Here is a 72,089-nt window from a genome sequence, read left to right as displayed (position 1 = left end):
GAATCCAAATAGTTTTGAAAAATATCAGATGTTTCAAGTTTGTGGCCACCTAATTGTGGAGCGAAGCTACTTATACTCTTTACTCCTTTTAGTGACAATATTCATACAATGAAATGCATAAATGTGTGTGATTATAGTTTGCTGACCCAGACCCTGCTGGGTTATTATATGTTATAAAAAATAAATTAAAAAAACCAAACCCGCTGCCCTCAAGTCAATTCCGACTCATGGCGACCTATAGGACAGGGTAGAACTGCTCCATACAGTTTCCCAGGAGCAGCTGGTGGATTCCAACTGCCTCTCTTTAGGTTAGCAGCCAAGCTCTTAACCACTGTACCACCAACCACCAGGACTCCAATATATGGAATATCCACTATTTTATTTTTCTGAAATTCAAGCTATACTGGATTCTAAAACACATCTGACCCCAAAGATTTCATACCCTGCAAAAAACAAAACAAATAATAATAAAAAAGCAAAACAACAATTAAATGACTTGCCCAAACTGCCACAGCTAATAAGAGTCAGAAATAGAATTCTAGGCAGAGAAAAAAGGAAATAGGATTTTGACAATAGAAGTATCTCGGACTAAGGTAGAAAAGAGTTATCATGGTACATTAAACAAACGAGCAACATGCTACAGATCTAATCATAGAAATAGCCATGGAATAAGAAGAGTCAGAAACAAGGATGGAGGTGAGTTTATCGCAAACCATTAAAGTCAAGCTGTGGAGTTGGGATTTGGTTATTCAGGCAACAAAGTCAGAGGTAAAACACTCTCAGGAAAGTAAAGATGTGATCTGATCTTCATTTTTGAAGGAAGAAAGAGGCAAAAGATAAAGAATCCATAGCAGAGTTGAGAGAATAGACTTGGAGATCAGTGAGAAAATTGCTGCAATATTCTAGCTGCAATATTTTAGCACACACAGGCAGGATGAACTAGCACAGTGGAAGCTTGTCTTGGAAATAACCTTAAACTTGTATGGCTGCAAATTTAATTTTCTGATGAGACATGGTTGGAGTGGCGTTAGAAAAAAAAGTGGCAGTAGGCAGTGACAGATGATTGGAATTCATTATCATGCTGGGCAGATAGTGTACAGATGTTCTCAGAAACTCCTAGACCAACCGAGTGATATATTTCCTTTTTTTTTTTTTTAATTCAAGCAATACCCAGATAGCATGCCAGGCCCCGTGCTACATGCTTGTTTTACTGCACTCAAGATTCCTGGGCATTCTTTGTTGTCCTTCAACTCTCTAGTTTTTGAAACCTAGTTGCATTAACCTAATCTACCACTCTACCAGCAAGTCATTTCCTTTTCCAAAGCATTCATTCTTTTTTCAATTTTTTTTTTAACTTTTCCTTTCAGTTAATTTGTTCCTTGATTTACGCCTCTGGTTAGATCCTGAAGAAAATATATGTATTCGCTAGTAACCCGTTGCCATCAAGTCGATTCCGACTCATAGTGACCCAGTAGGACAGAGTAGAACTGCCCTGTAGAGTTTCCAAGGAGTGCCTGGTGGATTCAAACTGCGGATTTTTTGGTTACCAGCCATAGCACTTAACCACTATCCCACCAGGGTTTCCATATTCACTAGTAGGGCTACCATTTTTGTAAAAAATTCACAGATGGGAAACATTGATTCTTTTGGTATTTGTAGTGCAAGAGGTCCCACACTGGCAAAACTTCTTAGATTCAGATCGGCATAGATCAAATACTGTGCTCATCACTAATGGATATTCATCCTGAGATCATCTACCTAGCTCTTAAAATGGACTCATTGGATTTTTTATAAAGAGATTAGGTTAAAACTAAAAAAACAAACCCATTGCCATCAAGTTGATTCCAACTCATAGCAACCCTACAGGACATAGCAGAACTGCCTCATAAGCATTTCCAAGGAGCAGCTAGTAGATTTGAACTGCTGGCCTTTTGGTTAGTAGCTGAGCTCTTAAATGCTGTGCAACCATAAAGTTTCTTTCACTGGAAATTCAAATGAAATAAAAAAGATCAAAATTTAAAACTCATAGTAGATAAAAAAGACTTTTAAGCAAGGCAAGATACATGAACACTGATAAAATTTTTTTTTAAATGCTTTAGGTGGAAGTTTACAGCTCAAGTTAGTTTCTCATATAGAAATTTATATACACATTGTTACGTGACCCTAGTTGCTATCTCTATAATGTGGCCATCTATTCCCCATTTCCACTCCAGATTTCCTGACATGAACACTGATAAATTTTAATGAAAAAACTGGCTAACTTGACTATGAAATGCCATTTCATGTCTTTACATCTGAATTAAGCTTGAGTTATTCTAAATGTAAATATTCAGACCAGTACAAAAAAGACATTAATTAAGCTAAATATTGATTTTCTTTCCAAACTTTACAAAATCATACCAGGTTTCAGCTGGTATTCTTTTCCCTCAATTTACAAAACAATAGACTTAGTGTCAGAAAGAGAGAGAAGATAATTGTGAACACCATTCAGCCTTTTGACTGTAATCAAAATAACCAGTTACTTAAAAAAAGAAAACTAAGGGAGACAATTGATTCCAGAAAGAAACAGGAGAGTTGAGAATGCATATTTCATCATCTCCCAACTTGAAAGCTGTGAATATACATATAATTACATTTTTTTTTAATTAATCCCTTTTTTATGTGAACTTGCACTGTGAGAAGAGAAGTGGATCTTGGAAATTTTGTCCCAGTTTAATTAACGCACTTATTATAGTTCTGTGGTGTTGAGTCGATTCCGACTCATTGTGACCCCATGTTGCAGAGCAGAACTGCCCCACAGGGTTTTCTTGGCTGTAATCCTTATGGAAGCAGACCCTCCAGTTAATAATGCACACACACACACACACACACACCTGGAGAAAGAGGAAACAAGCCACTTTCACTATTTTTCCATGTTCTAAGAACTTGCTACTCTGTTTTCTGTTTTAACCTTCATGATGGCAAGCCACTGGATACTTAAATGTTCCTTTCAACGACACCATAAAGACAAAGAGTAACATTTCAGTAGAAACTTGCTTCCTTTCCCATTTCATTTCTAATCACTCCCACATCCAGATTAAGTTCTATACATCTTCATTTAATTTGGGGAGACATTATCACTTTTTATTTACTTAACAATTCAATTAAATAAAGTCTGTTATTATTGCCAATTTAAGAATAAGGAAAGTAAGGTAAGGAAGGTTTCTTTTTTTTTTTTTTTCCAAAGAGTTGATAACTAGCAAGTGGTAGAGGTGGGATTTGAACTCAGGCAATCTAACTCCAGTGTCCATTCTTTTAATATTACTCTACTGCTCCCCTCAAAGCCCAGCCCACTCTCCAAGAGGTAGTAGCATTTCCATGTATTATATAACCTGTTGCCATTGAGTCGATTCTGATTCATAGCGAACCTATAGGTCAGAGTAGAACTGCTCCATAGGGTTTGCAAAGATCGGTTTGTGGATTTGAACTGCTGACCTTTTGGTTAGCAGCCGAGCTCTTAAATATATATATATATATATATATATATAAAATACAATGCCACCAGGGATCCATTATATTATATATTTCCCAGTTTTTTTAATATATATATTTATGTTAAAACTTATTTGCTCCCAAGCATCCTCAACTTCTTCCTTTTTTTTTTTTTTTTTTGGATGGTGGGCATCATGGGTTTTATTTCTGAGCTAGTAGTACATAATCAAGTAATTCAATCATTATACACCTAGATGCTCCTATATTCCTAAGGTCTTTATTTGTTAGTAATCAGATGCCTTGGTTTTGATTAAATCTTCGTGGTGATTAGTTAAGAAATTTCCCAGTGATAAGCTGTCACACAGAAAATAAAGACAGCAGACATGAATGTGAGAACCATGATACTATGAAGTGAAGGATTCAAAAGTTATCATTAAATCCACAAGAAAAAAATACTTTTAAGACTAGAAATCTTCTGCTCCATTTTACTACACTAATTAAAAGGAGCTCAAAGGTGAGAATGGTACTGATTCTTTATTGTTTATAACATTTTTGTGTACAATTTCATTGAACATTAAAATTTCCTAAGGCCTGAATATTAAAAGTATGCACTATGTGTTCATTTGACTGCATAAATGACAATAATAAATTCTCATTTTGTGAAGAGATCTGTAAGTGGCCATTTACCACGTTCAAAAACATGCCCAAAGAAATCACACACGTACACATGCACACACACAATTACCTTTTAAAAAACAAAACAATAAACCATGATACAAGAAGGCCGTAAAACAAACTAAAAATAAAATCTGTATTTGTTGACAAGAATTGGCATCAGGACCTACAATGAAATAAAAATAAATAGTTCTGACAGGCAAGAGAATGATATTCCACTTGGTAATTTTCTCCTTAGTGGGGTCTGAGAATTGTTGTGGTTCAAGTTATGGATTAAATTGTGTCCCCTCAAAATATGTATTGAAATCCTAACCCCTATAACTGTATAGGTACATAGGGTTGCTATGAGTTGGAACCAACTTGACAAAAAAAAAAAAAAAAAAACTTGACAGCACCTAACAATAACAACATAACTGTATATATCATCCTGTTCGGAAATAAGGTCTTCTTTTGTTATGCTAATGAGATCATACCACAGTAGTGTGGGTTCTAGACCTAATCACTTCTGAGTTATAAAAAGAGCAGAATAGACATAGAGATACACAATGGGTGGGGAAAGACACCAAGGAACTCCTAAGCTACAGAAAAAGAAAGATCCTTCCTTAAAGTCAATGCCCTGATTTGGACTTCTAGCCTCCGAAACAGAGACAATAAATTTCTCTTCTTTAAAGTCACCTACTTGTGGTATCTTTTGTTATGACAGCACTAGGTAACTAAGACAGTTCATATTGGCCAGAATTGCCATTTTTCTATAAACTAGAATTCCTTACAAACAAGACAAGAAAAATCAAAGAAGTATCTGGCATATTCCCACTTTTCAAAAGACAACTTATTGTAACTATGATTATTTAAGATGGCTATCACATGCAGTAAATTCTTTTAGTTTAAAACGCATTTTAATTGGCTAAAAATTTTGTACTTTACCACTTCACAATTAGTCTAGGCAAAATAAAAACATATTCAGTGCTTACTATTGTTCATAGTACTTAAATACAAATTCATTTTGTCTCCACAAAGAAAAACAACACTGGGGAAAAATGATCACCTACTGATGTACTGTTTCTTGCTGTATATCAAACTAATGAATTAAAAATAGTGTTTTCAAAGTATAAATACCTATAGGTTCAAAATAAATTGCCGTTAATTAAAAATAATTATTATTGTTTTCCCCCAAAGATCAGAAAAACCAGAGATTTAAACTCTGCCAGATTTAGCATAAAATGATTTCCAAGAACTAAGAATATATAAACCTTAGTTGCTATGTATATTCTACTATAGCTTTACTGGTACCCAAAAGCATACTATTTTTGTGAATTTTAATACTTATTCCTGAAGACCTTGATTGTGTTATCATAGCAGTTAAATTAAAGCAAGCAAATAAAGATTTAGAAACGAACAGAAATGAGGACTGATGAATTAAGTATCTTTTAAAAATGAAATGACTTTGGCAAGAAGAAGAGGCATGTGTTAACAGAGCAGTAAGAAAAATATTTCTAGTGAAAAGTTCAAAGCATTCTTCATGAGGAAATGGATACTAAGTTGACATATACAGTCAACGATATCTAAGTGGAGGCACTTGTAAAATATCTTGAAGTCCTTCTGCTGTTGTTTCCTTCCTGATCTCTACCTATTTCTGATGAATTCAGTAAATAAACATTGGCTTTTCAAAAATCAGCTGCTTCCTCAAAGGTGGCTCCTTTTGTTGTTCTAAGTCCAAGCTGTGAACCTGACTTTCTACATGGTAAGATCAGATTAGCTACATCCATTTTCACGGGTCAGTTAAGGCCAATTGGTACAAGGTAGCATCCAGACTTAAAGAGGACAATACTTGGAAGTCTACCATATTTCTACAATATACAGTATAGTAGTATGACAAGCTAGTCTTTTTTTTTTTTTTTTTATGTCCACATTATTTATTCTGAGGCCTTCAGATACTGCACACATAAAAAATATATTTAATACCTAAAATGATAATGGAGTGGGGAGGAGAATTGCAGAAAACTGGTCTTCTCTTTCTATTAGATACAAATGAATCTAATTAACCAGAAGCATGGCAGTGGAATTCTGTAGTGTCCATTACATGTTTGAATTGTGACTGGCCCAACTATGAATTTATCTGAGACAGAAGCTCATTGCCAGCTGGTGTCAGAAATGAAATCATTACTGGGCATTGTATAGTTGTCAAAATAATAACAAGGTTTAAGCATCATTGACCTTGGCCAAATGTGAACTGGTAATTTAAAAGCAAAAATACTAGACAGCGGTATTATTGTTTTTACAAGCTATAATGTCTTTAAAATACAACCCCCCAAGGAAGCTCAGAAACCAGATTTGGTTACCATTTCTTGTTGATCAATTTCCAGACTATAAAGGGATTTTATAGCACAATAAATATAAACAAAAATCAGTTTTTTAAAAAAATATTATCAGGAATTGTATTAACCCACTATTTTACCCTGGATCTCTTATATGGGATCCCATTGTTTACAGAAATATACTCTGCTGCAATACATGGCAGTAGAGTGAAAAAAAAAATCTCTGCACAGGTTACAGCTCTAAGATACTAATTATTTCACTCTTTGGGATGAGGAGAGTGTTACACTTACTCTCTCCCAAAGTTAAGGTGTGTATTATGTGAAAGAGCTTTGCAAACTACATTTTAACACACTACTGTTATTTTGGAGCCCTGCTTGCACAATGGTTAAGGCCTTGGCTGCTAACCAAAAGGTCAGCAGTTCAAATCCACCAGCTGCTCTTCAGAAACCCTGTGGGGCAGTTTTACCCTGTCCTATAGGATCAATATGAGCTGGAATCAACTTGATGACAACAGGTTTACTGTTATTTATTTTTTTCTATTTTACTTAAAGCAGTTGCTTATTAGCAAATGTGAACACTATCCAGATGACAGCCCCAGACTGCCAATACATCAGTGTAATAGATACATTCATTAGCACTTGGAGGATGCACTCTATAGATGCTTTAAATAAACTCAGCAGGTAAGTCGGTAACGAACTTTTAAACAACTTGGTTTAATCTTACTTTTTACATTTTCCATAATATATATATTTTTTAATTTTTAATAGTAATATTTGTGCTTTCCTAGTAGGGTAAATCAACTTAAATATGTCTATTTGAATATAGAGACACACAAAATTGTTAAACTATCAAAAAACAGCATGAACAATAGCAACAAAAGTCTCTTCAAAACTATTCCCATTTCATGCAAATATTCATCCCTGTTGTCAAAATATTGGATCTTATTTTGCTCATATATGAAATTATAGGGTTAAATATGTTAAAATTCATTCCAAATTATTTTTTTTCTAAGAGAATGGCTTAATTTAGTTTTGTACCAGGAAAGTTCAGCTATCCAGAAGGAATCCCCTCAAAAATTGATATTTTAGTTAAAAAGAGTGGATGTTTGAGCTGACTTATAATTCTAGATACATATGTATAATAAACAAAGAGAGCAAAGAAATGACTAAAGGTTTAAATATCTCTAGGGATATTTTCTTCTGCATCTACTTAGAAAAACACATATATTCACACAAAGAATTACTATACAGCAATGAAAAATAACGTATTTATATATGTAACACATGTAAAGCACACAGAAAAAATGTTGAATAAGTCAGACCAAAAAATAAAAAAGCATACTTATTAATATGAAAATCAAAACTTGGGAACCTATGCTGATAAATGTCAGATGAGAATGAGTGTTTGGCAGTGCTGTTTCTTTTTATATGGTGATCTGTGAGGTGATTATATGTATGTACACATACGATGATACATGAAAACATGTAAAATGATCATCCGGCTGTATTCTTAAGATTTGTGCATATTAAATATCTCAATTAAAAAATTAATCTCAAAGCCATTAAAAAGGGAAAAAAATCCAAAGGACATCTGTAATTTCTCAGAAAGGATGCTCAGTGAACATTTCAACAAGACTCATTATGTGATTGGAGTAATTTAGAACATAAATTAAGAATACAATTATAAACTAGAATCTTTTAATAATATGAATTTAAAGAAATAGTTCAAGGACGAGTTTATATCTAATTATATATACTTTGCATTAACCTTTTTATATTTATTGATGAAGTTAAAACTCCTTTCTATCACATTTCCACATGGGGTCTCCACGCGTTGAGGGCCAATTCAATGGTACAACGGCAGTCATTAAAATGCAATTAAACATACAGAACATTTTCCAGCTGGATATAAACAACTTTAAGGGGTCTAGGTAATGGAAGGAATATGAAGTTGGAAGGAAAAAGATATGGGTTCAAATGCTGGTTGTCCCAGACTTTAGCACTATTATCATGGACAGAAAAGCCATTATTCTCCACCTTTAAATTACCACTTTTCCTTACTTAAAACAAGAGAGTTGGAAAAATAATCTTCAATGATCATGGCTCTAAAATCAATGAGTCAAATGTCTGTGTTTAGGAAAAGTGATTTTGAGTCAAAATTTTCAGTGTTAAACAGTATTTCTGAATCATAAGATCTTCCATTAAATAAAACTTAATTTTAAATAAAGTTTCATAAACTGTATTTTATACTCAGATCCTCATTTAATTTTCAGAGGTGAGAAATCTAATTTTTAAAACAGGTGTCAACATCTTGTCTTTCGTGCATTCTGTGTTTCTTTCTACACAAGCATGTAATATAGACAAATTCTGAATTTTAAAGTAAAGAGACACGGTTGTCAGTGGGAAACATCTGTTTTAGAGCAGTTAAGCATCTCAGGAATGATTCTACATGTTTGCTTCTGTGGTACGCTGTAATAAAGTATTGCTCAGTAGCATTAGAGGTATAGGTGCCACAGTGAAAACTCACCGCGCTTCTCCAACTCTTGTGCTTCTTCCTTTATAAAAACACATATGTTGACAAAACAAGTTTGTGCAATTTCCTGACGGAGACGAGTTATTTGTTTCCTATTGTGCTTTTCTACAGCTTTTATTGTATTAAGCCACTGGTCAATGAAAAAAAAAAATTGAAAATGCAAGCCTTGCCCAGAGATATTATCATTTTTGTTTGGAGAAAAATACTGTTTTTGTTGATAACTGGCTGTTGCTTAACGTCACATAATATTCAAGGTACTTTCGGATACCTTTAGTATAAAGCACCTCTGTCTCCTACTACTCTCTAGCTATGGCTGAGGTTAGTATTTCTGGACTGCTCTTCTTTCAACTGTTAAAAAAAAAAAAAACATTCAAATTAGAGGGTAGATTGTTAATCTTCCTCTTACTCTCAAGGTACAAGATCACTAAATATGTAGTATAATGGATAACAGCATAGGATAGAAGCACCATTAACACAGGTTCAAACCCTGCCTTCAACACTTACTAACCCTAAAATTCTGAAAAACTTATTAAGCACTCTGAGCCCCCATCTATACAATGGGATAATTACCCACACCTTTTCATGTTTATTTAAAGGATTAAGATAAATGAGATATATGAGGTACTTTGCACAAAATATGAACCGTTGCATCAATGACTGGACATGTATAATATTTCAAGGGCCAGAGTCAATCATTTGAAAGAATGTTGTAGACAGGATAGATAACAGGTTCCATCAGCACACTCATAACCTATGAGTCAGCTTACTAATTATCTCCAAGGTCAAAGTTTTGGAATTCTTTTAGCAATACTCTAAGAAAAGCAAACTATTGTTGAAATATTAATGGACTGATTATGATAAATCTCTGAGCTGATACAGGGTAAAAGTTCTTTTGCTTCCTAATCCAATGCAACCTCCCATCTCCCACTTTCTCTTCTCCCCTTACCCATCAACATGTCTTGCCAAAAGATTTTACAAAAATCCACTAATTTCTAAATGTAGAAAAATGAAGTCTTTTTCATGCCCAGGGAAACTTGGTCAAAAACAGGCTTTACCTAACGAGATAATATTAATGATTGTAGCTTATCTCTACTGTGCTCATAAATTGCTGTAAGTAAAATATACGGATTTAAAAAATAATGATTTTCCAGAAATATAGGTTCATGGTCATTGCTTATAATCCCCACACAAAAACAGTTTAATAGTCTTCCTATCAATGCACCTACAATTTACTCTGGATACTTTCCTTATCATTAGCCAAAGAAAATATAAACATCTCTTACATCTACACACACACACACCCCTTGTGAACACACACATATTTATGCACACATACTCTTTCCTGCTATTTCTCAGTCATTTTACATGTAGACTAGGGTGGATTTATACACACAATAATCTTCACAAAACTACTATAAATTCTGGTCTGGTTTTAATTTCTAATACCTTAATGCTTCTGCTGTCACTTAAGCTGAAATAATTCCAGGTTTTCATAAGTAATAATTCTTTTCATCTGGTAAACCTAGTAAGGATGCCTCCAATCCAATTTGAAACCATTAAAATGTAGTGATGTTTAAACCCATTAAAATTTAGCCCATTTCTGCAAAATTTAGTTTAGAAGGAAGCACCTGTGCATTTGTACATTTGGAAAGTACCTTTTATTATACTTTTCTCAAGAGAGGAGGGACAAGTTAACCTGTTATATCTGACTACACAAATGCTAGTAAACACCTGTGCTTTGGATGTAACCTCATTTTGGGCTACATTATCTCATCTTGCTATTATTCCAGACTTTTACGCGACTTAGCTGCTGTGAGTGTGATCTTGAGTAGGCTTTAAGTCAAAAAATTTAAGATACTTCATTATTATTAGGTTTCTTATTTGTCTCAGGGGTAAGAAAATAGATTTCATAGGTAGATGTGGCTAATTCTGACAGCTGAACACATGCAAATGCTATGCCATTCATATTCAACGGTTTCAACATCAAAAATTAAAACAAATTCCTGATATGAGGTGTCCATAGCTTACATTTTACATAAGACCTACCTAGTCAATAAGTCAGCCCTTTGTCTTGAATCAGGTGTTTTGAACTACCGATTACCAAAGTAAATTACTACCTTCTAGTAACAAGTACCAGTTTCCAAATGAAACTTGTTGGTGCAAAAATATGTCAATGGAAAAATCTTATCACTCTATAAGTATTCTGAACTGATTATTACTCTGTTTCATCTGCGAAAATCACAAATCACTATTTCTATATCATTGTTGATTCTCTTTGGGACAACAGAGACGTTTCAGAAACAGCTAAAACACAGGTGAGCAGGAATTTTCTGTGCATCAACCTTTTTGAAGAGCATACTACCTGAATGCATCTAAAACTGGCTGTTGACAAAAATCTCTCTAGGCACTATTATGAATGGGCTCAGGAATGGTAAAGAAAGAACATGCGATCAGGTTAGAATCCAACAGAACATTCACTTACTATGTGCGTGTGTGTGTGTGTGTGTGTGTGTGTGTGTGTATCCATATAAAGAATCCCTGCGTTGTGCAAATGGTTATGTGCTGGACTACTAGCTGAAAGGTTGGTGGTTCGAACCTACCCAGCAGCACTTTGGGAGATAGGCCTGGCAATCTGCTTCCAAAAGTCACAGCCTTTAAAACCCTATAGAGAACAGTTCTACTCTGACACACATGGGTCACCATGAGTCAGAATTGAATGACTGGCAACAAAAAACAAATGTATGGAAATATGTATATGTCTGCAGGGGTAGCTTGCCATAGCTCTTAACCATTCCACCACCAGAGCTCCAGTGTACATATATATATATATACATATACACACACACACACACGTATGCTGTTGTGGGTAGGGGCTGTGGAGTTGATCCTGACTCATAGTGACACTTTGTACAACAGAAGGAAACACTGCACAGTCCTACGCCATCCTTACAATCACAGTTATACTTGGGCCCATCGCTGCAGCCACTGTGCCAATCCATCTCATTGAGGGTTTTCCTCTTTTTCGCTGACCCTCTACTTTACCAACCATGATGTCCTTCTCCAGGGACTGTCTCTCCTGATAACATGTCCAAAGTATGCATATATACAAATATATATACACACATACACATACACACACACCCCTCTTCAAAAATTGCTGCATCAGCAGAAAATTCACATCCAGATCATTGTGCTTCATAAGAAATGAAATATAAAATTTTTAAAAATAATGCTTTAAAAAGGAATTTGTAGGGAATCAACTTGATGGCACTGGGTATTTTTTTTTTATCGCAAAATAGTCAATCTCAGAAGTTTTATTTCAGGACGATTTCTTCTATCATTGCTTAAATATTTGGGGCACGTGATATGTATCAATATATGCTATTTTGTACACAAAACATAGTTTATTAGCCCACCACAAGAGAACATGTGTGTTGTGCAGTTTATAGCAAGTGAACCTTTTGTGCACAACTATCCACATTTCTCAAGAAAGTGCCCAGGTTTAGAGAGGAATGAAAAACGAAATAAACTTACTAAAGCTGAGCTGGCTTCGCCACTCTGCTGATTTACCCAACTGACTGAGCTGACCTACCCAAAATGTGATTTTTAAAACTTCACTCTACATTGAAGAATACTTCTGCTAAAGAAACTCTATCACAGAACCTCCAGTAGGTCACACAAATGACAGAGGGGGTTCCAGCGTAACCCCCTCTCTGGTTAAAAATATCTAGAATCAACGACATGTGACTCTGAGGCAAGAATCACAGACTTAAATCTGGAAAATGACCGCACAGGCCCAAACCACCATCGATCCTGCAGACCGTCCAGCCCCATCCCTCGCCATGCTTTACCAGCAGTGCCCGAAGACTAAACGAAGTCTGCTCTCAGAATCTACTGCCTGTCCTGTCATAGTCTGTTGCTTATTTATGAATAGCAAGTTGTAATCCATTGCAATTAAAATACACCAGGTCATTAATCTCAATCTTACCTTCTATTTTAGTTTTTAAACCAAAGTCCACAGAAAGGCCACATTTTCCACACTTTTATATAAACATTTAAATAAGGAAATCACTCCCTTCAAAATCACTGCAAACAGTAAAGGAGTTCATAGTCACAGCAAAGAACTTCTTGGGGGAAATAATGTTCAGACACCTCCCACTCCTTATACATGTCGACCTCTTCTATTACTGGGAGAAATGGAAAGTAAGGCACCGTTTGGTCTCACACTATTTTTAAAGATAGGTATTATATAACGTTCCAATAATAGCAAAGTGGACGCAATTATATAATTATATTGCCTTAATTATTAAGCAAATTACAACACTCCAGAATTTCTGTAAATTAGTCAATCTTTAAAACCAATAATTGCGTATTTAGAATCACTCCAAAAACACATAAATAACCCTAGTATGTGTTGACTATTAAGTGCTTTATTATTATTATCAGAAATTATTGTATTCGACGAGACCTTTTAAACTAATTTGTATATTGACTAAACCGACCAAGAAAATCAAAAATTGTTTTTATTCAAAGTAATGTGTCATAAGAATAAACTTAGAGACTGCTACTAGATTTTCCTGTTGAAAAAACCAACACCCATGGGACAGACGTCTCAGGAAGCAGACAAATAGGCAGGCCAACAAACACACCTGAACACATAAGCAAGAAAGAACTCAAAAAATGCTTAGAGTTGTTTAAGAAAAAATTTGGGGAGTCAAAAATGCGGGAACTTTGTTGAGCTATTCTGTCTTGTATGTGAGAGAAGAATATACAGCTGGACATAAATCACCGTTGTTTAAATATATCATAGGTCAAGTTGCTTGTAAAATGAACCCTATCATGTTTAAAAACCATATCAAATAGAAACATTTACTTTATGATAACTTAAAAACCAATATAAAGTAAAAAAAAAAAAAATGCAACAAGTGCAATCTGGCCAGTCTTTTGCATGAAAAGGATTTAAATTAGAGACCCCTATTCTTTTTATTCAATATTAATTGCACTTGAATTTAAGGACATTTAAAAAATTATTTGATCATCTAACGCATAGTTGGCTGCTTGGAATTCTGACAGTTGTTCATCTCATAAAAGGATAAAACAATGCAGTTGATTCTACGGCAGAAGTCTTACAAGTGCTTTACAAATTAATTACAAGTTGCAATGAATTTTTAATGCTTCCAGGTTTATCTGTATTAACGAAATGACGAAATATGAGTATAAGCAATTTGCATGCAAAGCATCTCCTTTTATTTTGGCACATACTTTTTCCAAACAACAAAGGTTGGTGTCTTCATGTGCTTCACTTATCTAATTTCGTTATTGGAAGTCCAAGATCATCCCACATATACTAATTTTTCATGGCGGAGGTCACTGAAGTTGCGCCAGAATTCAGTAATTATATTCTATCTAATGTAGCGATACATTTATCTCATTGCTGGAATTTAGACCATTTAGAACAAAGCACTTCATTTACATGATGAAGCGCTCACCTAAAAGGCCCTGCTGTAAACATTTCTCACATTCTAAAAATTGTGACTATAATACTGCAGTTTTAAAGCCCTCTTTGCCATACTAAATTCAGTAATGATTATTTAATGTCTGTTTTAATTGGAGGAAAGAAAGCATCTCATGTGCTTGTTATATAATAGAAACAAACAACAACAACAAAAAACATGGTTATACTTAAAATGATAAAGGCCCATAATTTAAACTGACAACCACAAATGAATTTCATTTTTTTATGAAGAGTGAAATGCTTTCCACATTTAAAGAGGAATAGATTTCAATTTTTCCAAGAAGCATGGGGAAGATGAGGAACGAAGGGAATTACTCAAGCTGTTCTTCACAAACAGAAGAAATTCAACAAACATATTGAAAGAGTCTTCTTTTTAAGAGTAACTGCATTTCTGAATGTTGTTCTTAAAATGTCAACTGAATGAAGAAAATATAATCCGTGTTTTGCATTTACGGTCCCAAGGAATGTCAGCTAATAATTTTGTCAAAAAGCCTACACTACTGAAATCCTCAGTTATAATTCATTGCCATAGCAAAAATAATAAATTTCTTAGCTATTTCAGAAAAACGTACATTTTATATTTGTCATGACACTTACCTGTTTCTAGATCAACTCAAAAATATTTGCCAGTAATTGTGTGTACAATTAAGTTTCTCCTCTACTCACAAATTAACATATCTGTGTACCCTACAAGTTCTCCATTTGATGGCATTTACTTTGTTAAGGCCTCTAATTAACCAAAAGGCCTGTAATTTTAAGTTGAAACATTTCTTAGCGAACGTTAGATAAATATTCTGCCGATTTCAAGTATCAAGTAAAATAACAGATTCGAAATTAAAAAAAAAGATAATATTTGTGTGTGGCAGGGATAAAATTCAATCAAAAATAGAATTTAAATAGAATTTTTTTTTTAAGCAAGAATCTTGTGCTGAACAAGATAGACTATCTTCTTTTTCCTGCACCTGTTTAATGATTGTAAACGATAAAATGTTTCCATTTTTATCCAAATTTTGAAAATCTATTGTCTATATTAATTTCTTCTTTTTTTAAATAACAAAGATTGCATTAACTAAGAGACTTTCTCTGGACTCAAATAGAAATAAAGCACGTACCCAGGTAGATTTCTAGAAATAACGGGTATGTATTGCTCTTTCCCAATTTATAATGCCTATATATTTTCATGTTGACTGCTATGATAATTTCAAACACTCTATACCTCAGTTCAACTGATAGCAAAGTGTATTCAGTTCATAAGGCAGTACACAGCAAAGCAATAAAACATGTGAAAATGAATTAAAGGGAATCAAGATGTATTTTCCTAATCCTAAAATTTACTTAAAGTTAATTTTCACTTTTTTCTATGACTGAAATTAGAATCATTCTACACTGTATAATAATAAAGAGAAGATAAATGTACTGATAAATGTATTATAAATTTACCTACTAAGAAAAAAAGCTCTAAATCAGGTTTCTCTTAAAAGAGAATAATCAGGCTTTCAGCAGTGTTTTAAAGAGAAAGAAATATGATTATTTCTAAGAAAAAATAAAGTTGCACTCTAGATTATAACAGACTAACATGAAAGGCAAAATAGTCTTTAGGACAGTAACAAGATTTCTTTAAAAATTTAATGCAATCAAAACTCTACTTTTCTGTTTTTATATACTCTGAAATCTACCTATTGTAAATGTTTAAAGATTTGCTATAATGGGCTATTAAAAATCTTAGGTTGTTAATATTTGATTAGTATTTCACTGCAACTTGTACACTTAACTCTTAAAACACTGGAGTATAAAATAACGTATATTAGCTTACATGACAAAATTCACTTACAATAATATCAAAATTAATAATGTTCCCAAAAATTGAGTGTACACCTTCAAGCTTCAAAATTTTTTTTATGAAATATGCCTTTTTTATTGCCAAATAGCAATCATATACCATTATTTAAAGTTATTCAGCTACATTGATACACCAAACATTTCTATTAATACATTTGTTAGAAATATCAAGGTGCTACTGAATTTTTTTAATTCTGTGATAACCATTAATATTTTTTAAATCTCAAATGCCACAATATTTTAGTATACATAAAAATCGTATTAAAATGTTAGGCTTAACGGTACACACAATGAAACTTCTAGAAAATTTCATTACTTACTGCTCACTGAGTATTACTTACAGAGATGAACAGTTTTAGGAATTCATCTGTTATTTATCCTGAAGTGTTTTGAAAAAAACTCTTTTGCACTGTATACCGCTCAATGAGATGATCACCCCTACTCTGGACTGCTGAGAAAAACCAAAAATCGCACAGATCTTCTTTACGATTGTTCTTGTTCTAACCTATTTTAGGTGGCAACAAGCAAAGAAATTCATAATGATAAAAACAACAATATGGGAAAAATTCGAAGAAAATACTTGTTTCATATTTACTGTATAAAGTCGTTTTGACATGCCCACACAACCGGTTGTGGCAGCTTTCAGGCATGATTTCTAATCAAAAAAAAAAAAAAATTGCTCCAGGTTCTTTAGAGAAAGCTTGCCGCTGGGAAGTTGATTTTGGCCAAGTGCCAAAATCATGTGCAAAGGGGCCTCATTACGGATTCATGGCAGCCTTCAGCACTAACAAAAAATGTGACCCAACAGGCTAAATCAGCGACTAAAATTAAAAAGTAAGAGACAAAGACAACTTACTTAATATTCCTTCCAAAGCAACATTAAACTTTTTTTGGTAATTAAACCCTTGTTAGTCTAATGCAGTGTTCCTCTGTCCTCAAATGATTGTACAATTACCCTTTAAAACTTGTCAATTTCCCTGCTAAATACACTTTCTTTCGGTGGCAGTTTGCAAAGATTTTGCCATATAAGAAAACTACTATATCCAGTATAGTCAGTTCAATCGCAGAAAACAAGATCCTAAAAAATGCAGATCACGGTATTCCTTTACGATTTAAAAAAAACAAACAAAAAAAGGAAGCAAACAATAGTCAGTACCTTTTAAACTTCTACAGAAGTGAACATGCTCCCTCCAAACTCTCAGCGGTTGTGATTAGCCATTCTCACCGCCCAACTTTCCTCCCCAAAGTAGATTTGATACACAGCCTTACCTAGATGTCTTCTGGCTTTTCTGCAGATCAAAAAGTTTCCTGCCTAAGCACACAGATATTCTTTCACAAACCATAAAGGCCCTTTTATGAATCCAGCACTGTAACAGGCTGCTTTCCACACTACGTTGAGAGCCCAGTGCGTCAGCTCTCAAGATGAAATACACTGCTAATACACAATTAGTGAGAGAGACTGTCTACTGGAGAATGTATTTTACGAAAGAAGGAAAAGAAGCTGGGTGCTTTTTTTTTTTTTTTTTTGGAAAAAGTAAAGAGGGTGCGGTCAGATGTTAGATTTTGCCTGAGAAAAGAGCCCTCCACTGCACTAGTACCTAAATACTAGCAGAAGCTGCCTGGGAAGAGAGCCAATGGAAGGACTTTGTTTGACCCAGCTGCCAATCTCCCCTGAAGCCGTGCGCCAGACTAAACACTCACACTATTTTAACTCAAATCAGGCTACAGCAGCTGTTTGCTTTCCGGCTCCGAGCTCTGCACCCACCGGGGCCTGTGCCGTTCACCCTGGAGCTCGGCTGGCTGCCTGGCTGAAATCTGTTCCAGGTTGGGATTTGTCATTGGAGAGCAAATTGTAACCCTCTTCCGTATGGTAAATATGGATGTTTGTTGCTCACCATTTGGATCTGGCGGTTTAGAGTAATTTTATGATTTTTTTTTTTTTTTTTAAAGAAGAGTGATATTTTATATCGTGGGAGAGAGTTGCAATTTGAAGGCAACAGGGATTCCTGCATTTCTTTGATAAACTCTTCTCATGTGTTCAAATTAACACTAAAATAACCCGTGTGTAGAGCAATAAGAAGGTCCCTACACACTGCCAAAAACCAAACCCACTGCAACCAGTGGATTCTGACTCATGGCGGCCTTTATAGGACAGAATAGAACTGCCCCATAGGATTTAGAAGGCTGTAAATCTTTACAGGAGCTGGTTGCCTCAACTTTCTCCTGCCAAGCGGCTGGGGGGTTTGAACCACCAACTCTTTGGTTAGCAGCCAAGCGCTTTAACCACTGCATTACCAGGGCTCTTAAGGCCCTGACAACATACCACAAAGATAGAACCCATTCATCCGAACCCAAACCTCTTCAACCCTAGCAAGATGGAGAGCTGGCATCACAGAACTAGAGACACAATTCTAAGAATAGTGAGTGTTCAACGCTCTGTAGAAGTCCTCCAGAAACAGCACCTAAGCACATCTCATATAAAAAGGTACCAGTTGGCCTAATTTACCTTTCCTAAATTGCCAAGTATGTCTAGTTAGTAGACTGAGTGCAAAAATGACGTGTTGAATAGTGAAACCCTAAAATGTGTTCATTAATAATCTAACATGAAAAAGAAACTAGAGAGAAGTTGGTTAAGAAAAGTATAATTTCAGTAACAATCAAATGTACCTGATGACGTAGAGGAAAAAAAAGAGGAAAGGAGCCGGTAATTAAGATCTATTGTACATTAAGTTGGAGCCAAAAATTACGTCCATGGAGTAAAACAAACCCGTCATTCATCCAACAGATGAAAGAGCAAGAGAAGTAGAAAGGACTGTCATAACACAGACTATATAACCAAGTCATTCTTACTCCTGACTCAATACTATGCATTGGACAAGGAAACTAATTCCAATATGATGGTAAGAGAAGCCAGTACTTTTTATATAGGGATTTCAGTTTCTGTTGTTGCATCGGGGTAGAAGTATGCCATCTTATTTAGGGCAAATAGCCTATAGAACTTTTTTTTTAAATGTAACTGATCTCAATCTGACTATGATAGCCCACAATGCAGTGAAAAGATGAGCAGAAAAGAAATGCGTCTGAGACAACTGAAAGTACGTCCAGGAATTTTTTCGGAAAGTTGCTTCTTCCGCTTTAAGCAGAGAGTTTACTTTGGTTCCATTCTTGACCCAAATGATATGTCTGTTTTCATATCTTAGAAACTAAAGATCTAAAGTACAAAAACTGGAATTTTATAATAAAATGTTATTTCCTAAGATAGGAAGTGATGAGAATGGCAATACAGTAATTGCACTACTAGGCTTTATGGATGTACATAGACTGGAAGACTCAAGTCATTAAAAATACATACCATGATAATATTACACAGCAGATGAGTTATTATCCTTATTCTGCAAGCAATATATATATATGCTTATACCAAAAAACATAAACCAGACCCATTGCCGTTGAGTTGATTCCGGCTCATGGCGACTCTACAGGACAGAGTAGAACTGCCCCGTAGGGTTTCTGAGGAGCAGCTGGTGGATTCGAACTGCAGATCTTTTGATTAACAGCTGAGCTTTTAACCACTGAGCCACCAGGGCTCCATATATATATATATATATATATATATATACACACACACACACACATATATATACACACATACGTACACAATACATATATAGTGTGTGTGTGTGTATATATATATAATTCTCGTTGGCTTTGGCTTCATATTTTGCAGAATATAGTTTGGTTTTCAGAATTTCTGTAGAATCAAATAAAATGCTGAGAAACAGTTTCTTTCGTGTCCTTTTCTTATGCTCCAAAAAATATTCAACATACTTCTCGAAATGGTCTACTACAATAAACAAATTATCATCCACTATCACATTCTCCATGTACTTCTAGAGTAGATGTAAAATGGTGGCTCTGCAGTAGCTTCTGCTGATCTCAGTAATGCTCTCACACTGCTTTTTTGTCTTGTCTCTAGGCACCCAGGGTACAACAGCAGTTAGTTCACATCATGTCTAAGCAAAAAGAGTCAGAAATTGTACTACTGTTGGAAAAAAAATTTGGTTCTATATTTAAGTGTTTGATTTTTTTCCAACAGAGCATATACTTTATGATGGAAGCATAATTTATACATATTTTCCAGAAAAGAGGAGAAACTATGTGTATTCCAGAGTTTTACATAAAAGCCATAACCTGGTGTTAATAATGAAGGAAAACATAACACAGCTGCCACTCGTCCATGATCCCTCTTCTCACTTGCAGATTTTGAACAGGAACGCTATGCTTAAGTCATTGTCTGGTACGCAATGAAATAGTATGTGCACAGTTAATATGTACAGACTTTTCAAAGAATTATGGAATAATTTAGATGCCTAGATTTTCCTTTGGAGTCTCTGGGTGGTATAAACAGTTAAGCACTTGGCTACTAACCGAAAGGTTGGCAGTTCAAGTCTACGCAAAGGTGCCTCAGAAGAAAAGCCTGATGGTCTACTTCTGGAAGATCGCAGCCATTGAAAACCCTATGGAGTACAGTTCTACTCAGAAACACATGGGGCCTCTATGAGTCTAAATCAACTCCGACAGCAACTGATTTGTTGTTGTTTAGCTTTTTCTAGGACATTAAAAAATAGTATGTGAAACTTGATTTTTCAGAAAAGTTCCGACGTATAGAAAATTTATGACCAACGCCTGGTATGGATAAAAATTTCCATTGAAAGTAGGAACCAAAAAAGGTCAGTCTTTGGAGAAACCCTGAGAGTATGGCCCCCAGACACCCTTTCAGCTCAGTAGTGAGGTCACTCCTGAGGTTCACCCTTCAGCCAAAGATTGAACGGCCCATGGAACAAAACAAGACTAAAGGAGTGCACCAGCCCTCAGGCAGGGACTGGAGGTCAGGAGGGAACAATAAAGCAGGTAATAGGGAACCCAGGGTTGAGAAGGGAGAGTGTTTGCATGTCGTGGGGTTGTTAACCAATGTCATAGAACAATATGTATACTAACTCTTTGATGAGAAGCTAGCTTGTTCTGTAAACCTTCATCTGAAGTACAAAAAAAAAAAAAAAAGTCTTTGTAAGAGGAGGGTTCCAGTAATCTTTCTATAGGGAGTGGACCCTAAAAGAGGATGAGGAAGAAATGTGGCTACCTGGCAAGAAAGTCTAGATAAAGGTAAATGAAGTGAGGCTAAAGGCAGCCAAAGATAAAATAAGTCAGAGAATAAATCTGAATATCCCCAAGAGAAACCGTATTTGTTCAAATGGTTAAGAAATCAAAGACCCACTTACGTGATATTGAAGCAGCAAGATGGTGACAGGAAGTGAACTGGGGTAAGAATATTTATGTTGGTTGTGGTAAGCATAATTCTAAGACGGCCGCCAGATTTCTACCCCCTGATGTACATGCCTTTTACAATACTTCCCCCAAAGGTCAGCAGAACCTGAGAATACGATGAGATAGTTGCTCTGTTAAATAGATTATCAACCTATATGTAAGGGTAAATGAGATTATCAAGTGAAGAAAGTAGAGTGAGACTAGAAGAAAAAAAGCCACTGGTAAACTAATACACTGGTCCAGAAGAGGTAAGAGAAAGTGCATTGGCTCAGTGATACAATAAGATACGGATTTATCTGATAACTCCCAACAGCTGGCATGTGAGTATGGGTGTCTTAGTCATCTAGTGCTGCTGTAACAGAAATACCACAAGTGGATGGCTTTAACAAAGAGAAATTTATTCCCTCACAGTTAGGAAGCTAGAAGTCCAAATTCAGGGTGCCAGCTCCAGGGAAAGGCTTTCTCTGTTAGCTCTGAGGGAAGACCCTTGTCAGCAATCTTCCCTGGTGGAGGAGCTTCTCAGAACTGGGATCCTGGGTCCAAAAGATGCACTATTCTCCTGGCTCTTGTTTCTTGATGGTATGAAGTCCTCATGCCTCTCTGCTGGCTTCTCTCTTTTATATCTCAAAAGAAGTTGACTTAAGACACAACCTAATCTTAATAGATTGAGTCCTGCCTTATTAACATACCAAAAAAAAAAAAAAAAAACAAACCCACTGCCGTGAAGTCAATTGTGACTCATAGCAACCCTACAGGACAGAGTAGAACTGCCCCGTAGAGTTTCCAAGGAGCGCCTGGCAGATTTGAACTGCCAACCTTTTGGTTAGCAGCTATAGCACTTAACCATTATGCCGCCAGGGTTTCCCCTTATTAACATAAAAAAGAAAAATACCTGCCACTAATCCCACCTCATTAACATTATACACGTAGGTTTTACAACACATAAGAAAATCAAATCAGATGACAATCACACAATACTGGGAATCATGGCCTAGCCAAGTTGACACATATTTTGGGGGGACAAAATTCAATACATGACATGGGCATTCATTTATTCATTCTTCCATTCATCCATCTTCTCAAAATTTATACATAAGGCAGACTCTGTGTGGGGCACAAGGTTAAGTGTTACACAGACTTAAAAAACAGACTCTGACTTCACGTTGTTGATATTCTAGTAAGCAAACCAGGAGCAGCAACAGCTAATTCTAAAGAGCGTGGTTCAGTATTTGTTGAGCATTTCGGAACGCAGAAGCGACATTGTTTGATGATTTTATAAATGTGATAGAATGTTATAATAATATTGAAAAACGTATTCAAATACTTATATAAACAAGATATTGTGAAAGACACTTTTAAGAAAAAAAAAATGCTGTATTTTTGTCACCCTGTTGCACTTGACTACTAACCTAAAGGTTGAGCGCTCAAAGCCACCCACCCGCATGAAGGAAGAAAGGCCTGACAATCCGCTTCCAGAAAGATTACAGTCAGGAAAACCCTATGAAGCAGTTCTGCTCTGTAGCACATGGGGTTGCCATGAGTAGGAATCATCTTGGTGGCAGTGGCTTTTTTTTTTTTTTAAGTTCATATCTACATGATATAATGTCTTAAAGTACCTAAATATATCATTGCTTTTGTAAAATTGTGATTGTTAGCAACTTTTATCTTTTTTTTTTTTTTTGGTAAACATTTCCTTTATTATTTCCCACAGTAGTTGAAATGCTAACATTTTAAATAAAATTCAAGATACAACCATTGTGCACAAAAGGCCATTACTACTCAAAGGAAAATGCAAGCTACACTACAATGGCTTGCACTTTAAGTGAGGTATACTAATATCAGCACATTGCTACTCTGATCACCTAATTCCTATAAGAATGCCCATAAAACAGTGAGGAATAATTTGAAAGAAATGTTAAATATGAGTTGAATGTAATCATGCGACAAATCTTAAATGATTATAAGAAAATGATGTTAAATGACTCAAATATTTTCTAAGGAGATTATATGAAAAAATTAAAATAAAAGATAATATAACACAGTTGTCAAAATAGAAAGAAATGTTTTTGTACTTCTTACCTGGTGTTGTAAATACAAGTGTGCCCAGACACATGGCACACATACATACAAACCAGCACATTTAAGTAATAGAAAGAAGACAATCTATTCTTATTAATCTAACCAAATTTTCAAAGACAATTTCATATTACCATTCTAAGTCTTTACTAACCATTGCCTACTTCACTGCATTCTCCAGCTCTATAAATCTGTTTTTAAGGAAATCTCTGGAGGAGTACTTTTATATTTTATCAAATACATTTTACAAAGGACAGAGAATAAACACACACAAGCAGAAATAGATAACATGAATATTCCCATGTCTATAAAGAAATCACCAGACCAAATAATTTCACTGAGCAGTTTCTACCAAACATTTAAAGGAGAAGTAATACCAATTCTCCACGGTCTCCCCGAAAAGATTAAAGCAGGCAGAATCTTCCTAACTCATTTAATGAGCTCAGCATTGCCCTTAGACTAAAAGCATATGAAGACGTTATAAGAAAACTATACACCCACATTACCCATGAACACAGACACAAAAATCCTCAACAAAATACTTGCAACTCAAAACCAACAATGTATAAAAATAATTATATACCACAAACAAGCGATATTTATTCCGTATATACAAGGTTGGTTCAACATTCAAAAACTAATGGACATAATTCAGCACATCAACAGACTAAAGAAGGAAAATGATGAAATCTTTTCAACTGAAACAAGCAAAACAGCATTTGACAAAATCCAACACCACTCACTACAAAAACTTTCAGCCAGCCAGGCATAGAGGGTAACTTCTTCAGTTTAAGGAAGAACATATACAAAAACCCTGTAACTAGCATCATACTTAATGATGAGAAACTAACTGCTTTTCTCATAAAGCTCACTACTTGTATTCGACATTGTACAGGATGATCTAACTAGTGTAATCAGACAAGAAAAGGAAATTATAACTATTGGAAAATAATAAACCAAACTGTCTCTATTGGCAGATTATATGATTGTTTATGTAGAAAATCCCAAAGAATCAACAACAAAAAAAGTGAGTATAGCAAGGCTTCAGGATATAAAATTAATATATGAAAGTCAATTGTTTTCTTATTAACTAGCAATAAACAATTGGAATTTGAAAATTTAAGGATATTATTTATAATAGCACCCAAAATGAAATAAGTATAAATCTAACAAAATATGTACATAACATATATGTAGAAAATTACAAAATGATTATTTAAAAAACTCTTGAATAAAATATTCCAAGTTCAGAAATTAGAATACTCAATATTGTTAAGGTGGCGATACTTTGTAACCATAAAAAAAAAAAAAAACACTATAGATTGAGCACAATCTCCATTAAAACTTCAGCAAGTTATTTTGTAGCTATCAACACATTGGTTCTACAGTATACCTGCAAAGGCAAAAGACCCAGAATACTAAACTAATACTGAAAAAGAAGAACAAAGTTGGATTATTCACACCACCAGATTTCAAGACTTACGATAAATCTACCATAAACAAGACAACATAGTATTGGTGAAAGAATAAACGCATAGATCAATGGAACAAATTAAAAAAAAAACAAATAGACCCATGCAGATATTGTCAACTTTGACAAAGAAGCAAAGTCAATCCAATGAAAAAAAGACAGTCTTTTCAACAAGTTTTGGTGGTAAAATTGTATGTCCTTCTGAGAACAAAAGAAAGGAACCTAAAAACAAACCTTGCACCTTTCACAAAAACTAATTTAAGATGAATCAAAGACCCAAATTTAAAATGCAAAACCAGAAAACTTCTAGAAGAAAACATTGGAGAATAGTCTATTTGACCATGGGTTTGCTGATGAGTTTTAAAATACAATACCAAAAACACAGTCCACGAAACAAAACATTGATAAATTGAACTTTGTTAAAATTAAAAAGCGCTACCTTGTGCAAGACACTGTTAAGAGAATGCAAAGACAAGCCAAGGTCTTAGAAAAAACATTTGTAAGACATATTTCTGATAAAGGATTGTATCAAAAATATACAAACCCGTTGCCGTCTAGCTGATTCCGACTCAGTGATTCTGTAGGACTGAGTAAAATTGCCATACAGAGTAGAATTGCCCCACAGTTTCCAAGGAGCCACTGGTGGATTCAAATTGGTGATCTTTTAGTTAGCATAACCACTGCACCTTTTACTATTCAAGAATAAGAAAACAAACAACTATTTTTTTAAAGTGGACAAATGATCGGACCAAAAAAATACAGGTGGAAAATAAGCCTATGAGAAGATGTTCAGCATCGTTGTTATTAGCTATCTGCAAATTAAAACAACAATGTGGTGCTAGCCACTACACACCGACTAGAGGGGCTAAACCCCGAAAAACTGACAATACTAATTGCTAACAAGGAGCTAGAACAACAGGAAATCTTATTCATCACTGGTGGGAATGCAAAATGGTACAGTCACTTTGGAAGTAAGTTTTGTGGTTTCTTACAAAAGTAAACAGAGTATTACTATACAATCCAGCAATCATGCTTCTAAATATTTACTCAACTAATTTGAAAATTTTTGTCCACACAAGAACCTGCATACTATTGTTTTTAGTTACTTATTCATAATTTCCTAAAACTTGGGGGAAAAAAAGATGTTTTTCAATAGGTGAATGGATAAGCAAACTGTGGCACATCCTTACAATGTGATAAAAACAGTGATAAAAACAAATGAGGTATTGAGCAATTAAGTGAAAGAAGCCAGTCTGTAAAGGTTACATACTGTGCGATTCCAACTGTATGATATTCTGGAAAAGGCAAATCTATAGAGAGTAAGCAGATTGGGGGTAGTCAGAAACTGGGGCACAGTGTAGTTGAATGTGTAAAGGACGGGGTTTTTTATGTGGTGAAATTATTCTATTTGATATGATAAGTTGATACATTAATCATTTGTCAAAATTCATAGAACTTTACAGAATGAAGTGTAAATTTTAATGCTTGTAATTTTTTTTTTTTTTAACAATTTATTTTTGAGGTTGGGGGACTCCAGGATGGACTGCAGAATGTAACAGAAGAATCTAAATGTTCACAGAAGTAGGAAGCAACCTCACTGAAGGGGATGGAGAATGAAGTACTGACTATGAAATTTTGGAGCCATGGTGGCACAGTGATTGACAGCTTGACTGGTTGAACCCATCAGCCTTTCCTTGCAAATCCTATGGGGTGGTTCTACTCTGTCCTGTAGCGTCTCTATGAGTCAGAATTGACATGATGGCAATGAGTTTGGTTTTGGTTTATGTAATTTTGTAAATGAATAGAGTCTGTAAGAATAAGACAAATGAATTTTACACAATACTGTATTACAGTTGATGACATTGTTTCAAATGGGGGTACAAGTTAACAATTCTAAAATCACTATGGAAGTGAACAACAAATGGAATAAATTAAATAAATGGATGATGGGTGGTGGGAGAGAGGTTTCTTACTGTTGAAATAAGACTTTACAGATAGGCAGGAAGACTCGCTGCTGTTGAGTGAATTCCAACTCATACCCACCCTACAGGACAGAGCAGAACTGCCCCATAGGGTTTCCAAGGAGCAGCTGGTGGACTCATACTGCCGACCTCTTGGTTAGCAGCTGAGCTCTTAACCACTGCATCACCAGGGCTGCAAGCAAGAAGAGGAGTCTAGAATTATCATATGATAGTGAATTAGAGTCGGAGACATCAACACGAACACATGTTTAGCTTAATATAGGTGTAGACAGTTACATATAGAAATATTTATAGATATGTGTTTTTAAACTGGTTAATATTCATGTCCTTGCTTGATAAGCTGAAAGGGTCTAGAAACAATGACATGTCAATAGCAGTGAGTATACCTACTTCCCAGATCTTGGTTTCTAATATTATTTTCCAATAAAAGGAACTAGGGCTCCTTGGAGAAATGGCTGATTCTAGGACTGGGGTAAGGAATATACAAGATGAAACTGGAGCATCTTGTAGTGCCAAAAATTAAGTGCAAAAAATAAAAATAAATAATAAACAATGATGGGGGTATGTCAAAGGGATATGGAAAGCAACTGAAAGAGGTCCCAATTACCAAATTTGATAGTGCAATTTGAGCAATAAAACAAAGTACTATTGGTTCATAACTCAAAGTATAAAATAAATATCCATGAGCCCATATGAATATAAATAAATGACTGAATAAATAAATGGGAGAGAATAGACAAATATCTTGTGAAGAAGAATTCCAAATAATTTATGTGTATATGCCATTCTTAAGGAGGCAAAGCAAAATTTCCCAGTCATTCAGGGTTGGGCTGAGCGTAGTGATTTTCTTCCAAAAATTACAGTGAGGAAAGGGAGAAAAATAGCAACTTGCTTATAGTGGAGAAACCTGACAAATGTATCGAAAGCCCAGTGATCAAAGTTAAAATCAATAGTGATAAGTTATATTGATAGTAGTCAGCCTTGATATTATGTTGTAAGAATAGCACTTTATCACTGTGGTCTTCTAAAAAATGCATTACTCCAGTGTAAGCGTGAGAAAAATCCCATTTGAAGAATATTCTACAAAACATCTGGCTTGTAATCTTCAAAACCGTCAAGGTCACAGGAAATAAGAAAAGTCTGAGGAACTGTCACAATCAAGAGTAGCCTAGGAGGACATGACTACTAAATGTACGTAATGTGGTTTCCTGGGTGGGATCCTGGAACAATGAAAGAGCATTAGGGGAAAACTGAGGAAATTTGAATAAAATATGGACTTCAGTTAGTAAAAATGTATCAATATTGCTTCATTAATTGTGACAAATATACCTCACTAAAGTAAGGGGAAAGGAGCCCTGGTGGTGCAGTGGTTAACAGCTCGGCTAACCAAAAGGTCTGCTGTTGCAACCCACCAGCTGCTCCTTGGAAGCCCTATGGGGCAGTTCTACCCTGTCCTATAGGGTCACTATGAGTTGGAATTGACTCAATGGCAACAGTTTGGTCTTTGTTTTTTAATGTAATATGGTATATGCAAACTCTCTGTTCTATCTTTGCCATAATTCTGTAAATCTAAAACTGTTCCAAAATTTAAGGTTTTTTTTTTTTTTTTTAATTGTGCATGGAAAAGTATTTTAAAGGGAAAAGAAAAAATATTAATTTAAACCTTTAATGGGTATGTTACCCAAATAATGTCTTCAAAGTGGAAGTAATAGCTAGGAAGGTAATTCCTAAGAAATATATACTAAAGTGATAAAAATACTCCCTTGAATTCCACGACACTGTTTCTCCTGTTTTTTTTTTTTCTTCTTATATATCAGATTCTATTTTCAATTCTTTTAAATATAGATTTTGTTCAATATTCCCTCCTTGGCTTCTTTTCTTCAGTTCTCACTGTACTGCCTTAGAAATCTCATTGACTGTTTGAAATTCTCAGCACAAGCACCTCTATAGTGCTCCAGACACTATTTTTTAAATGTCTATAAACATCACACCTCCATTCCAAAAATCAGATTCATTCTTTTTCCTCTAATTTGCTCCTACTTGTTTAACAGCTAACCATTCTCCTATGCCAGATAACTGAAGTGAGAACAGAGAACAAAGATATCAAGATATCTAAACAGTTTTTACACAAAACATTGGAACACCTGGAAAAGCATAGCATACAAAAATATAATTGAGGAAAAAATATTTCAAATGAAAAACAAGATTTTAATGAGCAGATCAAAAAGATTTAAAATCCTCTAGGAAAACAAAAGGAAAAGAAATCAAGAAAGAGAAGAGGAATTGCTCAATAGAAAGAACTAAAAATATAAAGGCAGTTCATAATTAATGTGTCTGAGGGGTAGAACAAATACAAAAATCAAATATACAGTAGAAGAGAACTTTCTTAATCCTAATTCCAAATTATGCTCTTCACCATGTGCCTGGCAAAATTGATGGAAGAAGACCCAGACCTAGGCCACTCTAGCAAAAAAAAAAAAAAAAAAAATTAGAAATTTGAAAGGCAAATCCTGTCATTATCAAAATGGGAAGAAAAGAACATGTGTGTCTGTCTATGTGCATTATCCACAAAGGGACAGGAATGGGCTTTTCACATTATTTCCATACAGTATTAGAAATTAACTATGTCTACATAGCATTGGGGAACTCTGATGGCATAGTGGTTGAGTGTTGCAGCTGCTAACCAAAATTTCGGCAGTTCAAATCCACCAGGCACTCCTTGGAAACTCTATGGGTCAGTTCTAACCTGTCCTATAGGGTCACTATGAGTTGGAATCCACTTGACAGCAATGGGTCCAGTTTTTTTTTTTTTTTTGACATAGCATTGAGGCAAATTTTTTGAATTATGGGATTTACTGTATTTCTATGAAAATAATGCACACCTTCTATGTTTGTTGGCTAACCACACCCTTCCTCCTCATAGTATTCTTGTAATCCCCATTATGTTAATTTTTTTTTACATATTGCTGTAAAAAAAATATAAGCATAGTAAAAAAAAAAAAGCATAGTACATTTACAAAAATACCTTGCAAGGGGGAGGGTGTGGTTGGTAAGCAAATGTAGAAGTCGTGTGTTATTTGCGTAAAATATGGTAGATCCAACTGTATAGTTCATAGGTGAACTATGATTGCCTCAGACAACTAGGATTATTTGAAAACCAGACATAAACCAATCAATACATGGCATTCCTCCAGCCACAGGAATTGGTTTAGCGTGAGCACATGACCTAAATTGGTCTCGTCTCTCCTCATGTCAATTGAGGCATTTAAGACTGGGAGTCACCTTTTTGTAAGTATGACAGAACCATGTCTTGGATAAAGACAACATCACAAAGATAGAGAAGAGAAAGAAGATTAATTTGCAATTTAGGATATTATGGAAATGCATTGCTTTCAGTTATGTAAACCAGTAAATTTTCTTATTGTTTAAGCCAGTATGAGTTTGCTTTTCTTTCACTGGCTATGCAAAGTACCGTTACCGCTAGGCTAGCAAATTCTTGCTTCATGTGTAAAGGCAACAGAGAGACAATCTTCAATTATCAAGAACTAAGAAATTATATTATTCTTGAGAAAATTGTATAAAGCATGCTGGCTAATGGAAAGCTGAATCAAAATTAACAACTGACTATAGGGCCTTTCTTATTCAAGCTGAACCCAAAACACAGGAATTCAAATGGAATTTGGACTTGGAAATCTTCCCTAAGATACCATACTTCTTTTTCTTCTCCTTTCCTTGTATTTGAAAACAGATTTGTCACAGTACATTCTTCATAATACAATGCTTGATGACCACTGAAAACAATAACAGGCTGTTATATTGCAGTACTTGCTAACAATGGCTAAATTGTGTACAAATCTGTGATGCTATATCAGAATTATTAGACAACAAAGTCCTTTCACTTATTTGTGTTTTTCATAGAAAAAAATTTGTAGAGCCCCATAATGATAAGTAGGAAAGTCTAATATAGTTTGTAGATATTTTCTGAGGTAAAACACCAATGTATACAATTTATAACTAAATTCCTATGAATGTGTCTGTAATAACTGCACTTCAAAGTCATGTCATGGAGAATAATGTTATTTACATAAGAGCAACAGCAGTACCTAACATTAATTGAGTAACTGTTGTTGTTGTTGTTAGGTGCCATTGAGCCAGTTCTGACTCATAGTGACCCTGTGTACAACTGAACAAGACACAGCCCAGTTCTGCACCATCTTCACAATCGTTGTTATGCTTGAGCCCATTGTTGCAGCCACTGTGTCAGTCCATCTCATTGAGGGTCTTCCTCTTTTCTGCTGACCCTCTACAACTGAGTAATAACAGTACTAAATAAGGCATATGAATGATCTCCTTTAGTCCTCACTTCAGCCCAATGAAATACCTACATTATAATCTCCATTATACAGATGATGAATTTAGGCTTAGAGAGTTTAAATACTGTTCAAATAAATAGAAAAACAGGATTAAATCCAATCTGACACAGAATCTAAGTTCCTGATCACTATCTATACTGTTTCTAAAATAATATTTGTGCTGTCGTTGTGTGCTATTGATTCTGATTCATAGCAACGCCATATGACAGAGTAGAACTGCCCCATCATGTTTCCTAGGCTGTACTCTTTACGGGAGCAGGTCAGCAGGTCTTTTCTCCTGTGGATCCACTGGTGGATTCAGGCTGCCGACCTTTCGGTTAGCAGCCAAGTGCTTATCCACTGAGCCACCAGGGCTCTTAAAAATAGTATTATTGAGTATTTATTACGTAACAGGCATATACTGTATAATTATTCTTTGTGATATAATCATCACCTTCTCTCCAGTAAAATCTCTTGCAAATTATTCATATTTTGGCATATTATACCATCAGTGTATGGAACTTGGTTTATTGTCATGCTTTCTCTCCCCAAAATGAGTGTTTCCTTCCAGTGCTTTGCCTGACTATCTTCTCTTTAGGCACACACGCTTTCAAGTCTACTGGTAAGATGTTCATGTCTCCTTCCTGATCACGGTCTAGTTTAGCATCCTTTCTATGTATTGCCATCACCCAGTACATATCTCTAAGTAACACAAATATCCATTGTCATTTGCTCTTACCTATATGCTCCCAACATTTTAAAAATAGGGACTACATTTCCTTCTTTGCATCCTCAGTACTCAGCACAGTCCTTGGAACTGAGAAAATACCTCAAGTGATGTGAATTATTTAATGAGAGAATGACTAGTACAATATTTAATATTAAATAAAGCAGTGATCTTTAATTATATACATAATATAGATATTTACAGATTAAAACTGTTAGTATGAAGTCTAAGGAATAAATACAATTTCAAGAACTGGAAGAGACAAAATCTGGAAAATAGAAAACACTTTCGAATTATTTCATACCCTCAGTCACAGACTGAAAGAACAAAATGAATGAATAACTTAACACTCCAGTTAAGTGATTTTATTATTGGGAATGTCTGTTCCCTTAAAATGCATCAAGTGCCTGTTTCTCATCTGGTTTATTCCTGTGTTTGAGTTTCTTTATCTTCAATGTAATTACAATGAATTGTATTATAAACAAACGAAAAAGACAAACCCACTGTCATCAAGTCGAATCCAACTCATAGTGACCATAAAGGACAGGGTAGAGCTGCCCTACAGTGTTTCTGAGGAGCAGCTGGTGGATTGAAACTGTCCACCTTCTGGTTAGCAGCCTAGCTCTTAACCACTGTACCACCAGGGCTCCAAATTGTATTATAGTCTCCCTATTTTTGTTCCGAAGTGCTGCTTTAGGTTCAGGCAACTTTAACTCTTCAGATTAAATGTTCAGAGTCTTCATAATTTTTTGGAAGCTAGAATGAAATAATGATGCTAATACAAACTTAGCTTGAGATCCTAATGCACTATATGTGCTCTAATAATAATTTCTTTTGCTGAAACTTGAATATAGTGATATAATTTATTGAAATGGAGATTAAGATCCCTCAGAAAGAAGGCACTGATGGCAAACAGGCCCCCAACATCATCTAACAAGGTCTTTTACCAAAGCATCCCCCAAACCGTGCAACTTACAACATTGCAAATTTATACCCTTCAGAAGAAGTCTGAAATACTCAACAGCAGTGACAAAACACCTATCAGAATTCTGATGTGTCTAGTCTATACTTCACAAGTCCCATGTAAAATACGGTATATGGGCTGCTAATGAGGCTTTAGGGTTAAAATATCAAGACAGTTAAAAACATGATTAATTCCACATTAATCTTCTAGAGAAAAGATCTAATAAGTAATGAATTGTCATTACAAACCAAACCAAAAAGAAAAAAAAAAAAAAACCCTGTCTTCGAGTCGATTCCGGCTCATAGAGACCCTATAGGACACAGGAGAACTTCCCACAGAGTTTCCAAGGAGCGCCTGGAGAATCGAACTGCCGACCTTTTGGTTAGCAGCTGTAGCACTGAACCACTATGCCACCAGGATTTCTGACCAAACAAAACCAGTAGGATGTAAATCTGAACAGACACGCAGATATGAACCCATAAACTTCACTTGTCCTGTCTTAGAAAATTTGGTGGCACTAATCCCACACATAACATCACTGTGATTAAATGTAACCAGAGCAGATATCAACAATGTTTACCACCACCAGGGATCTTAGCCAAAGTGCAAAGAATGCTGTTTGTCTTGGGCAACTACCCACCTCTGGGTAAACTTCCTTAAATCAGCCCTCAGGCACCCAGTGCCCTCATGCTGCCCTCTGGCTGCCTTAGGTTCTCCTCACCACTCACTCTCGTCCTTCCTTAGCAGCAACTCTCTGCTTCAGTATCAAACTTCCAATGATTTCCACATCTAGACCAAAACTCCTATTTCCCCAGGGTGACTGATTTTGGCAGGCCCTAAGCAAAATCCTAATCTGGTTATCTGATTAAATTAATTCAAGCTAAATTGTAAATGGCTAATAGCCCAGGTCGGCAGTTCAAACCTACCAGCTGCTCCACAGGAGAAAGATGGGGCAGTCTGCTTCCATCAAGAGTGACAGACTTGGAAACCCTACAGGGCAGTTCTACTCCTTCCTATAGGGTGGCCATAAATTGGAATCTACTCAACAGCAGAGGGCTTTAATAGTCTAAGAAGCTGAATACCTGTCAATGTAATCTATAGAATAGGCAGAGGAGATGTATTGAACAGGAAACCTTAGTGCCCTTTGTTTATGCTTAAATTTCTTTCATTGCCTGCTTTTTTTGCTCCCTATCCATGCCCCCTCACCCCAACTCTCTTTCCTTTTTTTTTCCCCCTTTGGCTTAGACAGATGAAGACCGGGTCAGAAATACGGCACTCCACTTTTGATGGCTCCAGTAACCAGTTGCCATGGAGTCGAGCCCCACTCATGGTGACTCCATGTATGTATGAGTAGAACTGTGCTCCACAGGATTTTCAATGGCTGATTTTTTGAAAGTAGATCACCCAGCCTTTCTTCCCTGGAGCATATTAACCCTTTGCACCACCCAGGGACTTCTTTTGATGGTTACTTATTTCTATATCGGTTTCTAGATGGGAATTAAACTAAGGCAATCACTATCTTTCCCAAGGCAAATACAACTTCATTTATCAATGTTGGCAGTAACTACCCTCTTAACATTCTCCTTTCTAGTGACTGTTTTTAAATCTGTATTAAGAAAAAAAGATTCAACTAATTTTTAGGATTACATTTTTGCTTCTTTTAATGATCTGTCACCTATTTAAAACTTGAATTGTGCTCCTGGAAGCATCAAAATAAGCTGTAATTTTTTATTATTGTTATTTTTTTTGTTATTATTATTCAAACACTTAGCCTGCCAAAAATGGCAACTATAGATCAGAACAGCTTTCTGTTCTGAGAAATGTTAGCCACCTTTTATAAATAATTGCTGATATTTGAATCAGGGAATCAATGCAAAATCTATCTATATATCATATATTCACTATTATGATTATTCCTTAAAAATAGTCATTAACGAGGAATATCATGATTTATATTTTCCAATTAATCACCATATTTAATACTTAATACTTTTTCTGTGCCAGGTCGTGTTCTAAGTCTTTGCATATAATCAGTCATTCAATCCTCAAAAGAAATCATGATTTGTGCATTTTTATATACTTGATTTTAACAGACGTGGAAATTTAAAGCCTGGAGAATTGACGGTACCGGCCCAGGAACACGGAAACCCTGGTGGCATAGTGCTTAAGTGCTATGGCTGCTAACCTAAAGGTCGGCAGTTCATATCCGCCAGGCGCTCCTTGGAAACTCTATGGGGCAGTTCTGCTCGGTCCTATAGGGTCGCTATGAGTTGGAATCGACTCGACGGCAATGGCTTTTTCTACGGGCCCAGGAACACAGAGTATGCAAATCGTACACAAAAATCACTGTATGTACATGAAAATGTACCATCTACTCCTTCAGGTATGTATGTTTCTTTAAAAAAATGTAAGCTATCCATGAACACTGATACTCTTTCAAGGTCAGCTGTCAGTCGATCAGTTTTCAGCTTGGGGTCAACAAATGGGAGTTAGACTTTGTTAACAACTTGCCTTGCATGGACAACAAATCAATTTCTGAGAGTATCTTAGAATAACCTGAAAGAAGGCTAGTGAATGTGATACTCTAGGTGGCTGGAGCAGTAAGCAGCATTACTTCCAGGTCACTTCCTAAGGGATGGTCTAGAGGCAGCCAGGTCAGGCTTTGGCAGGCGTTGGACACCCCTAGTGGTGAAAAAGTGAACTGACTAGACAAAGACCGCCCCCCCAGCCAAAAAAAAAAACAAAAAACCCATTGCCGTGCAGTCCAGCCGATTTCTACTTCTAGAGATCTTATAGAACAGATTAGAGCTGCCCCATAGGGTTTCCAAGGAGTGCCTGGTGGATCTGAACTGCCAACATTTTCGTTAGCAGCCATAGCACTTAACCACTACACCACCAGCATTTCCATATATATTTATAAAAATTTTTTTTTTATTTTTTAAAAAATAAAGGTGGCTATAATTTAATATTGGTATCGTTCTTTCTATTAAAAAACGGAATTTTGCCATACTATGTAACTTGACTGACTTGATTTTGTTTTCCCTCAAAATATATCATGGAAACACTTCCAAGTCAGAACCTACAGTCCTATTACTTTTAACACATTTACCTAGTAGTATAGTGTCTTAGAAATCATTTATCTCTTCTATAATGGCTTGGCTTTTTCTCAAGCTAGGTTTTCACACATTTATATGCATTATTTATTTTATTAAGGGTCTAAGTTCTAACTCATTACCACTTCTGTTTAATTTTCTAGAAATTTAAGCTCATAGCTATATCTAGTGTGTTTAATCATAGGAATACTGTATATTTGTTCTCTATTATCTGGCAGAAATAAGATACTGAGGTCTTGGAAAAGGTACTTTATCCAATTACCTCTTGTACATTTCACATTGTATATTTTGGGTGGTAAGAAAGTATATCTGAAGCCAAATGACCGGGTTTAAAATACCCTGTGGATCATAGTTAAGTATGTAAAAATTTAATAAACTTAAATTTCCAGTTACCCTAGCCAAAAGTTTATGTTCAAGAAATATTAAATGACCATCATAAAAGTAAATCCTAAACGTTGGGATAGGTGGTTAGGCAAAGCATTCCTCTGAGGATTCTAAGGAAAAGTGAAATTTGCTGAAGGAGGCAGAGTTGAGTGGGGTCATCCATGCAACAGCGGCTCTATTTCCATCCCTTTCTGTTTATCCCCCTTGGCACTAAAGGGACCCCTGTGTACAGAGATGTTTTGCAGCTGTGCAGAAGAAGACAAGCATCTGGCTGAGAAATAATACCATAGCTCAAAGCAATGTTTGGCCTTCTACATTGATCTTATTGAATTTCAACTTTTTCTTCTGGAAAAGAGATTCACTAAGAGAAGAAAAACATTACAAAAGAAAAAAGAAAAAAAAAAAACTTCTGGGACCATGTCAAAAGCTAATAGGCTTCAGATATAAATGAGAAATGTTTTTGCCATCAAAGAGAGACACGAGCTGGCACAGGGCTCCTCCTTGGGTTTGTCAGAAACCAGTATGATCTCTCCCGCTCCCCCCATCAAAGAAATCCCCAAAGGATCTGAACGATTTTTTTATAATGAGTATTTAATGAAAAAAATAAAAAGTTATTATTTGACATGGACACAGACTAAGAATCTTTGTTAATACAGTTCGGTGAACATAAAATGCACTGTTGGAATAAACAACTTCATGATTCGGAATGGAGGTAGGGGGCCCTGTGTTCAAACTGGCAGGTCTAGGGATAGCAGGTAGAGCAAATACTTGCTAGACATTCCAGGCAAGAGAAAGAAAAATTATAACTGGATCAGACTTGTTTTTATAAATGTGAGTAAAAATATCATGAAAGCAGGAGAGCTTAATATTTATGTAACAGGGGCAAGTATCAGGAGAATATTTACAAACCAATTGATGCCTTTAAAAAAATATGTGCTCAGACACAGAATAGATGAAAAGTTATGTAAAGGTTTGTAAAATTACTAGAAATGAGCAGAAATGGGGTTATATATACATGTATATATATATGAGCCCTGGTGATGCAGTGGTTAAAAGCTCACCAAAAGGTCAGCAGTTTGAATCTACCAACCGCTCCCGCTCCTTGGAAATCCTATGCAGCAGCTCTACTCTGTCCTATAGGTTGGCTATGAGTCAGAACTGACTCGATGGCAACGGGTTTGGTCTATGTGTGTATACACACACACACACAAACACACACACACACACACACAAATGTTTATTTCTAAGAATAACAATTCAAAATTTGGCTGAGGTGTTAGAAACTAACAAAAGGGAAAGTACTAACAAAACCCTTTTGAATTGTTTTTATTCCTCTGAAGATCTATAATATAAAAAAAACCCTCAAAAGGATACAAATTTTACAGCCAATCCCACCTGAAATATTATTGAAAATAAATATACTAGAACTCCACTTCTTTCAGAAACCTTCATTTTAATTAATTGCATTTGTTCTAAATTCGTAGCCCCATGGTAGCTCATGTCTTTTTGTGTCAGCAGTATCTTTGAAAAACTGATAAAAACCCATTTACCAATCGATGGGAAATGAATATACACACAAAATATTGCATGTAATTTCAGAGGGATTCCTGATCATCTTATCTAAAGCTCACTGACCCCAATTCAAGGCCTTCTGGCCTACGAGAAAGATCTTAACTAAATGTGACCACTGGAAGAAAAATCTAGTTCATGCCACTATGTCTTTGATTCCAAACCTGTTGCATTTTCCTGCATAGGATGGAGTGGGATAGTGGGGACAGTAGCAGACTACAGAGCAGAAGGGATGTTTTGCCATCTCCACCCTTGCTCCCAAACTAACTATGAACTCTCTTCCCTTATTTCTCTTTTATTCTCTCAACCTTCTACCACTCATTTTCTGGGAGATCCCACAGAGGGTCTTCTGGATAGAATGCAAAGTGAAACAGAGAAATGGAGGCATGCCTAATAATCGTTGTTATTCGCTTTATAGTCAGCTCTGACTCACGGTGACCCTGTGTACAACATAACAAAAAGTTGCCTAGTCGTGTGCCATCTCCGTGATCTTTGGATGTTTGAGTCCATTGTTGTAGCCATTGTGTACTGCCTTCCAACATAGGGGGCTCATCTTCCAGCACTATATTGGACAATATTCTGCTGATCTATAGGGTTTTCAATGGCTAATTTTCAGATATAGGTTGCCAGGCCTTTTTTCCTAGTCTGTCTTAGTCTGGAAGCTCTGCTGAAACCTGAGTGACTTTGCTGCTATTTCAAATACCAGCATCATAGCTTTCAGCATCACAGCAACACACAAATATGACAAACTGACAGATGGGTGGTGTATACCTAATAAATATGTTTCTAATACCCACTGTAGAAAACATACCAAGAAAAGAAAATTACCCATGACGCTAGAGATTCTTCTAAACTAAATAAAACAAACTTGCTTTTGTATACTAATATAAAGTCCTTTAAAACCAGTTGCTGGTGAGTTGATTCTGCTTCATGGTGACCCCATGTGTGTCAGAGTAGGACTGTGCTGAGTTTTTGGAAGTAGATGCCCAGGTCTTTCTTCTGAGGTGCCTCTGGGAGGACTTGAACCTTTAACCTTTTGGTAATTAACCCAGCACATTAACCATTTGTACCACTAAGGAACTCCAACATAAAGTCCCATGAGCATCAAGAAATATTGATTTAATTGTTGCATATCTATTTTGAACAGTATGAAAAACCTAAAGTAATGATAACCAAATTTTAAGAGATTGTTAAGTCTTTGCTTCCTATTATACAAACCATATGCTATCTTAAGAAACTCCATGTTTGTAGGCGCACAAATATGTCTGTCCTAACCATACAAGCAATCTTGAGTTCTCCCTGCATTTGTGAAAATAAAATTAAAATAAGCTTTTTATATGACAGCCAAGTGTCTTTTATACCAAGTTTATTAAAATCAACTTACAGGAGCTGACAAAGTTTGATTCAGCTATGTTCATTATTTGCAACTATTTTTAACTGTGATTTTTAGCGTAAGGAGGTATTTTGTATGTATGTACTTAACAATTGCTAACTACTCAATGGAGTAACAGAAACCTGGTCACACTAGTGTATCTGCAAGTTACTTACCACTTCGTGTATCGCATTCTCTTCTCTGTTTGGATCTTGACCTGGAGAGTTTTCTTCATCTCAGAAGGAGCAAAAAACTCCTGAAAAGTATTTTGGATTATAAAATAATACATACAAATATTTCTCCCAAGTAATGATCAATATTCCTTAACTATTTTCAATATTTATTAGGAGATTTAGGTCCAGAAGCAATTAATATATCAGTAGATTGTCTCTAAGTATATGTGATTTTATTGAGCATTGTTAAGACATCAAAATGTGCTTATTCACCTTTGAAAAGTGTTAAATTTTTTTGTCCCTAGGGTTAACAGCTGGGTGATTAGCTGCTCTTGTTTTTAATGGACCTGTCTGAAGTGCTAACAGTTCCTAATTAGATAAATTAGACGAAGAAGTCATTAAGTTCAAGAATTGATGATTCAGAAAAGATACTTTTTTGATCTACAGATTTCCGATGGGAGGAAGAGTAAGTTGGAAATACCCGTGATTTTATTTCCTGTCTCGCTATATTTGGTTTGATAAAATGGTTTTACTCAAGTAATCCTCAAAAGAACTGCTCTGAGTCCCTGAGAAGGAAGGCATTATTATCTAGAGACTCCCAACTTCTTTCATTCTAGTTTTTTTCCTGCTCATATTAGAATGAGTGAATTAGAAATGCCAAAGTCCTCTGTGTAATGCTGTGGCGTTATCAGCCCTGGGAGGAAAGATGTTGTTTGCAGGCTCCACTAAATAAAACAAAAGCAAAAACAACAAGCAACTACACCAACAAACCATGGGTAATTCATTTTAAGACAATTCAGCAACTCACTGAGCTGGATTGGGAGGACAGGAAGATCACTTGAGTGATTTACAATGGAATATTGAAAGCAATAGAGACACGTCTACAATTGATGATACAATGTAACACTAGGAAATTAATTACAAAAGTCAGGGTCTTTCAGTTCTTTTCCAGTGGGTCAGGTTAGGCATCACCAAGATAGAATTTGTGTTGTACTTCAATGAAAAAGCCAGCATATTTAAAGGTGGAGAGAAAGAGAGAGCAAGAACTATTCAGATTAAGAGAATAGCATGGGTTAGGAAGCAGAGGACAGTGTAATGGGAGAACATAACACATGGATTTAACCTCAGCCTAACTGGGGGAGTAGAGATAGAGGAAATAAGCAGTACGTGTCTAAAACAGGGATTAATGACTTTAGTTTGATGGCTAATTGAATTTGGAGTATCTATGGAAATTTTTTTTTTTTTTTTTTTTATGGAAAATTCAGATCTAAAGCTCGGGATGGATAACCAAATTACAGGTAAAGACTGAGTGACTTGTATAAAGGTGGTAATGAAACCCTTAGCAGTACACACACGGCATGGTTAGAGAATAATTCTATGCAATGCCTATATTTAGCTCTTTATTTACTATTGGCTAAATGGTATACCAGCCACTTTTTATACCTCTGGACCTCATAGGTAGTATGTTATTTGGGTTCTAAGGCATTTAGGGTCCTTTTCGAAATGTGTAAAACTTAGCAGAACAGAGTTGGAGCCTCATTGTTATGTAGGTTGAGCATTCTATTAGGTGATGCTTCCTCAATGTGTTCGTTTTATAAACTTTTGCCTTTTTTTCCTTTATTTCTGTGAGATAAGGCTTGCAAATGTAATTATGACTTTCCTCTGTGACAGTTAGGGAGCCCTGATGGATTTATTTTGGTTTTTCTGTGTCATATTTGGAAAACCAGAAGTTCTCCATGTAAGCTAATGGAAAACCCATTGCCATTGAGTTGATTCCAACACAGCACCAGCTATAAATTCCCTATTTAGCTCTTGTCGGTATATTGTTATACCACAGATCGGTGGCAGTGGAGTACCACCCACCTTATTGGCGGCTTGTATTACCAGGTCATATTTCTCAAACTATGTATTTAAAAAACCAAAAATTTCAACACAATTAGTAAGCATGCATTCCAATACTGAAAATATATGCCAGCAAAAAAACTTTTTTAAATAAAAAATTGCTAATAAAAGGGTTTTAAGAGGCAAATAAAAGACGGTAAGGATGGAAAGAAACATTCAGGGAAGCAACAGGAGAACCAGAGAAAATGTATCTCGAATATTATGAGAAAGTAAGAGGTTCATGGAAAAAGGTCATGGCCGACATTACCAAATGATGCACTTAAGTAGCAGATTTAGCTATTGTATTTAGCTGTTAGAAAGTGATTTACCCTCTTTGAGGGAGCAGTTTCAATGGTGTGGTGGGGAGAGAAACTAGACTGTAGTAAGTCAAGGATTGGTTAGGGTAACAAATCAGTAAACTGGCCAATGCAAGAAATGGTCAAAATGAATGGGGAAGTTAAGAAAAAGGCAGGGTTGGAAAAGTTTCCCAGAGAAAAAGACACATCAGAGAATGGAAAGGGGAATGCAAATACATCAAACAAGCATTATATAATATACATCAATTTAAAAATAGCATATTTTGAATGTGGTTTCTCCGTGATATTCACTGAAGAGGCGCATCAAGCCTTAGACTTCTCAGCTCAGGTAACTAATAGATCACTTTGAACATCAGCATATCAAGTGGTATAGTACTACCTACAAATTACGAAGAAAGAATACATGTAGTGTGTGTGTGTGTGTGTGTGTGTTTAATCCTCACAGTTTAAAAATGTTTTTTGATAAGAGGTGCATGCTTACGTCAAGCAGAGGCTTACAGAGCTCTGAAACATAATCTCACTATGAAAGTTTCAAAAAGATTACAGGGCAAACACCTGCAAAAAATGAACATTTTTTTGCGTTTTTACAAACCTCTAAAATACTCTTAACACGTGGAAAGTAATGGTATCATTCAAAAAACCATTCGAAAAAGCAAAGTTTTTCCAACTGAACATTCCTCACGTTACTACGACTATGAATATATTTCTCCAAGGATAGAACGGCTGCTTACGTATCAGGCAATCTGAAATTGACATTCTAAAAAAGTAATTGAATAGTATTCTTCCTAACTGTCAAGGTCATGAAGGAAAAAGGAAGATTTCAGAGTAGTCAGACTAGAAGAGATTAAGGTGACTTGAAAATTAAATGTAATGTGTGTTCTTGGATTCTGGACTGACAAAAACCACAAGAATGAGACAACTGAGGAAACTTGAATAAGGTCTATATAAATAGTTAATAGAATTGTTTCAATGTTAATTTTCTGGTTTCAATAATTGTACTATGGTTATGTAAGATGGTATATCTGGGGAAGCTGGCTGAAAGGTATAAGGATATTTCTGTACTATTTTTGAATTTCTTTTGTAGTCTGAAATTATTAAAAAATAAAAAGTCAAAAAAAAGAGACTTCTACCCAAGGAAAAAATGGGTCAAGAACCCTATGGAGGGGGCGGGGGGTAATAAGGGAGCAAAATTGATGATGTAATTTTAAGTACCATATTTCTCTTTCTTTCTTCTTCTCCTTTTTTTAATCAGCTGAAAACTACCTGTACCAAGTGACATTAAGAAAATACACCAAAAAATGCCTGGGTTCCAAAGAAATAAATTCCCTGTTTACATGTGAAGTGGTCTATGCATATTTCCAGAAATAAGTTAATAAACAGAATCTCAGAATGTGATTTTCAACTCTGCATTTTCATTTCTAACAATGTAAAAAATATAAGCGAGGGCAATCTGGAAGTTGCCATGCCGTTCTAATTTTGAGTACCTACTTTCTGCAAGGCACTACTTAAAACATGTGAAACAGGGTCTCTGATTATGAAGAGCGTCTCATCAAAATTCCATCAAAAATTTTCAAACATGGAAAATTATACATGTTTCCCAACAAAAGTATTTCATAGAATGTGTTATTAATAATGAGGCAAGCAAAGTCATCTGGATGTGGAAGGAGGGAACATTTGGATTGCCTCACAGGAGCCCAGACAAACAGCTGTCCACCAAGGACAGCATGAGAAAAACTAGTTAAGGAGGCAAGGTCACTTGAAGGCACTTATGGGTAGTGATTGAGGCATAAAGGTGAAGTAAAGTTTAGGAAGAGGAAAAGCGTAAGCAAAAGCATGGGATAGAAAAATGAAAGGGTTGTTTTGATTATCTAATTCAAATGAGAGGGGAGGTAGAGGAATTTCAGGGTTGGAATTCACTGAGCGACAGGATCTGAGGAAGACAGTTTGGGTCTTACTGAGCCTTGGGCTCCTAGAAAATTATCCGTTCCGACTACATACTGACCCCTCCCTCATTTAAGTCCAGTTTAATTAAATGCTGCTTAACACATTTCTTTCCCCAAATTCTGCATATTTCCATAAAATCCAAAGTATGAAATACAAAGTTCAGTTGTCCTCTCCAAAATGGACCTGGCAAATTCCCAAGCTGCTGGTTCTTGAAATAATTCTCTAAGTGCATTGTTTAGTACGTAACCAATTACTATTCACCTGCCCATTTCCAAAAAGGCAACATTTCAGATTGTCCTACAACTTAAGAGCAAGCTGTCAGCTGAGGAGTTACAAAGCTAAAAACCTCTTCTTAAATTGAACACAAATTTCGTTCTAACAATCATTGCTAAAACATTTTAGCAGGATTTGCTCCATGAAACAATAGTCTCACAGTATGTTAATTGATCATAAAAACAAAAACAAAAACTTGTTGCCATTGAGTCGATTACAACTGAGACTAGAACTGCCCCACAGGGTTTCCAAGGAGTGCCTGGTGGATTCAAGCTGCCAACATTTTGGTTAGCAGCCGAACTCTTAACCACTGTGCAACCAAGGTCACGGTATAAAAAAAAAAAAAAGTATTCCCTCAGGAAATAAATTTGATAAACATCAGGTTAAGCAAGTTAACCACATTTCTTTGCTGTTAGAGTTATTAGAACCTTGAAACCATTCATGAGAATTAGAATATTTAATGGGGAGAGAGATAAAACACAGTTACACAGACTCAATAGAGATCTAGTGATACAAGTGTCCCAGACAACATGCATTGGGAAACAAGGCCCCAGATGCATGTCTACAGAGCCCCCATTTGTAGATGAACTAGTTTAACTGAATACCTATGAAGAGAAGAGATACTTCTCTAAAATAATTAGATTTCTGAGCACCTCTTGGTCTTGCAATTTCAACTTTTCCAATTAATGCTGTCTATTGGACATTTTTTTCTCTTTGAGGAAATGGCTCTTCTTTTAAAGTGGAAGTTAGTGGGAAAAAGAATTCATGAGCAAATTTGTCTTTTTCTGCCAATTTCTCAGCGTAGGGAACACTAGGTTAACTGGAAACTTATACTTCATTCATCTTATAGCCTGTTTAAATCATTTTTAAATGAACAGTTTGATAATCAGGTTCACCCACCCACCCACACACACCCACCCACTCACACACACAAAGCCATCACAATACAAAACTGGAAAAGTAAACCACTATATTTCAAAAAACAATAAAAATATTTTTAAAATATGGAGTAGCAGTTTGGCAAGATTTGTGTAGCACACAGGTCTCTAGGTCCTACTATAAGCCAGCAATAACATGTGTATCCATAGAATATGACAACATATTGTTGATAACATGGAATTAGTTCATAATTCCATGTATTGGATCAAAATCAGAGTAAAGGTTTCAAATCATATTACAGTCCTGCAGATGGAGAAGTGAAAAGTATGTGAATGTCTAGCACTACGATCTGGGTCAGCAGCAAGGATGACACTCATCAAAAACGTTAATACATCAAACTTCCTTTCAAAAGGTACAATACATAGTCATCAGGTTATTTATTGAGAACTATGCATTTTGTGATTGTAATAGGGATTGAGATCCAAACTAATTATCATATCTGCCATTATATTTCTTAATCACACGTATGCTAATTATTATGTCACTTTCAATAGACTATTTACATAATCATGATTATTTTTGGTTTACAGCAATCTCAATTACAAGCAGTAAGATTATTCTCTCTCAAGTGTACAACCAGAATTGACAGACATGTTACAGACACTATATACACTGCAAAAGAAACCATAATGTATGTTTTAATACAATCTTTTATTTGGGGAGTTTATCAGCATCAAAAATCATCCTTTTTCTAACAGAGTTCTATAATTAGATCCTCCCACAAATAATAATTTACTTAATTGGGACAGATTTCCAAGCTCCTTTATTTAGAAAGTGAATTTTTTTGGAAGATGTAAGTCTCGGGGCAAACTGTCAGATTTGATAGTCCCTGATCCTAATAAGGATTCCTTGGGTTGGGCAAACAGATAGTGCACTCAGCTGCTAACCAAAAGGTTGCAGAATTGAGTCCACCCAGAGGTGCCTTGGAAGAAAGCCTTGTTGATTCCAACTCTTAGCAACCCTATGGGACAGAGCAGAACTGCCCCAGAAGGTTTCCAAGGAGTGGCTGGTGGATTTGAACTGCTGACTTTTTGGTTATCAGCTGACCTCTTAACCGCTGTGCCAGCAGGGCTCCTCCAAAAAATCAGTCATTGAGACTTTTGTGGAGCACAGGTTACTCTGACACACATGCGGCTGCCATGAGTCAGAATCGACTCAAGAGCAACTGGCCCAGTGGTGGCGGCTTTTAATAAAATGTACCTGTTACTCCAACTCTCTCCAGATTGCTATTACATTTTTTTCCCTCACCAATTTAGACAATCTTAATTCTCCTCTATTATCAACTAAACCAAGCAACGTCAATGAGGAAGACATTGCTGTGTTTGTAATAGCATCTAGAAAAAGTTTTCAGTAAAAGTTTGATGGTTGAAATGGAGCAATACTTTATTTCAAAACATTGAATTCTTAGATATAATATTATTTGGAATACAGAAATAAAAGGTTTGCTAAAGCAAAATTAGGCCTTTCTTCTAGAAATGAGTGTCTTGAAATGGAAGTGTAAGACGTAGGCAGCCATGTCTGGTGAAGGGGAATAGCAAGAGGAAGGAAGTCTTAAAGAAAAGCCTTTAGTTGGGGCCAATCCCTAGTGCGACAGGAGACTATACATTGGATGTGATATAAATGGTGCGTGTGTAGTGGGGGTAGGAGGGGAGGAACGGTGGGTGCAGATATCAGGGGGAAGAAACAAAACTCATGGCTGATGAGACAACAGTGTGCATTACATCCAAAAGGTGAGTTGAAGTGAGCTTTCCATTCTAAATTCCTTAGGAAGAGTGTGAGGTCCTGGACAAGGCTGATGGGGTAGAGTTAGATTGTATTTCTCAGGCTGTCTTCTGAATATTGTATATGCTTACATGGGTACTGAATGGAGTTCCAGGGGTTGTCTAAGAGAGCAATGATGTCATTTTTTTCCTTTCTCTTGGACCCCAGCACCATAATTCCAATTATTTACTGAGTCCCTGGGTAGTGCAAATGCTTAACATGGATGGTAACTGAAAGGTGGGTGGTTCGAGTCCACCTAGAGGCACCACAGAGAGTGACCTGGTGATCTATTTCCAAAAAATTAGCCCTGAATACTCTATGGAGCACAGTTCTACTCTGATATACAATTCTGAATCAGAATTGACTCCATGGCAGCTGGTAACTGGTAAAGCAGTATGTCTCACCATCAAACTCAACTGTGAAATCAAACACATTTCCCCACAAAAGCAAAGCAACAATTCTTTCTGATTTGTTTTTGTCAGTGGTACTTGATTCTTGAAATAAACTAAGCTTGATTATTTATGTATAATCTCTGTTGACTAGTCACTAAGTCTTGTCATTTTTTTTCTGTTCCTTTAGTCACTTACAAAATTTCTGGACACTTTGTATCTTACCTGTCCCATATCGATGCTGGCAATTTTTACTTATCCTCCCCAAGTCTAGATCAGGGTTTCTGAATCTAAACTCTGTTGACATTTTGGGCTGGACAATTCTTTGTTGTGGGGAGCTGTTCTGGCATTACAGCAGCAACCCTGGCCTCTACCCACTAGATGTTTGTAGCATTCCCTGTAGTCGTGTCAAGCAAATATGTCTCAGCTATTGAAAATATTCACTGGGGGTTGAGAACCATGGGTAAACGCTGACTTCTGATTGACCTGTACACCACTGCTGAACTTAGCTTCCTTGTGTCTGACCTAGTAGGGGCATGTGACACAGTTGGTCACTCTCTCTTCTTTGAGACACTTTCCTCACTTGATTTACTTGGTTTCCCTCTACCTTTTCAGCCATATCTTCCCAGTATCTTTTATAAGTTCTTTTTTATCTCGCTGACCTGTAACTGTTGTAATGTTTCGGGGCTCAGTCTTTGGACCTCTCATCTTTTCTATCTTCAGTCACTCCATAAGTGACATCCATATGCAAATTTATATTTTTAGGCCCAAGCTTTCCTTAGAAATCCAGACCCATATATCCAACCTCTGCTTATATTTGGAAGAGAAATTTAAGTTTTCAATGATTTCATTCCACTTGGATCAACAGTGTCCCTGGAAGGAACAGTCAAGAAATCAAACCACAGATTGCACTGGGCAAATATGCTGCAAAAGACCTCTTTAAAGCTTTAAAAGGCAAAGATGTCACTTTGATGACTTCCATTCTTAGGCCCTGCCTGACTTTCAAAAAGCTGTATAACAACCATGCTATCTTAGGTATCTAGTGCTGCTATAACAGAAATACCACAAGTGGGTGGCTTTAACAAACGGAAATTTATTTTCTCATAGTTTAGGAGGCTCAAAGTCTGCACTCAGGGTGCCAGCTCTAGGGGAGGGCTTTCTCTGTCTGCCAACTTTTGAGGAAGGTCCTTGTTTCTTTGAATTCCTGCTCTTCGATATCTTCAGGTGGCCTGACATCTCTTCCCCCACCTCTGCTTGCTAGATTGCTTTTAATCTCTTTCGCATCTCATAGAGTGACTCTAGATACACTCTGCACTAATATTGCCTTATTAAAATAACAAAGACAACCCATTCCCAGGTGGGATTACAATTGTAGGCCTAGAGGTTAGAACTTACAACTTATGTTTTTGAGGGACATAATTCAATCTATAACACTATTCAAAACCAAAATTTGGATTCGTGGGCTGAAAAAGAAAGAAAATATTTGAACTCAAAAAACTGTGCCAGAAAATTCAACCCTTGTGACAGCCATACTGAAAGACAACCAAGTGATTTAAGAAAAATAATTAAAAAAAAAGTGTTTTCTATTTTATTTAAATTCTTCAAATTTTGACCCCAAAGGACCTGGGAGAAGATGCAGTATTTAAGACAAGTAACTCTGTAAATATTTTAGAATTTAATTCTGAAGGTGAGTTTACTACATATTTGATTATGGAAATCTTAATAATCATATATAGTTAAGGAAAAGTTAATAACACCTGTAATTTTAATATATGCCACCTGTATGCAGCTTCATATATGATTTTCCATGTGGTTCAAACTTTTATTTTGATAAAATTGAGATTTTAAAAATTTGATAAAATGAATTTTATTACAAGCTTTAGCAAATAACCTTGATTGTGATCCTATTAAAATTTTAAGTGTGAAAGCAATAAATATGTTCTCACACTGGGGACACAAGTTTAAAAAAATTAATTTCACACTGAAAATTTTTCCAAAAAAATTGGTTTCTAATTCAGAACTCAAATTTGTAGATTAAGATAAGATTTGTTCAAGTTTTCATGTAGTACTCTGTGGGCATTTGTTCTTCCATTAAGTTTTTTGTTTTTTTTTTCCCCTCACCATTTGAGTGCCTTTCATTCCTAGGTGGGAGTTTCAGAAAGATGATGAGTCAGGACTTAGGATGTCTGTGGCACAGTTTATACGTTTGATCATATTAGAATCCTAAGAGCATTTTAATTTTTTTACTGGCATAAAAATTCCTATAGCAATTAAAATAGATGAAGTATGATGCATTTTTCACAGCTGGACCAATAAACAACATCATGATAAACAGAGAAAAGACTGAAGTTGTCAAGGATTTCCTTTTTCTTGGATCCATAATCAACAGCCATGGAAGCAGCAGTCAAGAAATCAAAAAATGGATTGCATTGGGTAAATCTGCTACAAAGGACCTCTTTAAAGTGTTGAAAAGCAAAGATGTCACCTTGAAGACTAAGGTGTGCCTGACTCAAGCCATGGTATTTTCAATTGTATCATATGCATGTGAATGCTGGACAATGAATAAAGAATACCAAAGAAAAATTGATGCCTTTGAGAATTGTGGTGTTGGTGAAGAATATTTAATATACCATGGACTGCCAAAAGAACAAACAAATCTGTCTTGGAAGAAGTACAACCAGAATGCTCCTTAGAAGCAAGGATGGAGAGACTGCGTCTTACATACTTTGGACATGTTGTCAGGAGAAGGACATCATGCTTGGTAAACTACAGGGTCAGCAGAAAAGAGGAAGACCCTCAATGAGGTGGATTGATGTAGTGGCTGCAACAATGGGCTCAAGCATAACAACAATTGTAAGGATGGCACATGACCAGGCAGTGTTTCATTCTGTCGTGCATAGGGTCGCTAACGAATCGGAATTGACTTAATAGCACCTAGCAACATTTTTCCAACAAATGATTAAGTAACTATTACCAGAGATGCAATATTTTTTCCCATACGAAAATTTGTGATGTTGACTCTTCAAATAGCAAGAACTTATACTTCTTTGAGATAATGATATTTGATGTGCTTATGTTTGGAATGGCTGACCACAACGGTCATAAAAAATAGCTGATTTTTTTTTCTTTCATTCCAAAGCAGTTCTCTACAAATTAAATTCAAAACCTGAGGAATTAAAATTAGTTTTAGGAAATTATCTCTTTAGAAAAAAAAAAAAAAAATATTTGAGAATAATCTGAATATTGCTTAGGGCTGCAGTATTCTGAAAATTTTAAATACGGAAACCAGTCTACAAAGTTAAAGGCATTTATCAATAGTAGAATTTTATACCAAAGCATAAACAAGAAACTAGTTGAAAGGATACAATTAAGCCAGGACTAGATTGTGAAGAGCTGTGACAATTTAAAATATGTAAACTATCTTGAATGTTAGTAGTTCAAGAAATAAGTAAAGTGTCAACTATTTACAAATGCTGATTTCAAGATGCTCAACATTTTTATTGGTATGTTTAAAATGTTCTCTTTTTAACTGAGGAATGAAATTTTAAATGCTACCAGTAGAATGAAAGGAGGTATATTAAGCTTTAAGCTATTCTAAAAAATATAATACTCATACATGTAATTTAATGCAAATTTTATTTTTATATTTTTAATTGAAGTCATATTTGAGTCAACTTTCAACATAAAAAAATTCAAAGTCAAACAACAAAACATGCTAATCTATCAAAAAAAACATTTTTGGGAAACCAAGCAAATGCAACAAAATCCAGAATAATTTCACAGAAGTGGAATTCTTTAAGATACCACTTGGAAAGTCAACAATGAAAAAAGAAAAAGAAGAAGGGAAGGAAAAAAAAAAAAGAAAGAAAAGAAGTGAGCGCATGAGGATAGGAGGGAGAAAGAAGAAAAAAGACACAAGGAAAAAAAACTGAAAGATTAAAATATACTCCTCCAAGTAACACTGATAAACTAAAACCAAACCCATTGCCATTGAGTCGATTCCACCTTGTAGCAACCCTATACCCTGCTGCCGTCAAGTTGATTCTGACTCATAGTGACCCTATCAGACAGAGGAGAACTGCCCCATAGAGTTTCCAAGGAGTGGCTGGTAGGTTTGAACTGCTGACCTTTTAGTTAGCAGCCATAGATAGCCCTTAATCACTGCTCCACAATACATATTATAAGAAGAGTATCCCAACCATAAACTTTATCAGCTTGATACATAAATACCATAAAGGAAAGGCAATAAGGTAGTTGGCCAATTCTTTATGGATATACAGTCTTTCCAGTTTGCTATTCCATGTTTCCCCAGCAATATGGAGGCTATCAGAGTCATGAACAGAAGAAAGAATATTTTAGAAGAGGAAACCCACTACCATCAAATAGATTCCGACTCACAGCAACCATGCAAGACTGAGTAGAACTGCCCCATAGGGCTTCTGGATTGTAAGTCTTTATGGAAGCAGACAGACTGCTACATCTTTCTCCTACAGAGGGCTGGTGGGTTCTGAACCACCGACCTTTTGGTTAGCAGCCAAGCGCTTTAACCACTGCACCACCAAGGTTCCTTTAGAAGAGGAAGGTGAGTTAAAAGAGCTATAAATATCTAAAAGTAATAATAAGCCTTCCCTAGATAAATTTCTTCTAATTCTAGGTAGAACATAATGTAGAGAAACTTATTTACTATTACAAGAACCTACTCTTTTCGCAAACAGAAAGGTGGTATTTGTAATCTCACATTTTAAAATAAAAACAACTTAGAGCTATCTCTCAAATACTTCTTGGAACACAGGGGAGATAATTTTCTCTGGTATATGCTTGATCCATCTTTTGGGGGAGTGGCAGGAGGGCAATTCCCTGAAAAGAAAATTATCACTTGACATCTCTTCTTTTATGATGAAAAGGTTTATATGTGTATTTACTTAAAATTATAGCAGCTCTATATTGATTCATCCAGGCAAAAATCATTTACAATTTATTTTTACTTCAATGTATCACCAGGTACCAATTTACAATGTGCATTTCTTCCTTTTAGTCATTTAAGAACTATTTTATAAAGATCATTTCAATAAAGAATGAGGGAAGACCCATCTATATCTTGCATAAATATATTTCCAGTAACTGGAATTAAAAGCCCTTAGTGAAACACTATTCCTAAAAATAAATACATTTAGCAAACACAAATTATACATTTATCTCAAAGGTACTTTGTGAGCAGAATGTAAGTACACATTAAAACTAATAACTTTCACCTGCCCAAAATATTTTAAGTTCTATGTAGCCAAGTTCTCAATTTTGGGCAAAAATGAAAAGACCCTTTCAAATTTTCTCTATCCCAATACTGTTCAGAGGCATCTTCTCAAAACACATTTAAAATTATAATTTGAAGCATATCAAAACATTGGTCCCTGCAATGTGGAAGAATTCTTTGTAAGTCAGTAAGTGAGCATTTTGTGAGGAGGCAGGCATTTGCAAACAAGAAAATTATGGATTCTCTCATGTTGAAACAATGTGAAAGCAACCAGCCTTCTTATTATGTTGGGTGCCCAAGGTTCAATGGCATAATTCAGAAGATGCTCATGAGTCCACCTGGCATTTATTTCTTATAATATCTTGTGTTTAAAACATTGCCGCAACCAGGCACAAAGCATGCAGGGAACTCCACTTTAACACTCCATGTTGCAGTAATTGCCCTTTTTAAAGAGAAGGGTCCTTACAGACACGAGCACTATTGTGGAGTAGAAAAGTCTAACCACAAAGGGGAGCCAGGTCCTCTGGAAAGGTACAGATTTCAGGTTAGAAACTAGAAATTAATTAAAATATTTCTTAATCAATTAATAGTTACTCCCCAAGCATTGGTTAATATCAATACAAAAAAAAAAAAAATCTCAGTATTAAAAATGGAAAAAAAAAAACTTTGTTTAAAATAATATCTTTAATTCATCACAGTTACAACTTAATAGTTGTAGTTATTAGTGTTACAACTAGGATTGTACTAAAGTATATTGTACTAAGTATTGAGACAAGAACTTTGATGAATTAAAGATACGATTTCCTTACATGTAAAACATTTACCATAGTGCCTATTATTTTTATTGTTATTATTTTATGGAAGGTAATGTCTGAGTTCAGGTATTTCAAAAACATGAAAAAAAAACAAACAAACCTGTAGTCATGTTAGATTTTCAATAAATTATTGAAAATATTTTCAATAAGTTAAGGTCATTGAAAACACATTTACATGGACATGAACTACCCAGATTTACAAGTCAGTTATCCTGGTTATTTTCTAAGCAGTGTAGGAATTTTTTTTTTTTTTCAGTTAGAACATGGAGGTTTCCTTTTCTTCAACTCCCAAGACAGTTTATGAAGTATACCATCCCACTTCTATCTTCACTTTTGCCCCGTGGCTCTATGAGCTGTCATAGAGTTAACTAGAAATGTTGAAAAAAAAAAAATCAACTTTCTTTAAATTGCCACATACGCCAATTTGGAATCAAATTGATGGCAGCAGCTTTTAATAGAAATCAAATACACCAAACAAAGAAAAAATACAATTGATATGCTTTAAGCAATTACACAAGATGCCATTAGTACATCAAATGCATCAACTTTTGCGCAAGCAACGGTCATGTTCCATGGGGACCACCGTGGAATATGGACTGGCAGGGGCATGGCAAGGGGACCGACTGAGGGCACAGAAACAAGACAATAAAAGGCTTCACACTGAAATAGGAAACGGTATCTTTTTTTTTTTTTTTTTTCTTAGCAGCTCTGGCTATACGTTTCACCAGTATCCTAAACGGAGGAATCAGTAGAGTAACTATCAGGTCCACAGAGTGATTACGCAGCTTTTAAATTAATTGCAATGGAAATTTTTTATGTATGTTTTACATTAGATATTTAGAAAACTATGCATAACTTTCTATACCTCTTCCCCACCCCTCCCCAACTAATATTCTATTTTTATACAAAAACCTACCTTAAGAGGTTTTCCGAATTGGGAAGCAGGTTCAAACAAAGTAAAAATTCTCACTGATCCTGATGGAACAAATGTTATTTCTGGTTTGCCCCATCATCCTCTTTAACTTCTAACTCAACAATATTTCAACAAATTTATCTTTTTATGGTCGTCATCAAAATATCACCAAAAGCAGTTTTTTTTAATAAACGGGGGGGGGGGGTTAAAGTATATATATATATATATATATTCTTTAGGATATGCATAGCTCAATAACTTGTTAAATGTAATTTCCCTGAAATATGAATGCAAAGATAGAAAACATATACAGAATTATTAAAATCTCTGACAAGTGTTTTCAAAAGATAAATTATCATTGGATAAGTTATCACCTCGTGCTTGTAGTTGGTAGACAGAACAGAAATGGGATAGAAGCTGTGAGAAAACAGATGGAAGTAATAACTGAGATAACATTGATGCTCCAGGAGAAAAAAAAAAAAAAACTTAAAATTAGTAACAGCTAAGGGTTGGAGGCAGGAGCAGAAACAACTGCTCTGAGTTCCACACACAGGGCAAGAGTCTAGTCAGGAAACACATCTAGCACAGGAGTCTAGAGAAAGTATGGCTTGTTTTGGATGCAGCTCTAGTTCCTCCTCTCTTGAAACACACACATGTATTTGCAGGCTGATAAATGTAACTCTTCTCCAGAAAGTGGCATAGTGGTTAAGTGCTACTGTTGCTAACCAAAAGGTTGACAGTTCGAATCCACCAGGCACTCCTTGGCAACTCTATGGGGCAGTTTTACACTGTTCTGTAGGGTCACTATGAGTCACAATCTGCTGGATGGCTGAGAGTTTGGTTTGTTTTTTTCCAGAAAGTATCCTCAAAACTTCTCAAGAGAGTTAATGGCTCTTGTTCAATATTTTCAAGAATTTGGATCATATCTCCAAATCGTAATTCTGTATTGCTGGTACTCTTTCTCCCAACTCCTTGGAAACTCTACAGGGCAGTTCTAGTCTGTCCTATAGGGTCGCTATGAGTCAGAATTGACTCGACGGCAGTGGCTTTGGCTTTTTTGGGTTTGGTTTTCTCCCAAATCGGGCTGTGTGCTTTCTCAGGACAGAAAAATGCTTTAGTCATCTTATTATTTCTCGAGCCTAAAAACAGTACCTGCAATATAGTATTTATTCAAACCTTTCCTGTTGTTTGATTAGGAAGACCTATGCATTTTCAGTCTCTCCTATGACAATTTTTTAGGATTATGGTCTTTGTCCTGGCACTTATCGCAACCGTTTTAGACTGTTGTTGTTGTTAGGTGTCATCAAGTGGGTTTCAACTCATAGCAACCTTATGTACTACATAACGAAAACAGTGCCCAGTCCTGCGCCATGCTCACAAGCATTAGTATGCTTGAGCCCATTGTAGCCACTGAGTCAAACCAGAGACGTCAGGCTACATCTGAATTAATGTAGAACAAGCATGTTCAAGGATCCTTTACTTCCTGACCTCTTTCTAATAGGTGAGAAGAATCCACACTTTATCTCTAAATTTTATTCATTTATAGGTGTACTTCCTTATTCCATGTTTGGGATTAACATACCCATGCGTCCAGAAATGGTTATCACCTTCTCTCTTTATTGTCTCTTAACCACTTAAACCTTTCAAATTTCTAGTTCTGAGGTGCTAGAAAATTATCAAAATGGCACATGCAGTTAGTGTAGTAGAGTTAGTTAAATCTTCAGATCATTGGAGTAGAGTTAGAATAGTGCCACTCTCTCAAAAAGTGGAATGACCTTGAACTAAAAGGGCAGGCTGATGTAACTGTCATTGGATCAAACATTTTACCAAATGTTAGCCTTTAGAAGAAAAAAGCTACAAATAGCTGTTAAATCAACAAAGTCAGAGGTAAATATATACTTGTACATTTGTGTGTATATTGTGTGTATATATACTCACACATACAAATATATGTATGCATTTGTATATCTTTTGTATATATATACATTTCATGTATACCCACAAAGTCACAAAGAATGCCAAAGAGGAGATAGGTATATTATGTTCATGAATGGTTTCCTTTCTTTATAGTAAGGTGACATAATGCTGGTACAGAGGAAGTTTTAAGTTAACACATAGTACACAGTGTTGGGTCAGCACAATGGAGGAGCACATAAAGGGTAAAATAAGGGGAAATGAGATAAAATGATGTATTCTCCATTAAATTTTTTTTTCTATTTTCTCCAAAAATTAACAGCATGTAGGAAAGCCAAAAGGATAGGCAGGACTCTGTCTAACACAAGATTTAAAAAAAAAAAAAAAATTCTGTATTCTTGACTCATGGATGCAGGGGTGGGATGGAGGGAGGAGGAGCGGTGAGAAGCTATGGAGATCCCTGACTGTTGATGCTGGACTGCTTCCTTCTTTCGGACACTGTGGCTTTCTCAGAGGTGGTGAAGGAGGAAACCCACTAAAGAGCAGGAATGGAAAACAGTCGAGTCCTGCAAACACTGAGTGCCTCAGATGTGGTGCTGGCAGGCCCCCGTCTGCAGGCCCTGTGGTTAGAGGGTTGGAGTGTAGTCTTCAGCTATGAGGGCGCTCAGAAAGCTCAGCTGGGGAAGGCTGTGACACCATGGCGGTGAGATTCAAACAGCAACATCCTGAGGTTTTGTCCTTGGGCATTAAATAAAGAAGGAAAAAATCCTCTCTGGTCTGTTTACCAAGTTTTTTTGAACTTAAAATAACCAGTATTTTCATCCTGAGAACTAATGACTAAAAAAAAAAAAAAAATGACTTAAGGCAGTTATAAACAAAGTATCTGTTTAAAATTCAGAGTTTAGTCTGTTTGGCCATGGGGCGACCTTATTTAGCAGCACAAATTAAGTCTAAATATGGAAAAAGACAGGTGGTCAGTGTAGAAATTATACTGAAAGGTCTTTTTCCTTTGGCTGACAGAGCCAGCTCTTTGAAAGTCAGGGTGAGCTGGTCAGTTATCAGGGAAGGGTTGTTTGGGGACAGTAAGAAGACAGGGACACCGGGATGCTCTTTAGCGTCAAGGAACAGGATCAAGTCTTTACTCTGCTATGTGTCACAGCAACTCCCTGGGTGCCCCTTGTCTCATCTATAAAATGTGGATGCTGCTGCTGATGCCAACCCCTAAATGGCTGGTAGAAGACTTTGATGCGATCACGCAAAGGTAAAGATAAAATATGATGCAACTGTTATGTACAGTTATTTGGGGGGAGAATTTTTTTTTTTTTTCCATGCTTGGAATGCCTAGTGAATGTAATGAGTAGAACTACAAAACAGTTAGATGTACTGTTGGGAAAAGACAAAATCAGAAGGTAATTTAGATTGTAGCTTTAAGCAGAGGTAACATATAACTCAAGATCGGTAGTATCTACCCAAGATAATTTAGCAACATCTGGTGTAATTGTACAGAAGGTTAACGTACTCAGCCGCTAGCCAAAGGGTTGGAGGTTCAAGTCCACCCAGAGCTGCCTTTGAAGAAAGGCCTAGAAAACTAATTCTGACAAAATCAGGTCCAGGATGGTACAAGCAGTTTGCACTTGGCTGATAAACAAAAGGTTGATGATTCAAACCCACTGAATGGCATCACGGAAGAAACAGGCCAGGCGATTTGCATCCATAAAGATTACAGCAAAGAAAACTCTATGGAGTTCTAGTCTGTAACACGTGGGTTCACCATAAGTCACACACGGACACAAAGGAACCCCTATGGAACACAGCTCTCCTTTGACATACATCTGAAACAGATAGGGTCACAACTGGTTTAACTGGTGTAATATGTAGTATTGCTAATAAAACTTGCAAGAAGGTGAATGTGACATATTCCATAGGTTCAATATTCATGTCTATTTTAGGGATTAAAAAATAAACGATCTGGGAACCGCAAGTTCCCAGATCCTTAATTTTACCTGATGTCATGTTGTCATGGCAAGGGCTTAGGATATGACTAGTATAAAAATAAACAAATAACCTGTTGCCATCGAGTTCATTCCAACTGATAGTGACCCTATAGGACAAGTAGAACTGCCCCATAGGGTTTCCAAGGAGCATCTGGTGGATTTGAACTGCTGACCAAAAGGTTAGCAGCCATAGCTCTTAACCACTACACCACCAGCATTTCCATGACTAGTATGGTTGCCTGGAAATCAATCCAACCAACAAGACAGTTGGAGACGAAGTCAGGATTCATGTGAAATCAGAGGCTGAGGTTTATTCAAGATGCTTACTTTGTCGGTCACAAGTGAGGCCAGACACCAAACCAAAGATATGAGAACAAAGGCCAGAGTTCCAAGGAACTTCTACTCCCAGGGAAGGGCCAGAGAGCATATTACCATCAAAGGAGAACCTTTGCATGCCGATAGGGTTATAGCACACTCAGCCGGCCCACAAAAGACATATATGCCTCCTTTGTTAATTTGTATGCTTAGAATATAAAGAGGCAGCAGTGAAAATTATCATATAGATAGAAAACTCCCTTGATATACACTGAAATGGCTAAAATGTTTCTTCAGATACGTCCACACTTCACACCATTGTCCCAATTTATCAAAATTGTTGCCCTTCCCCTATTCAGTCAATAGATGAATAGCCCCTTCCCAGCAGCTACTGAAGTGCTCGGCTTAAGGTTCATTTTCCCCAATAGATTCTCCTCTCCACTCCAAAGACTGAAGAGACGTAGGTCTGTTAGCCTCTTGGAAGCTGTGATGCCACTGGAGATACCCTGTGAGAAAGCAGCAAACAACTTCAAGTTTTGCAAACTGACTGTCACATATCTCCCAAATACGGCAAAGAAGCTCAAAAGCCCCTAGTTAAATTGGAAGTTATAAATATATGCCACTGGGGAAAAAAATTGAAATGAAGGCTAAAATAATAAGTTGATGCAACAGAGTAAACAAGGAACACAAAAAGTGCTGCTGTTACTGGTTTTTTTTTTTTTTTTTAATCTTAACTCAAATGCTAGTCAAAAGAGAAGATTTTAAATAACTGGAGAACCTCATTTTTTAAGCTTGTTGTTGTTGCATGCTTTGAGTCGATTCTGACTCATAATGGCCTTATATAACAGAGTAGAACCACCGCACAGGCTTTGCTTGGCTGTAATCTTTATCGGAGCATTGGTGAGTTCGAACTGCAGACCTTTCAGTTAGCAGCCTAGTGCTTAATCATTGCACCACCTGGGCTCCTCTTTTGTGAAGCTTAAGAGATTTTTAGGCATCTGATTAATACAATTAGTGATGTGGTGTGAGAAGTAAACTGAGAAATAATGTAAATGTTGGGAAAAAAAAAAACCATTCCCCTGGAGTTGATTCCGACTCATAGCGACCCTACAGACAGAGTAAAACTGTCCCATAGCATTTCCAAGGAGCGCCTGGTGGATTCGAACTGCAGACCTTTTGGTTAGCAGCCATAGCACTTAACCACTACGCCACAATTTTATACGAGGCACTGGCTTGTAAGAGGATGAGCGGATGTTCATTGTCAAGAAATTCCTTAACATATAAATATACCCAAAATCCTTTCACTGTTACAATAGAGCTTTTCATGTGTCCTTTTTTTTTTCCTTCAAATGAAATGGAAAAATGTTCTATTTTGAGTCTTTCATTACTTTTCATTCCATAGATGTTTCAATAAAATTAAAAAAAGATGTGAATCTAAACCTTGCTGCTGGTTTTGTAAAATTTGTTTACATAATGTGGGTGGCCACAATTTTCCATAGTCAATTTGTTATCGGAAGAACTGTTTGTTTATTATCCCCCACAAAGATTTTAAAAAAAGACAAAGATACTCTAACTTGACAACCAAAACCAAACCAAACCCAGTGCCGTCAAGTCGATTCCGACTCATAGCGACCCCATACAAATATGTCCAAATCAATGCTAGACCCTATTTGCTTTATCATAAGATGCTTGTTAGGTTTATTACAAAAAGGAAACCTAGTCTATAAAATAATTCAAAATTACCCTGTGAAGCAGTTTTGAAAATGTTACCATCCCTCTTATGAGAAATTTTAGGTAGAAAATGGACTATTTTAAAAAAAAAATGTTTGAATAAATGCTAATTTAAATTTAGGGGGTTCAGTTTATCCTGAGATGTCATTACCTCTCTGAATCCAAGTTCATGTAAATGAAAGTCTTGAACTAGACTGTCTCTAGAAACTCCACAGGAGTATCTTTCTATTACTTTCATTAGGGAGGTCCTTATCTTAAGATGTGGTCTTGAGAGGGGCCTTAAAGGATCAGAGAGCTTTGATTGATCGAGGATGTTTTTTCTTAGAATTTTCATTATGTTGATCTCCAGTTGCAAAACTTTTCAAATAACATCACTTGCTAGAGGACAATTCCAAATCACTTCACCCAGCAAGAATAGCCTGCCTCGTATTTCCTCTCTACCATTCAATGTTTCTACCACCACTAGTTTAAGGAAACTTCTGCAATAGGTAGACTGATCTACTCACCATCTCCTGAACAAACCGCACTCTCTGTGGCACCTCTGACTGGCGTATCGTTTCAGAACTTCTCACTGAAAGGCACCTCTGCTTTCGTAAAAATTTCACTTGTTCCTCAAGTGTTAACTCAAATACATCTTCTTCTGTAAAGTTTTCTTAAATACATGTGTCTACCTTTTTCCTACCATTTCTGGATGGTTCCTGTTGGTTTTGGAATACAATTCCGTTTATAAAACATGACATACAAGGCTCTTGGTGATATGGTTCCTGCCCCTAGCATCGTTTGTTAATGTATTTTAACAGATAATTCATAAAAAACTTACAATGTGTCAAGCAGTGGACCAAAATGGTAAATCAAACAGGCAAAGTCCCTGTCCTCACTGAACTTTCATCCTAGTAGGGAAGATAGATGACAATAAGGTTAAAAAAAAAAAAAATTGAGAAGTTAATTTCAGGTAGTGATATGAAGACAATAAACAAGGAACATATAATAGGTGGGGGGACAGTATCTAGAAAGACTTCTTTGAGGAAAGTACATTTCAACGGAGCCTGAGTAACAAGAAGACACCAGCCAAGTGATAACCCAAGGGGAAGGCACTGCAGAGGTAAATAGCAATCACATATTGCCAAAGGCAAGAATAAGCTTGGTCTGTTCAAAGGAGAAAAAGGCCACTGTGACTTCGTGTGGTGCGCAAGGTAAGGCGCATAGTCGCAGATGAGATCAGAAAACTGTGCAGATTTTTCCAGTGACTAACAGAGAAGAGTGGAAAATGGAATTGTACTTCATAGGAAAAGACAATACTTTGAGCAGCATGTAGGTAATCAAAGGAGATAAATTTTTCTAAGAGGTGGCAACATTAGTGGTGTTAAGTGTAGTATCCATTAATTCATTTCAATCATTCATCCAAGAATACTGGTTGGAATTTTAGTATGTATCAGGCACAGTGCTAGGTTCTGGAATTACAGAGATGGTAATAGTAACAATAGATAAATAGTAGTAATAGCTAAAACATATAGCATATTTATTATGTGTCAATGTCTATACTATGCTCTTTACATTAACTCATTTTTTTCCTCACAACAGTCCTATGAACTATATATTATTAATTGCCGTTTTACAAATGAGACAACTGTGGAATAGAGAGGTTAAGAAATTTTCCCATGGTTAAACAGCTAGTACATGGTAATAAACATTTTTGAAGTCAGGGAGTCTAGCTCCAGCGCCTATATTTTTACCATCTACTCCATAAGGCTTCTTGTGAAAAGAAAACAGGCATAGTCCCTATGATCAAGGAACCTACAATCTGATTGTTAAGATAAATATTAAGCACAATTAAAAAGAAAAATAGTAAAAGCAAACAGTTACGGATTTTACAAGAGTAAGTTTATTGATAACCTCAAATACAGGCATTCCGTTAATAATTCTAGAGGGGAAAGATGAAAACAAAAGATACAGGAACATAAGCGTGATAGATTTGGGCTGTTTGAGAAAATGGCCCATGAAAGGAAGAAAATATCATCAAAAAATAAGAGAATTAGAAACACAATTTGCTTTAAGAATAGAAGACCGTGACTAAATTTGGAGTTAGAGCAAAAGTGTCAGCTGGAAACTAAAAGAGTAAAGAGTTTTGAAATTTGGAAGAAATAAATATATACACAAGCTCCTCCAGGTAGGGATGCTCTACCCAAAGATAAAGGAATTACATTTATGACAGGAAAGATATTTTTCTCAACTGAGTTTTGAGGCAAAGTGATGATGGGAGGGATGGCTATAAATAAAACAAGGTATAAATTAAGGATAGAGGAAATAATTCACATCATATGGCTATAGCAACAGAAACACTGTATGGGACATGGAACCATATATAGCATAACACAGATCACTCAATGGTATTGAAGTTGCAGATAGGCACAGAATCATCTATTTCTTGTTGAAACAGACTGGAAGAAATGTTGTTGTTGTTGGTGTTAGCTGTCCTCAAACTGGCCCCCAACTCATGGTAACCCCATGCACAATGGGACTGAACCAGTGTGATCCATACTGTTTTCACTGGCTGATTTTTGGAAGCAGATCACCAGGCCTTTCTTCCTAGTCTCTCAGTCTTGAAGCCCCTCTAAAACCTGTTCAGCATCATAGCACCATGCAAGTCTCCACTGACAGACAAGTGGTGGCTGTGCTTGAGGCCCACTGGCCAGGAATCAAACCACAGAAGGCAAGAATTCTACCACTGAGCCATTGCTCAAAATTTTTTCTTTACATAGAAATATTTATACTTACGTTGAGTATTTTGTATAGTAAAATAGAACACACCATTGTACGTGTTCAGCTATTGTCATTTTGTTCTGAGATTGTCTTTATAAAAAGCTGCAATTTAGTAATCCCTTTAGGCACTGATGGAGTCCTGATGGCACAATGGTTAGGAGCTTGGCTGCTAACCAAAAGGTCAGCAGTTTGAATCCACCAGCCGCTCCTTGGAGCAGTTCTGCTCCATCCTATAGGGTCACAATGAGTCAAAAATCAACTCAATGGCAATGAATTTGGTTTGGCTTTGGTCAGGCATTGCCAAATACAGAGTCAATCTAGCTGAGATGCCTGATAACTTCCTTCAGCATCAGGGGCCAAGTATGATAAATACCTCATACAACAGTGTATTGAAAAAGCAAGCATTATTTCTTTAATGAAGTACACTTGCTAATAACCTAGGATTTAGGGTTACTTAATTTTACTGTGTGGTGGCACAGTGGTTAAGAGCTTAGCTGCTAACCAAAAGTTTAGCAGTTCAAATCCACCAGATGCTCCTTGGTAACCCCACGGGCCAGTTCTACTCTGTCCTATAGGATTGCTGTGAATCGCAATCCACTCGGTGGCAACAGGTTTTTTGTTTTGTTTTGTTTTGGTGGCTAACACAGATTTTTTATATCTGGGTACCCAAAATTTCAAGCCCACTGTGAAATTATGGAAGAATGAATGAACAAATAAAGAAATAATGACAGCAGAGATTGAGACAGTGAGAATGGCTAGACCAGAACTCCTCCATAACCGCTGTAATTGGTGAGATGTGCCTAGATGTGTTGGAGCGCTCATGACTCGCTGGGTGTGGGTGTCACTCAACCTCGTGGAGCACAGGTGTTGGCATCGCTTACAGCTCATTCATCATTAGGTTGCAGCAGTGTTAACACATGCTGCGTTGGTGCTAATCGTGTTTGTTTTTACAGTCACCGTGGACTGCCCTTCATCATGCCAAAGAGATAAATGTTCGGTGAGGAAAACAAGCCTGGGAGCGTCAGATCCTTTAGTTACCCAGGCTCATGCACACCCTCCCTCCCCCAGCCTCCTGGCAGATTCCTAGGTCTGGACCTGTAGATTCTCAAAGACTTCAAATTCAAGAATTTCAGAAGACTTAAAAGTGCAAAGAAATAATTGTTTTAAGAAATTGTATTTGACGTGAACTTATTAAAGAACTCCTGGTCAAATCTTTAAATTCTGATACTGAGCGCATGTCATTGATTTCACTGTAGATCAATCAATGCCATTTGATTTAACAGAAACAATTTAGAGGTTAGTATTTAAAGATAATTAAATTTGAATTGCGGTCAACCACTCTCGCTATTCCATTGCTAAACTATAAGATCAGAATGAAATGTTTAGTGTTTTAGCAAAACCAGGAAGCATGTATGCAGACCTGTACAGCAATATATTCAAATACTCATTGATTAAAAAAAAAAAAAAAATTTTTTTTTTTTTTAGGTTCTGTCTAATTTAATGACAAGATTCAAATACAGAATCTCCCCCTTTTAGTATTTAGTGGTTTTCATTAAACATATCAATTGACTTCAGCTTAACAAAGAAAACATTGCTAATTCATTATTGAGGATCTCTAATTTGCAAATTACATACCACCTGTTAGACCTTAAAGAGATTTTCTAAAATGTTCTGAGATAATTTCTTCTGCAATTATAATCCTTGATCACCTGATGCCACTCATCTCTGACTCATGATGACCCCATGTATGTCAGAGTAAAACTGAACTCCATAGGCTTTCAAGCGCTGATTTTTTGCAAGTAGATTGCCAGGCCTCTCTTCAGGGCACTTCTGGGTGGATTCAATCTGCCAATATTTCAGTTAGCAGCTAAGCATGTTACCCGCACCACACAGACTCCATGTGGTCCTTAGCTTGGCTTTTTTTATATGTTAAGAAAAGTTTTGCTAACATAAATTTCACTTCAAACTCATTGCAAATATAATTTCTAAATTGGGAAGTAAACAATTGAGGCTGCAGGATAACCAAGTTATTTTAGCAGCTGGATAATTTGTTGTTGTTCTTGTTTTAAGTTTTAGTTATGGTTGCATTTCCTTTCTATTTAGCTTTTTGCTGAGTCTCTCTCCAGTTGTGCTATTTTTTTCCTTTGGGTTTTGGCTTGAATTCCATTCTTTGTGGCTTTCCCATTTGACTTGCAGGTCTCGGGTTGTAGTATCTTGTTACTCTTTTTGTCCTTCTTGCAGACTGGTATAATTTGTTCCTGAGATAGAGAACTGTTTATTTGATGAACTTGTACTACCTTGAACTTTCCCTTTTCTCTTCAATTTTCCTCTGGTTCCTCGTTATTTATAATCTAATTTTATTAAAATTCTCTTAAATAAAATTACTTTCATTTTATTTAGTGTACTCTCTAGTTGTAATCTTTTATAGTTACCTCCAAGAAGGTTTTATGCATAATAAAATAATTTTCACCGAAATACTAAAATCAATCAATCAAGCAGAGTATTTATCTTAGTTTATTCAACTACTTATCACATGAACTCAAAGTTTACAACGAAGATCAGCTGTCAGAGAAGCAGTCTGGAATGGCGATTAAGCACACAGAATTAGAAGTAAGATTCAAAAAACCAAAACCAAACTCACTGCCATTGAATCAATTTCGAATCATAGCAACCCTCTGAGGAGACAGAGTAGAACCACCCCAAAGAGTTTCAAAGCTGTAATCTTTACAGAAGCTGGTGGGAGAGATTACTGGGGTTCAAATTCTCACCCTGCCATTTCTAGCTATGTATATTACTTAATCTCCTTGTGTCTCAATTTCATCTACAGAACGGAGGTAATATTATTACACAGTATAGGGTTGCTGTGAACATAAAATTAGTTAATACATAATGTTATTATATATTATATATATTACATGTTGATATATGTTATTATCAAAAGTATTTACTTAGCTTTGAGTTTTCTGACTTATTGGTATTATTTCTAATATGAAGTGCTTATCTTTATATTATCTGTGAATGGGGGGGTGGGGTGGCTGGGTGCACAGGCGCGCGCACACACACACACACACACACACACACAGGCGTATGCTATTCCCAGTGTCTTCAAGGTAACCATTTAGGGATCCAAAATGTTCTCTTAGATTCCAGGGAGACACTGTCTGTATCCCAAAGCTTTATCTTAGTTATGCTTGTATGTCCTTTATTTTTTAGTCCGGGAGACCTGAGTTTTGCTTAATGAGCCTTGGTGCTTTCAGGAAAGATTACTTATCCTGATACAAATGGAAGCATGCAATAGTGGGTGGTAGACCCAATACATCATGTCTCTGGTCCCTTAACAGTCCCTCCCAGGATTCAGTAAGAGATATCCAGCAACTGGAAGAGAAAATTACCAATCAGCAGCAACATGGTCAAGAAGAGCTAAATGATGATATATTGATAAGCACATGCTCGCTTCCTACACATTCAGATATCAAAAAATACAGGCTGAATGGTGTGTCTGTATCTATTACTCAACCACTTTTTGTATGGCATTTTAAATTTTATAACATATTGATCTAGATCATAAATTCTTTATACAAATGCTAAAATACTGCTGTATGTGGTATCTACTTACTCCCGGCAGCAGAGGCATGCTCAAATTAAAACTGAATAATGTTATGTCTATGCTTCCTACTCTTTCTGATTACCACCACAGGGAAAAGAAAAGTTACATTTAAATGCAAGATAAAAATAAGTCATGTATCTAAGTCAAGAGTGAGGCAATCTCTCCCACGGTTTTGAATTAAATCAAAGTCCTCTGCCTTTAGCAATCTTATTACAAATCATATTATATGATTATAACCTTGCCCCCTTCACTTAGCCCATACTACAAAAACGATAACAATAGCCAAAAAATCATTTTAATCCCTGAGTGAATTTTTTTGTTATTTGCAAACATGTTTATCATCAAAAGACAATAATCTCCCTCAGAGCATGAGATTGCGTCTAGTTAGTCCCCATCATCTAGACTGACAGTGTTCATCAAGTATTTACTGACTAGGTAAACTAGAGAGAAAAAGCATGAAAGTTCTTAGAAAGATCTCAAAGGTCGCTAGCTTTTTTTTAAGAACTGCATGTTTTCATAGTAATGTCTGTGCCTACTATTGTGTGCTGTGTTTTATTTTTGTACTTGCTTTTTCAGTTGCATTCAGCCTTGCCTTCACAGACTCCACATCAGCTTTTGACATTATTCACAAAGCTTGGAAATTTGAGGTATGGGTTGGACTTGCTGGAAGAAAAAATTCTGAAAACTTTTCTAATCTTCACATCTTTAATTATTATGAGTTCCACATGAGTCCACCATCTGTCTGTCAGTTTGTTGTATTGTGGTAGGTTATATATTATTGTGATGCTGGAAATTATTCCACCAGTATTTCAAGTACGAGCAGGGCCACCCCTGGTGGACAGGTTTCAGCATAGCTTCCAGATGAAGACAGACTAGGGAAAAAGGCTTGATGATCTACTTCCAAAAATTAGACAATAAAACCTTAATGGATCACAACAGAACATTGTCCCACTAGCCTGATTTGGAAACATTATCAGGAGGGATCAACTGCTAGAGGAAGACATCATGTTTGGTGAAGTAGGGGACCAACAAGGACATGGGAGACTCTTGATGAAATAGATTGGCATGTTAGCCACAACGATGGACTCGAATATGTAGGTGTCATGGATTGAAATATGTCCCCCCAAAAATGTGTGTATCAGTTTAGCTGGGGTGTGATTCCCAGCATTGTGTGGTTTTTCTCCATTTTGTGATTGTAATTTTACGTAAAAGAGGATTAGGATGGGATTGTTACACCCTTACTAAGGTCGCATCCCTGATCTAATGTAAAGGGAGTTTCCCTGGGGTGTGGCCTGCACCACCTTTTATCTTACAAGGGATAAAAGGAAAGGGAAGCAGAGAGTGGGGGACCTCATACCACCAAGAAAGCAATGCCCAGGGCAGAGTGCATCCTTTACACCTGAGGTTCCTACGCTGACCAAGGGAAGACTGTTGCATCACAAGGACCTTCCTCCAGAGCCAGCAGAGAGAGAAAGCCTTCCCCTGGAGCTCGTGCCCTGAATTTGGACTTCTAGCCTGCCGGACTGTGAGAGAATAAATTTCTCTTTGTCAAAGCCATTCACTTGCGGTATTTCTGTTATAGCAGCACTAGATGACCAAGACAGTAGGCAATTGTTAGGATGACATAAGACCATGAAACCTTCTGTTCTGCTGTACATGAGGCTGCCATGAATTGGACTTAACTCAAAGGCAAAAACAACACATGGATAGCATGCAGAAAATGACAAATACCATAACCAATGCCTGGCAATTACCATAAAAACAATACGATTTTTTTGTTATGGAAAGCAAAGTAAAACTTATAAAAATATTTACTATGGTACTATGTCACACACACCATTTTTTTGTTTTGACGCTGAAGATTAACAAATATCACAAAGGATATGAGGACAAGAGATTAGGAAAAAATAAAATAGATTTATTAAGAAAGAAAAAAATAAAGCAAGAGTTTCAAAGATAAAGACAGCAGGGAGATCAGAAAAAACGAAAGTAAAGTGAAAGTAAGCAAGAAAAACAGATTATGAATAATGAATAATAAAAAAAAGATTACTTTGAAAATCTCATAAAATGTTTTCATTTTATCTAAAATGTTTCCAAAGGTAAAAGTTTACCTTTTTATGTATGATTATCTACCTATTAAGTATTAGAAAAAAGGAATGCTTGGTCTTAAAAAAAAAAAGAAAAAAAAATCACCCTACAAAATATCTTAAGATAGAGGAATTATCCCCATGCAGAAAATGAAACAAACTTGTATTATTATTAATTAAATTACTTGCCCATATTCTCACTTAACTTCAGGGTGGAAAAATAGTCACTTGAAGAACATTTTCTCATTAACTACTTTTAGTTCCCACAGCTTGGTCTCAATAAAATGCAATGCACTAAAGTACATCTCAGTGGCCAGAAAAAGTTGATTTGGTCACATGGGACACCGTTTGCCTCAGGGAAACAGTGCAAAATTTTTTTCGGGGGGATATATATAAAGAGAGGGAGAAAGAGAGAATAGAGGTCCACGGGATATCGGAGAATCTTTACTGAACACTACAAATGTGTTCAAAAAGGCGGGGGAGGGTGGAGGGATGAATAAAAAGGAAAAAAAAATGCTTTTCAAACAGCAGTTTCTGTCAGGTCCAATTTACCCATGACCTGTTTGGAATATTCAATAGACTTTATAAAATCAAGATGAAATCCTTACTACTTCGATCTGTAGCATGTTAAATACTAAAGGTTACTACCAAGATAGATTCTATGTTGCATGACAAAAAAAAAAAAAGTTTAATAAATGGATTTTTTAAAAAAAAATACATGACTGAGGATTAAAAATATCTTAGAGCACATGCACAAAATACAGAGACTCAGAATTATTGTTTTTAAAGGGAAAAAGTATTTTAATGATTTCACACATTTAAGGGCAAAATTATATCCCCTTGTATCTCAATATTAATAGACATGATAAATATTAAGATAGAGATACTAAGTTAAATCTTGAAAAATCTCAATTGGCATATGTAAACAGCTCCAAAGTCATTTTTCTTGCTTTTATTGCTTAATTCTACTATTCTTGGAATTTAAAAATGACTTTGGTAAATTGCAGGTTTTTTTTTTTTTTTTTTGTCTTTCTTCTGCTTTCTCATTATATTACAATACCTCATGGCTCAAAAAGCGAAAATGCACAATTTCTTTGATGTTGCTCTTAACCTCTTTTACCAAAGCTTTTGTTTGGATAGGATGAAATGATCAGATTGAAATTAATATCAAGAAAAAAAGTTTTAAAAAGCAAAAACCAGAGTGGGGCCAAAAATAACATAAGCAGGCCCTCCTGCACTCAATCTTCTGTAAGTGTTCTGCCAGGGCACTCTCAATGTGTATATTCAATTACTATCAAGGGACTGTAAATTATGTGACACATTTTGAGTGGTCTAATGTCCACTGGAGAAATGAGAGATGCAGCAATGATTTCCATTTGCTCACTGCCTTTGAACTCAAACCATCAATGGATCTCACTTGACTGAATTTTCTGCTTGAAAGATTTGAATTTATACAGCTTAAATAATAAAGGAAGATATTACCTACAAATATATAACATTTTTTTCTTACGGCTTTTCAGTGTGGTGAATGGGAGCATCGCTAAAGTCAAAATACTTTAGTTATGATCAGTAAATGGCTTCACGACTCTTGTATTTTTCTGTGTGAAGTTTATAAAATCTTCTCTAGCCCTCTCTCGGCATGAGGATTACATTCAGGACTTTGGGAAATCATATCTTGGAAAGGCTTGAAGTGGACAGAGGTAAAGAAGAAGCTGCCAGTTAGGTCCAAGGGTTTTGTTCATCCCAAAAGATAATGGAAAAGGCACCATTGGCCTTGCTGAGAAGTCTTCTTGATTTGTCTCTTAGAAGATTATTAGAATCAGGCCGTTTGATTGCCTCTTCCATCCAGAGTCCACAGGAAACATTTCTGCAGCTTCCAGTTGGTACAAAATATTACTCCTGTTTTAAATATGGCAATTCATGAGCCACAAGTCCCTAAGAAACACTTGTCAGGCATGTTAGCCTTGAGTCTGAAAGATTTAAAACAGATTTTGAATTATGTTTTATGTGTACATTCAATGCCTGCCTCAAGCTAAATTAAGAGTGTTTGTGGAAGACAATTAATTGTTTTATATAAGACAATAATTTTTTAATACAATCATCATTTCCCATAATGATTGTAAAGAGCTGGAATGGGGCTGAATTATTGTAAAGTTCAAAACTGTTCTTTTATCATTGAGGTTACTTGGAATCATGAATTGATTTACTCTAAGCTGCATTCTATGGCTTGGGTTGGGTGCACTTTAGTCTGACCCAAGCCACAGTATTTTCAGTTGCATATTACGCATGGGAAAGCTGGACAATGGATAGGGAAGTCTGAAGAATAGATGCCTTTGAATTATGGTGTTGGAGAAGAACATTAAATATACTATGGACTGCCAAAAGAGAAAATAAATCTGTCTTGGAAGAAGTACAACCAGAATGCTCCTTAGAAGCAAGGATGGCGAGACTGTGTCTTACATACTTTGGACACGTTATCAGGAGGGATAAGTCCCTGGAGAAGGACATCATGCTTGGTAGAGTACAGGATCAGCGAAAAAGAGGAAGGTCTTCAATGAGATGGACTGATACGGTGGTTGCAACAATGGGCTTAAGCATAACAATGATTGTGAGCATGGCAAAGGACAGGGCAGTGTTTCATTCTGTAGTACATTATGTCACTATGAGTCGGAACTGAGGGCACCTAAAACAATTTGCATTCTGTTAGTTTGCAAGATTTAGTCTCATGAATAATTATTTCCTACCTACCTGTTCACTAACCTGCCTATCATCAGGTCTAAGCGCAGTCAAGAATACCTCAAAAGTGCATCAGCCCTTTTATTAAATAAATAAATAAATCCTATCTGAAATTCAGAAGAAAGGCCTGGGTAATATACTTCCAAAAGTCAGCCAATGAAAACCCACTGGATCACAATAGTTCAATATGCAACTGACATGGGGATGGCACAGGACCAGGCAGTGTTTCATTACCAATGAAACAATTTCCATTGTGCATGGGGTTGTTGTGAGCCAGGCCGACTAGAAGGCAGCTAACAACAACAACCTGAAATTCAAGGTGTAATTTGAATACATTTGATTTTTTTTCTCAAATTATTCATTAAAAACAAGTTGCAATAATGATCAGGATTAAAAGCTCGATTAAATTTAATCATCTGCAAAATAATTTTATTCTTTTTGACTAAAGGTGCAGCAATAGCGAATTTGAATTAGGAAAGCTTTTAATTTGTAAAATGGTGATGTTGTGTGTTCAACACATACCATCACAATCATTAACTATTATAAATAGCAAAATTCCTCTTTAATCCATGCAAAGTATCTGAACAAGGAGGGTGGCGCCTCCCC

This window comes from Loxodonta africana, chromosome 20 (genome assembly GCF_030014295.1).
Source record: "Loxodonta africana isolate mLoxAfr1 chromosome 20, mLoxAfr1.hap2, whole genome shotgun sequence".
NCBI classification, from domain to species: Eukaryota; Metazoa; Chordata; class Mammalia; order Proboscidea; family Elephantidae; genus Loxodonta; species Loxodonta africana.
Note: the sequence above shows the minus strand (reverse complement) of the source record.